Source organism: Polypterus senegalus, chromosome 16 (genome assembly GCF_016835505.1).
Source record: "Polypterus senegalus isolate Bchr_013 chromosome 16, ASM1683550v1, whole genome shotgun sequence".
NCBI classification, from domain to species: Eukaryota; Metazoa; Chordata; class Cladistia; order Polypteriformes; family Polypteridae; genus Polypterus; species Polypterus senegalus.
Genome location: NC_053169.1, coordinates 100,072,862 through 100,133,740, shown reverse-complemented (window position 1 = coordinate 100,133,740; position 60,879 = coordinate 100,072,862). Strand labels below are relative to the sequence as shown.

General features: G+C 43.7%; 1 protein-coding gene across 2 annotated transcripts; it reads right to left on the bottom strand.

Moving 5' to 3' along the window:
* Positions 1–4,656: 4,656 nt before the first annotated feature.
* On the bottom strand, positions 4,657–47,734 carry fermt1 (fermitin family member 1). 2 transcript variants are annotated; one of them, XM_039738862.1, is made up of 15 exons: positions 47,409–47,734; positions 39,365–39,531; positions 35,078–35,311; positions 30,477–30,620; positions 27,091–27,304; positions 24,200–24,302; positions 22,647–22,754; positions 19,488–19,619; positions 15,014–15,063; positions 11,542–11,666; positions 11,037–11,143; positions 8,869–9,096; positions 7,582–7,706; positions 7,276–7,417; positions 4,657–5,021 (listed from the first exon to the last, which is right to left on the bottom strand). In XM_039738862.1, exons 2-15 carry the CDS (start codon positions 39,513–39,515, stop codon positions 4,848–4,850), a joined length of 2,037 nt encoding a protein of 678 aa, XP_039594796.1. In that variant the 5' UTR covers positions 39,516–39,531; positions 47,409–47,734; the 3' UTR covers positions 4,657–4,847. The 2 variants fall into 2 exon arrangements, with proteins under 2 accessions (XP_039594796.1, XP_039594797.1); XM_039738863.1 differs by having other exon boundaries at positions 47,572–47,734.
* Between the last annotated feature and the right edge of the window lie 13,145 nt (positions 47,735–60,879).

Here is a 60,879-nt window from a genome sequence, read left to right as displayed (position 1 = left end):
TCCAGAACTGGACTTGGCGACCCCTGGTTTATAAGATCACACTTTGCCCCCTTTACAAACCTGGTTCTGATAACAATGTCCTCCCATCAGTCCCAGCACACAACTGCTGCTGCCTACTGGTGGTAAGACTTACCTTGATGGGATGAGAACGGTGATGCCCAGACTGCAGATTTGGTGAAACCGTTTAGAATAAATGATCAAGTTTGGGCAGCACGGTGGCCCGGTGGTAGTGCTGCTGCCACCTGGTAAGGAGATCGGGGTTTCGCGTTTCAGGTGCTCCCTGCATGGAGTTTGCATGTTCTCCCCGAGTCTGTGTGGGGTTCCTCCCACAGTCCTTTGCAGGTCATTTTGATTGGTGTGTGTGTGTGTGTCCACCCTAGGATTTCTGGGATTAGTTGCCAGCTTTCCCAGGCACCCTGCTCTGGATCATTGGGTTTAGAAAATGAATGGATGGATGGAATCACGTAATAACAATAAATCATGGCGCAAGAACAAAAGAGCACTAAGCGCTAAAGAAGCGATTTGAAAGCTTTCCATCAGTAACAACGGTATTTCAGAATAAATTGCACATCGAAACTTCAAGAACCGGAAGGGTTAATCGTATTTGATTTTAAATTTCACAGATTTGTTGTTCTATAATGAAAGGTCTAATGTAGTGAATAAGAACAGGCTTAGTAAAGCGGGTGTCTCCGTGACCTGAGCGGACTAGCTGGTGCCCGTCCCGATGATCTCCACTGTAAGGCCCACTTCAGAAGTGCTCACCCCGTTAACTAGGAGTGGGAGTCGGACCTGCAGCTTCGCAGCTCTTAGGCAAAAAAATGTGGGAAATTACCGGGCAGCCGGTGACGTCAAGCCGTCAGATAAACACGGCTGGGGTCTGAACGGCTCCGGGTGGCACATCCGCACCCGTAGACGGGAACGAGAAGGACAAGGCTGATGGGACCTTCATGCAGACAGATGGTACGTGAGCTTTGATTTCTATTGGCTTCTAAAAGTAACACGGAGAAAACTCGACGGGTTTCTGCTTCTTGTCCTAAAGGAGAGCAATTGAGAGAACTCAAGGGGCAGGTTGAAGAGGAGGAGGAGGAGGAGGAGGAGGAGGACACATTCCATTGTGACAGGCGAGATAAGCTGGAGCTTTGATAAAATGTTTGGGGGAGGTGGTACCATCTTGAGGAATCACTGCTTTGCACATTCCAGTGTGGGCTGCACTTTGTTAGTCAGCAGGCGGGACGCCATCAAAACAGCCCAGGAGAGGGAAAGGTTTAAGGAGAAGGTGATGTCAGCTGGATGCCATTTTTGCCATTTTGATTTTTTTTACCCTGCAATGGACAGGCGTCCTGTCCAGGGTTTGTTCCTGCCTTATGGCCAATGCTTTCTGGTTCAGGCTCCAGCTTCCCCAGGATAAGCAGGTTTGAAAATGGATGGATAGATTCATTATTACTGTGGTTATTAGGAAACACAAGGACCTCCAGTCCTCTCAAGTTTCCAGCAGCAGTAGTTCGAAAGTATAGGCAGGTTTCCACGCTGCATATGCGCTTGACACACAGTGGATGACGGGGCTGCCATTCCTCTTTATCTTCCTCTTTTTCTTCCTGTCATGTAAACAAGCGAGTGGGTCGCAAGTTCATTTTCTTTAATAGTCGGTCACAGGGGGCTCTTGAAACATCCATTAGTCAGCTACTACAATTAGCTTCACCCTCGGCAGATGTCACTGCTCTTTTTTTTTTTCTTTCTGGCATGTCACCTTCTCAATCAGTTTGCTGTAACAAAAACGTGGACCCCCGATAGCTTTGTGAATGTTCGCCAGCACGTATCGTGTCATAAGCTAAGAAGATAACTACGGTTGTAGGCCCAGGGGTCTGTAAGAAATCACATGACAGATGGACACAGCCTTTAGCATGTTATCTGCTTGGTAACCACACTAATAATCAGATTGAGACTGAGACCTAAGAAAATAATTCTCCGATCTCCACCCTGTCAAGTGAGTGAACCGGCCGCTGTGGTGCGAGATCAGAGGTTTCACCTCAGGCGCTGACGTCCGAAGTTTGACCACCGTAAAGAGAAGCAAAGGTGTGCACACCTGATGATCCCCAATAAGGGCAAAACACGTGTCGTGTACTCTTTGTATTATTTGGCAGATACTGTATAAAATTATATATATACTGCTCAAAAGAATTGAAGGAACACTTTTTAATCAGAGTATAGCATAAAGTCAATGAAACTTCTGGGATATTAATCTGGTCAGTTAAGTAGCAGAGGGGTTGTTAATCAGTTTCAGCTGCTGTGGTGTTAATGAAATTAACAACAGATGCACTAGAGGGGCAACAATGAGATGACCCCCAAAACAGGAATGGTTTAACAGGTGGAGGCCACTGACATTTTTCCCTCCTCATCTTTTCTGACTGTTTCTTCACTAGTTTTGCATTTGGCTACAGTCAGTGTCACTACTGGTAGCATGAGGCGATACCTGGACCCTACAGAGGTTGCACAGGTAGTCCAACTTCTCCAGGATGGCACATCAATACGTGTCATTGCCAGAAGGTTTGCTGTGTCTCCCTGCACAGTCTCAAGGGCATGGAGGAGATTCTAGGAGACAAGCAGTTACTCTAGGAGAGCTGGAGAGGGCCATAGAAGGTCCATAACCCATCAGCAGGACCAGTATCTGCTCCTTTGGGCAAGGAGGAACAGGATGAGCACTGCCAGAGCCCTACAAAATGACCTCCAGCAGGCCACTGGTGTGAATGTCTCTGACCAAACAACCAGAAAGACTTCATGAGGGTGACCCAAGGGCCCCATGTCCTCTAATGGGCCCTGAGCTCACTGCCCAGCAGCATGCAGCTCGATTGGCATTCACCATAGAATACCAGAATTGGCAGATGCACCACTGGTGCCCTGTGCTTTTTACAGATGAGAGCAGGTTCACCCTGAGCACGTGACAGAAGTGAAAGGGTCTGGAGAAGCCATGGAGAACATTATGCTGCCTGTAACATCATTCAGCATGAGCAGTTTGGTGGTGGGTTAATGATTGTCTGGGGAGGCATATCCATGGAGGGTCACACAGACCGCTACAGGCTTGACAAAGGCACCTTGGCTGCCATTAGGTATCAGGATGAAATCCTTGGACCCATTGTCAGACCCTATGCTGGTACAGTGGCTCCTGGTGCACGACAATTCCTGGCCTCATGTGGTGAGAGTATGCAGGCAGTTCCTGGAGGATGAAGGAATTGATACCATTGACTGGCCACCACACTTTCCTGACCTAAATCCAATAGAACACCTCTGGGACATTATGTTTTGGTCCATCCAATGCCACCAGGTTGCACCTCAGACTGTCCAGGAGCTCAGTGATGCCCTGGTCCAGATCTGGGAGGAGATCCCCCACAACACCATCTGTCGTCTCATTAGAAGCATGCACCGATGTTGTCAGGCATGTATACAAGAACACAGGGGCCATACAAAGTGCTGCGTACAATTTGAGTTGCTGCAATTAAATTTTGGCAAAATGGACTAGCCTGCCACATCATTTTTCACTCTGATTTTTGGGGCGTCTTTGAATTCAGGGCTCTGTAGGTTGATCATTTTCATTTCCATCAAACGATGTGGCATCCTTTCGTTCCTAACACATTACCCAGTCTATATCAGTATAGATATCCAGGAGGATTTCTTTTTCCCATTGAGATCTGATGTGTTTTCAAAGTGTTCCTTTAATTTTTTGAGCAGTTTATATACACACATACACACACACACACACACACACACACACACACACACACACACACACACACATATATATATATACATATATACACATACACATATATATATATATATACACACACATATATATATATATATATATATATACACACACACACAGTATAGATATATAGATATCTATCTTCTTATATGATTTGCTACCATGGCTGTCTATTTGTCTGTCCCCGATTTTAAGTCACCTGTCGCTCGCAAACCGTTTGACCTGAAATTTGGTACACATATCCTACAAGACCTCTACTGTCCACTTTCAGGGTGATGATTGATCTCCAAGGTTATTCCTCTTTTTATTTTATAGTATAATCAACTCTCAGCACAGGCCAGCAGGGCGGCTGTGTGGCACACGCGTACGGGTGCCGTTCTCATCCCTACCATCTTCACCATCACTTCCCCTACCTCTTCGTATCTTAAGTCTTCAATCTGCCTCAAGAATTGTTTAAGTGCCAGCGTAAGTGAACAATTAAATAAAACATACTAAGTAATTGCAACACAAACACTAACTTAATCAGTTTTAACGTGAAAAGATACTTATGAAAGAAGAGAAGCAGCGGGCCGCTAGGGTGGAGAAGAGAAGAGCTGCTCAGGAAGCAACAAGAGCATCAACCTCTGAGCAAACGAATGGTAAAAGTACAGAGAAAGAGGATGAGAACTATGAACGCTCAAGTCAAGCGTACTCACTGCACGTTATCGTTGTAGCCGTGCGCCGTTACTGGTAGATAGATCTAAAGGTATTCAGTATACATATATTGTGGTTGAGTGAGGAATGACTTTGGCATTTAGAGCTGTCCGCTTGGACCTGCCACACATCTCATCCCTTCGTCCATCCAACCATCCATTTTCATAATCCAGGAAATAATTTTTCAGTTGGAGTGACCAGTGTAGAAATAAAACTTGTTTTTATTATTATTATTTTTTTTAACTTCATTACGGTATAACTTGAAAATGTCTGACTTTTAACCAACACTAGATTAATGACCGTTGAAAGTCACTCAAGAAAGGATCTTTGTGATGTTTAAAAAGAAAATCGGAAAGAAGAATCTCGAGGTTTCCAGCCGTTTTGGAAAACCATTTCATTCCTGTCCTCCAGTGAGTCTATGGAAAAGCTCTTCATCCAGGGTTTCATTTTGGTCTTTAGATCGTGTGGAAAGGAAGATATAGCCGCCGATGTACTCGTGGACAATCTTGCAATCACAGCTTAAACAGCTGAACGCGATGGACACGTTCTGATCAAATTCAATTGCCACCTGCAAAAACAAAAGACTGTAATGTATTTTTTATAAAAGGATGGATGAACGTCTTCAACACCTGTAAAATACTGAAGTGCTGTGGACTCGCACCATGAAGTATCTCAGCTCGAGGTCCCTAACCATTTTGCTCAGAAGCGATCTCCTTATAGAGTGAGCTGATGGAGTAACTCCATTAGCCAGCCATGTAGAAGACCGTCTTGTGAGCATCGTAACTGGTGTAATTTGTGGTGACATCAGCTGATCTCTCTCTCTGGTAGCCCCCTCGCCTTTTCTGGGCAGCGTCACCACTACACTGTGCCCGTCCACAGTGCTAATCCCATTCCCGTCACCAAGTAAATTGCTGTGGACTCACACCACAAAGCATCTCAGCTCGCTCCAGGTCAGCTTTACACCCACAGCATCAAGTGATCTTGTAGAGTGAGCTAAAGTCGGCCATGCAGTGACCATCTCCTGAGCATTGTGAGTGGAATGCTTATAGGTGACATCAGCTGCTCCATCACTGACAGCACCCGCTTTTTCTCTGCAGTGTTGGCGTTAAACTCCACCCGCCAAATCAGTGCAAATCCCATCTTCATCACCAAATAAATTGCTGTGGACTTACACCACAAAGCACCTCAGCTTGATGTCCCTCAACATTTTTAGAGGTGATCCTCTCATAGAGTTAGCTGATGGAGTAGCTTCGTCCATTAGACCATCATCTTCGCACTGTGCCTGGAGCAATTTGTGGTGACAACAGCTGATCTCTCTCTCGGTTAGCCCCCTCGCCTTTTCTGGGCAGCGTCACCACTACACTGTGCCCGTCCACAGTGCTAATCCCATTCCCGTCACCAAGTAAATTGCTGTGGACTCGCACCACAAAGCATCTCAGCTCCAGGTCAGTTTTACACCCACAGCATCAAGTGATCTCCTTGTAGAGTGAGCTAAAGTCGGCCATGCAGTGACCATCTCCTGAGCACTGTGAATGGAATGCTTCCAGGTGACATCAACTGCCCCATCACTGGCATCACCCACTTTTTCTCCTCAGTGTTGCCACTACACTCCACCCGTCAAATCAGTGCAAATCCAATCTTCGTCACCAAATAAATTGTTGTGGACTTACACCACACAGCATCTCAGCTTGATGTCCCTCACCATTTTTCAGAGGTAACTCCATCTGCCAGCCATGAGACCACCATCTTCGCACTGTGATTGGAGCAATTTGTGGTGACATGAGCTGATCTCTCTCTCTCTCTGCGTTAGCCCCCTCGCCACTACACTCCACCCGTCCAAAGTGCTAATCTCATTCTTGTCACCAAGTAAATTGCTGTGGACTCGCACCTCAAAGCATCTCAGCTCCAGGTCAGTTTTACACCCACAGCATCAAGTGATCTCCTTGTAGAGTGAGCTAAAGTCGGCCATGCAGATGCCCGCTCTGAGCACTATGAGCAGAGCGCTTATAAGTGACATCAGCTACTCCATCACTGACACCACCCGCTTTTTTTCCGCAATGTTGCCGCTAAACTCCACCCATCAAACAGTGCAAATTCCATCTTTGTCGCCAAGTAAATTGCTGTGGTCACGCACCTCAAAGCTTCTCAGCTCCAGGTCAGCCACAAATCCCACACCATCAAATGATCACCTCGAAGCGTGAGCTAAAGTCGACCATCTCTGAGCACTTCTAGTGCAGTCGTCCTTCCCCCTTTGTTTCTGACAGCCAATAGCGTGTGGCCTGTTGGAGTGGCACTTCACAAATGGTTAACAGCTGCAGCGACTTCAGCAGCAATCTCTGCCCTTTAAATCTTCTTATCCCCCCCAATCTGTTATGGTACATAAAATACGAGACATCAGACAGACGAGCTTCTCTTCTGTCTGTGATGTTCCAGACACTTGCGTGTTTCTTATTCCTAATCGCTGCATTCTGTGTTGTACTTCTGGATGATCATTCATTGGTTCATTCGGCTCTGCTGTGTAAGGCCCACCCCTCCGACTAACGAGAATTTCAAGCCTGTTTGATTTCATCCTAGCCAGTCACAACCTAGCTGGGTATGTCACATTAGACGACTGTTTGACTGGTTAAGATTATGTAAATGAAGCCTGGAACAGTCGTCTAATGTGACACGTGCTTTACGTGTACACCGAGTACAAAGGACCGGACGGGATGCAATTTTTCATTTAAAATATTATCTGAAAATTGTTCATGACCTGAGAATTCAGTGAGTTTTGTGGATTGATAAAAGTATTCTACAGAACAACCAGCAGTGCTATGGAGTACCTGTCGGATTTCCCAGTTGACATTCCACTGTTTCATGTTGGAGAACCTCCAGGTTATAACTGGCAGGCCTGTAGCTATGTCTATCCTTATTAGTCTGTTGTAGGAAATCCCCAGGATCTCGTCCTTCTTACTGCCCCGAAACCTAAAAAAAAAAAAAAAAACGCACATTAATAAAACAGTTTAAGGAATCTACACACCACTGAACTGAGACGCAAACGACTTACAGGGCCTCCAGGAATATTTTTTGAGGATAAGCAAGTATAGCCATGCTGGAGAAGACGCATAAGATGATATGGGGTGGCGTACCTTACGATGTAGTAGGCAATGCCAAACTCAGGTAAAGACTGCCACGCCTGAATAAATCGCATCTTGGCTTCCATGAGTGACATCTGTGACACATTCTGATGGGCTTCAAGGATGCGGGCTGTGAGCTGTAAGCAGGACAAAGCATTGTTCAAATAAAAGTGCAGTACAATCAAAGTTGATTAAAGTTTAATTAATAATTGTTATAAAACAGATGGCGGCGGCAAGGTGGTGCAGGGGTGGACACGTTTCCTTTCCATTACTTGAATACTCAAGGCTTGACTCCAACTATGAAGACTATGAGTTTGCATGGTCCTTCCATGCCCGTGTTGGCCTTCTCTCAACAAAAAGGATACAAATAGTAGATCTGACCAACATCCACAAAGCAAATCGTGAGGAACACCTGCTAATCAGCCAATCATGGGGCAGCAGCTATCACAAACATGCACATGGGAGGCAGCTAGAAAGACCAAAAGAAGGCAATTCCATACCAGGCCAGGGGGTGGCAGGGTGCAATTAACCTCTCTCTTTTATCCCCGCAGGCCAAAAATGGGAAATTTTGCCTGGGGCTACAGACGTCACTTCCATTCCCAGGCCCACTGATGTCATTTCCAGTCCCGGGCCCTCTGACGTCACTTATGCTAACCTGCCTTAAAAGCCAGACCCCTTCCTTCTGTGAATTCAGTTCTGTTTTGGACTCCATCTGTTCACCACTGTACTGCCAATCTTCACTTTGTTTGCAGCCTTGCCCAAGTATATGGTGGCTGCCCCAAACCTCTATCCTGTGTCAAGGCATTTCATTTCACACAGTGCAATGAATAAAATAACACAGGTACGGGTCGGGGGCTTCAGTTTGTGTTCACAGCAAACACCAGAACGGGTGTAAAAAGTGGGCTCTCCGCGATCGGAGTGTTGGTGTCAGAAGGGCTGGCTTGAGTATTTCTGGATCTGCTGATCTCCTGGGATTTTTCGCACGCAACAGTCGAGTTTACTCAGAATGGTGTGGAAAAACAAGAACCATCTGGTCAATGAAAACACCTTGGCTAATGAGAGAGGTCAGAGGAGAATGGCCAGACTGGAGAGAAAGGCTACGAGAACTCAGAAAACCACAACTGTGGTGGGCAGACAACGTAGAACCTTGAGATGGATGGGCGACCACGGCAGAAGACCACCTCGGGTTCCTCCCTTACACTTCACACCTTGGATTGCATTTCATTTGGGCACAAAAACATCGGAGGGCAATGCATTTAAAGATACATCACTTGCCCGTGTGAGAAGGATTCATCCTACCTGCTTGGTTTTGTACTTTTTAATGTATCGCGGAGACACAAAGCATTCCGAAGTCATGTCGATAGCCTCTGGATCCGAAGATGCCGGTGCCTGAGGAACGGAATTCACATTCTTCATTTTCAGGAAAGACTGGATGTTATGAACCTCAGTCCGGTAGGAGCTGTATGCCATGGTTTTTCCCTTTGATGCCAACATACATGCAGCCATCCACCTTGCGTATTGAGATTCCTTTAAAAGAGCAGAATTTTACGTGATTTTACGTTATTTTATACACAATACTAGCTGTGCTACGCATCTAAGATGGGTTAAAATTTAAGCAATGTTTCCTTGGACAGCATGGAACTCTAACATAAGCCTTCTCCAAATCAGTAAACAAAATGGTAAATTATGCCTAAGTAACTTATTTAAATCCTCGGCCTAATCTAATAAAACTTTCTTGGACCCCCAAAATACAGAAACACTGGGAAATAAGCACTTGCTTAATGAGACTAGGAGTCAAACTAAATGGAGAAGTTGGTCCAAAGAAAAAAGCTGTAGTTTCAGGGGGTCCCCCATGTCTGAGTTTGAGGACCACTGGGGCTTGATGGAGTAAACCAGGCAGTAAAGTGGTTCGCTAGTATCTTATGGCCACACAACTCGCCACAGAGGGGTGTGAGACCTGGGAGTTCATTCTTAGACTTTTTTTAAGCAAATACAGATGACATACCTGTGGAAACATGGAGGTGTCTAGGAGAGATAACAGTGGAGTTTTTAACCAGATTGCTTAATGGAATCTTGGAAAGTGAGAGGATGATGAGGAGTGGAGAAGAAGTGTACTGGTGGGCCGATATTTAAGAATAAGAAGGATGTGCAGGACTGCAGTAACTACAGGAGGATAAAACTGATGAGCCACAGCATGAAGTTTTGGGAAAGAGTAGTGGAAGTTCAGTTAAGAAGTGAGGTGATGATTACTGAGCAGCAGGATGGTTTCATGCCAATAAAGAGCACCACAGATGTGATGTTTACTCAGAGGGTGTTGATGGAGACGTAGAGAGAAGGCCAGAAGAAGTTGCTTTGCGTCTTTGATAACCTGCAGAAAGCATAAGACAGGGTGACTGAGAGGAGCTGTGGTATTATATGAGGAAATCGGGAGTGGCAGAGAAGTATGTAAGAGTTGTACAGGATATGACCGAGGGAAGTGTGACCGTGGTGAGGTCTGCGGTGGGAGTGACGGAGGTGGGATTACATCAGGGATCGGCTCTGAGCCCCTTTCTTATTTGCAATGGTGATGGACAGGTTGACAGACGAGATTAGACAGGAGTCCCCGTGGACTGTAATGTCTGCTGATGACATTGTGATCTATAGTGAGAGTAGGGAGTAGGTGGAGGAGACCCTGGAGAGGTGGAGATCTGGTCTAGAGAGGAGAGGAATGAAGGTCAGTAGGACCGCCAAGACAGAATACATGTGTGTGAATGAGAGGGAGGTCAGTGGAGTGGTGAGGATGAGGGGAGTAGAGTTGGCGAAGGTGGATGAGTTTAAATACTTGGAATCAACAGTACAGAGTAATGGGGATTGTGGAAGAGGAGAGAGCAGGCTGGTTGGAGTGGCTGGAGAAGAGTGTCAGGAGTGATTTGTGACAGACGGGTATCAGCAAGAGTGACAGGGAAGGTCTACAGGACAATAGTGAGACCAGCTGTGTTATATGGACTGGAGACGGTGGCACAGGAGACAGAGCTGGAAGTGGCAGAGTTAAAGATGCTAAGATTTGCATTGGATGTGACGAGGATGGACAGGATGAGAAATGAGGACATTAGAGGGTCAGCTCAGGTGGGACGGTTGAGAGACAAAGTCAGAGAGGGGAGATTGTGTTGGTTTGGACATGTGAGGAGGAGAGATGAGGGGTATATTGGGAGAAGGATGCTAAGGATAGAGCTGTTAGTCAAGGGTAGAAGAGGTAGAACCTAAGAGAAGCTTTATGGATGTGGTGAGAGAGGACATGCAGGTGATGGGTGTGACAGAACAAGATGCAGAGGACAGAAAGATATGGAAGATGATGATCCACTGTGGCGACCCCTAATGGGAGCAGCCAAAAGAAAAGGAAGACGACATTTCTACAGGACCACCCACGTAAGTAGAATGGGCAACGTGAACAGAATAACCGAGATCAATATGGTCTTTCACTGGCTTACGTCTTCACATCGCAGGTAGACTTCATTCATGCCGTCCGCCACTGGTATTAACAACTTGATGCCAAATTTTCTTCCAGTAACGTTAACGTCGGGTACGACTTCACAGCCTGTCAACGAAACAGTTAAATTCATTATTATAACAGAGACGTTCATTACAGGTACGTTTCTTAAGTTTTTCCTCCGTGCCCCGTAGACGGCAACAAAAACCGCCGTTGTGGGCAAGAGAACAGAAAACGCTTCACTTTAGAACACAATTCCATAGGGCACATGCACATATATGTCATGTTTGCGAAGAAGTCACTTTGACTTGAAAAAGAGAAAACTTATCTCTTCAAGAACACACAATCATGGTGTCACATAAAGAGAAACCAAAAACGGAACGAACGAAAGACAGGAACTTAATAAGCAACAATAAAAATATGAATTATACAAGTAATAAAGTTACACAAGAGCAATAACCCCATTCCTTGTGTTGCGTGTGTGGCGATCCGCTAGGCCGACGTACCTCTTAGATGCAGTTGTTCGATTGGCTCTCCTCGGGCGGACTCCTTATTCTTGTAGTAGGATATGGTGGTGTCTCTAAAAACAAACCAGTACTCCTTAAACGCTTTCAGGGTCAGCTTTTTAGGCCTGTAAGCAAGAGAATGAAATTCAGACTCATATTGTACACTCTAGGGCGGAACGATGGCGCAGTAGGCCTTGCAGTTAGGAGACCCATTTGGGTTCGCTTCCCGGGTCCTCCCTGCGTGGACTTTGCATGTTCTCCCCGTGTAGGCGTGGGTTTCCTCCCACAGTCCAAAGACATGCAGGTTAGGTGAATTAGCCATCCTAAATTGTCCCTAGTGTGTGTGTGCCCCGCTGTGGGCTGGCGCCCTGCCCGGGGTTTGTTTCCTGCCTTGCACCCTGTGTTGCAGACCCCTGTAACCCTGTAGTTAGGATATAGTGGGTTGGATAATGGATGGATGGATGGATATTGCACACTGTTGAGATCTTCAGGGTTCGAAGTGCAAGGGCACACAATAAACTCGATCGTTCGCTATAATCAAGGAGGCCTACGCCACCCATCTCTTCCCCGTATTACCTAGTCACGATATTTTGAATAACTTATTTGGTTCTTTTGTTGCAACACCATTTTTCTTTTCACCTGGATGAGTTCACATTGAGGTGATAATCTCATCGTTTTGAAAAGGCTGAAAAAACTGACAGGTCAAAACAGCTCCAGAGGGAGGAAAGCATCAGGGATTGAAATCAAAGTCCAAAGTAAAGATTCAACACCACAAAATCAAAACTCTTCTGCACTAAAGACTAACCACTAGTCCAAACTCTGAGCAAGAAGTCAGAGCCCTAAAATTGCTCTCAATACAATCTTCTAGATACTTTTTGATCCACAATCTTGGATAAAGAATAACACTTTGGTGCCAATTGTTGGGCAGCCATTTTGCGATTTCAGTCATCATCTCCCATCTGAAGAACAAAGACTGCTACATCAGGATGCTCTTTGTTGACTACAGCTCTGCCTTTAACACGGTTATCCCCCATAAACTGTCTGCACTTGGCCTGCAGCCCACCCTCTGTGACTAGCTCCTGGACCTTCTGACTGGCAGGCCCCAGTCTGTCAGGATTGGTAATTGGATTTCAGCCACCATTATCACTAACAGGTGCCCCACAGGGATGCGTCCTTAGCCCCATCCTCTACACCCTGTTCACCCAGGACTGTGTCGTCTCCCACAAAGATAACGTCATCCTAAAGTTCACAGATGACACCGCAGTGATAGGATGGATCACTGATGGGGATGAGGCGGCCTACAGGAGGGAGGTGCACAGTCTGGCATCATGGTGTGAGGACAACAATCTCACCCTCAACACAGACAAGATGAAGGAGATGATAGTGGACATGAGGAAGGAGAGGGAACCTCACCGGCCACTGTTCATCCGAGGGTTTGAAGTGGAGAGGGTGAGCATCATTAAATACCTGGGCATCTACATCAGTGAGGACCTCACTTGGACACTTAACAGCTGGTCAAGAGGGCTCAACAGCGGCTGTACTTTCTGAGGAGGCTGAGGAAGTTTGGTATGTTGACCAAGATCCTCGGCAACTTTTACAGCTGCATTGTTGAGAGCATCTTGACCAGCTGCATCACCGTATGGTACGGCAACACTACTGCTATGGACCGCAAACACCTGCAGAGAGTGGTAAAGACTGAGAAGATCCTGGTGAGGAGATCACCAGGACCCAATTGCACTCTCTGTAGAGTATCTACAACTGCAGAGTCCTCAGGAGAACTGCCTCGACTCACCCCTAACACAAACTTCACACTTCTACCCTCAGGCAGGAGGTCCAGATGTATGAAATGCAGAACTTCCAGGCTGAAGAACTCTTTCTTTCCCAAGGCCATTAGACTCCTAAATAACTGACTGGAGTTTATAACCGTGGTCCACCTCATTCTATCGACCTCACACAACTGTATTTGCCTTGTTCATCACACACCTACCTGCACATTACACTTTATACTTCTTTCTGCTTTTATACTTTATGTTGCTTCTGCTACTTATTATTTATGTTTATCTTTATACGTTGGTTTGTTAACCATTGGCATTTGGTGGGGACAGCAAAGAAAGAATTTCATTGTACAGGGAAACGTGTCTCCCTACTGTGCACATGACAATAAATTTTTAACTTGAACTTGTCATGAGGCCGAGCCTGGTTGCTAGGGGTGTGGCCTCTAGGGTCATGGTGACTGGTTAAAAGGTCGGCTTGGGGGCCATTTTGTATCTGAGACCGGACCAAATCTAGCGACTCCCTTAACTTGTAATTTTGGGTTAGTAGTTATTGAAACAAAGCTGTGCCTTTTGACTCAAATTTTTGGTTTACGATTTGACTCTGATGTTCTCTCCTTTAGACTTTTGGTTTGGACCCTCATTTTGCCCCGACTCTGTTCTCACTCCTATTTTTGAACCGACTGCCCTTTTTGCAGACCGTACTGCTACCAAAACCATGTTTATACCTCGGAAAAATGAATAAAGAGCTGAAATCAAAACAGAGAAACCAACTGGTAGCTAGTGGCGGTGACATGACAGGCTCATGGGTATAAAAATCACGATGAGCACTTCCTTTTGATCGAGAGAATCAAGCAAATATGGGCTATGGCACAAATTTATTGGTGAGAGCTTTACTGGTTAATGAATTTTGTACTTTGACTTTTTAACTTTGGTTTAAGATTTTGACATTCAGGTTGCTCAGTACGGGTGGCACAGTGGCGCAGTGGGTAGCGCTGCTGCCTCGCAGTTAGGAGACCCGTCTGGGTTTGCTTCCCGGGTCCTCCCTGCGTGGAGTTTGCATATTCTCCCCGTGTCTGCGTGGGTTTCCTCCCACAGTCCAAAGACATGCAGGTGAGGTGCATTGGCGATCCTAAATTGTCCCTAGCGTGAGCTTGGTGTGTGTGTGTGCCCTGCGGTGGGCTGGCACCCTGCCCAGGATTTGTTTCCTGCCTTACACCCTGTGTTGGCTGGGATTGGCTCCAGCAGATATAGGATATAGCAGGTTGGATAATGGATGAATGGAGGGTGCTCAGTTCCTGTCCTCAGGTTGGCATCTTATCTCCCAGTTGTTTGTCTTTCCCATTCAGGCAGTACAATTAGAAACAAAGAACTATTCTCTGATTCCACTACTTAAAAATATCCAAAACTCAAAAATAGATCAGCCATCCACTATCATTACACCCATTCCATGAAGTGAACTCTACCTGTTCTCGCCCCACATTAGTTGCCAACTCCAGTCCTCGAGAAGACCATTGAAAATCAAGACATCGGACTAATCTGATTGGCCCTTCCTGTTAATATGGAGATGATCCATTTTAACATCTTGAATGACCTCTGGTCTGCTCCCTACTAGATGTTCCAAGCAGCTTTTAAAAGACACAACTGCAGCTTCATCTCGCATAAGGCGGCTAAAGGTAAACGTAAAGCTCCACACTTACCTGAATAACTTCAGTTTGTCCGAAAGCTTTGGAATGTCAGTGATGTCCTCCTGTCATAAAATAAAAAAATAAAAAAAAAGCCTTAGTAAGTTCCAGGAGGACAGATGGAAAATGCTGAATTTAAAATGTGATTAGATAAACTTAATTAATACCAATGGGGTTATTTAAATGCATACAGCTGCAGAAAAATACAAATTAGGGCCACAGGACAGAGAATACTGCCAATCAATCAATCAATCAATCAATCAACATAAGTACATCTCATGGAAGCTTTGCAGAACCCGATGGCAGTAAGCAGAAAAGTCCCCCAGAGGTGCTTCTTAACTAATTAAGGTTGAATGAGCCTGTGGTTGAAAGTACTTCTAATGAGAGGAGATTTTTCATGAGAACATCCGATTTTCCACAACGGCTTCCAGTGTGTTGGTCCTGTGATGGTGCAGGCTCTCCTGATAAGTTTGTCCAGGCGTTGTGCTTCTTTTTTGTGCTCAGGTTGCTTCCCCAGGAGAGCACAGCGTAGACCACCACGCTGGCTACTATGGACTGGCAGAACATTTCCAGCAGCTTCCTGCACACATCAAAAGACCCTCGGAGTCTCCTTAGCAAGTCCAGTCTGCTCTGACCCTTCTTGACCAGTGGGCGACTGTGTTGTCAGACCAGTCTGGTTTGCTGGTAAATGTAGCTCTGCACCACTTCCACGTCCTCCCCCTGAATGGTGAATGGTCTCCATTCACACCTGGAGTCCACCACCAACTCTTTTGTTTCTGATGACAGAGCCGTAGGTTGTGGTCCCTGCACCACAAAACAAAGTCCTCCATGATTTTCCAATACTCTGACTCATCTCCAATGCTGCCTATGATGGAACAGTCATCTGAAAATTTCTGTAGATGGAAAGCACTGGTATTGTTCTGGAAGTCTGTTATGTAGAGGGTGAACAAGAAGGGAGACAGGACAACTACCTGAGGTGCCCCAGTATTACACACCATCACCATTTTTGGCACACAGTCCTTCAGACTCACAAACTGCTGGGTGTTGGTCAGGTAGTCCATGCATGGTCCAGGTGATTGTGGGAGCAAGAAAATAGACTTGAGTCCAAAGTAACAGACTTTGTGAGAGATGTTTGCACTCATCGGGATGTCATGAACTACGAGACCCAAGCACTAAAGGGTTCCAAAGCGCATAAACTCCAAACACTCCCAGTAATGCCCACTAGAGGGGGACTTCACCATCAAACCCTTGCTAGGAATAAGGGCAAGCACCGAATCTTAAAATAAAAGGTTTATTCTTCCAATCGCAAGGAAGCTCCATGGATCACAAGGGCAAAGTGGAATTGCCTGTAACAAAGGCAATGCAAGTCGAACAAAGTCCCAATACAGAATCCAAATCAAGAAAACAGCAAGAAAGTCAAAAATTCCAAAATATGTAAAGGGTACAAGCACAATGAAACACAAAAACAACTCAACGACTCCTGAGCGCATTCACAATGAACCACCAGGAATGCTGGGAGACCCTGGTGGAGGGCGGTTCCCGGCAGTGAATGAAAGGTGGTCCCGTCTCTTGGGGGAACCACCCACACAACACATGGAACATAACCAAGTACATTTATATATGTAGACAAAACCAAAAATGAAGAATGATGCACATAATGAAAAGACTGAAAAACCGAACAAAAGAGACAAAGACTAATGAATGAAGCCCAGCCAGGTGAGACCTGCCGTGGATGTTCTACCAAGGAGTTAGTGTGTCTGCTGCAGTGTGGCCATAAACTGTGAGGTGGATGGGATTCTACTACAAAGGTGGAGTAGAAATGTAAAACATTTCCTGTGGCATTTCCAGGTGAAAATTGTGGTTGGGCCATTCCAGAATGTTCTTGAATGGGAACCATTGTCTCACCTAATGAATCATGTTTGGCCCCCCGTTTGCAAATACCGATGAAAGAAAACCACAGAGTATATTTAAAACAAGTAAAGTGAAACACCATTGTAAAGAAGCAACAAAACCAACAATGCTTCTGAGCTATGGAGCTACCAGTTTTGATCCATCAGGCTTCTCATTGTCTTTTGTGGTCATAACAATGCAAGATGATCTTCCAGAGATAGGAAATGAAACGCTTGAAGTGTGATTTGAACCGGGAATCTGAAAAACGTGTCCCATCATTTACATCCAGTCAGCTTTCCACTTTTCGGAATTTGATTCCTTCTTCAGGGCCACGTCGACAATCAAACATCCTTCAAGCACAAATCGATAACTTGACCAACTTGGTGAGACGAACACTAACCCTAACCTCTTCATTTTGTCAAAATGACATCCATTGATGTGCTTTATTGTGTTGCAGATTTCATTTGAAACTGATAAATCTGACACTTTTGCTCATTTATCTTCACTCAGTAACCCATAATGACAAAGTGACGCCAAGTTTGCCAATTTATTCAATATCACCAATGGACATCTCTCCTACATAGACGTTTCCAGTGCAAGTGCTGTACAGGATGGTCGGGTATCCCGGCCAAGAGAAAGAGAGGTTCCCTGCCCAGACAGAAAGTTCCAGACAGATGGACAGGTGTCCTGACAGGATGTATTTACAATACCGTCCCCGGCTGGTATAACAGGGAAGGACTGTCTCTAGAGACTCTTCATTCCTCCAGGACGCTAGATGGCAGCAGCCCTTTATATCCATACCTGTTCAGACACCAGCAGAGAATGCCGAGAATTGCAGTCTGGTAGCGCAGCCCTGCTGGGGTCCATGGGTGCTGCAGGGGGTTACACTTCCTAACATTTGGGACTTCCGTTTGACCCAGGAAGGTTTCCAATGGATAAATCCCTGTCAATGTAAGTACCCCCGGGTTCTCAATAAAAGGGAATGCACTGCCTTGTTCAGGCGAGTCAAAGTTGGGAGGAAAGGAGGGCAACACTGTAGGACTAGCAGCATAGAGAGAGAGAGAGAGAGAGGGACATCATATGCATTCCTTGTAAAAAGGTATTTTGTGTAATAAACATCCCTTTATTTTAAACCTGGGACCGTTTGTGTGTTTTGGGATCCTTGGTGCCTTCCTTTCCATCACATCAGACCCTTTGCTATGACACTCCAGGTGCCTGCTGTTTGTTTTAATCCTCCTCGAGACATATTCAGAACTTGATCGGAGTCCACCTGTGGCAAAACGAATTGCTGGGACCTCGTTTAGAAAGTCACATGTGTACCCATTGTAGAGAAGATCCCACAATTCACACTGCACTAGCCAAGCCATGAAGTCCAAGGGACTGTCTGTAGACCTCCATGATCAAATTGTGGTGAGGCAGAGATCAAGGCAAGGGGATCAAACCCTTTCTAAAGCTTTGAATGCTCCCAGGAGCAGAGTAGCCTCGAAAGTAGTGATCTGGAAGAAGTTTAGAACTACCAGGACTCTTCCTAGAGAGTTTGCCATCAAGCCAAACTGAATAACCATGTAAGAAGAGTGTTGGTCAGAGAGGTGACCAAGAACCCAGTGGTCACTCTAACAGCGCTTCAGAACTCTGCTTGAGGTTGGAGAACCTACCTTAAGGACAACCACCTCAGTAGCACTCCACCAATCAAGTGTTTATGGTAGAGTGGCAGGATGGACGCAGCTCCGAAATAAAATACTCCGAATGCATAAGGAAAATGACTCCCTGGTCTGAACCTCTGAAGTCTTTGGGCAGAACTGCAAGCACTATGTCGTGTGAAGACCAGGAATTGCTCATCGCCTGCCCAATATCATCCATACAGTAAAGCATGGTAGTGGTGGCATCATGTTATGGAGGTACAGGACAGGTAGACTGGTTGGAATTGAGGGAGGAATAAATAAAGCCAAATACAGAGGGGTTCTTGAAGACAACCTCCTCCAGAATTCACGTAACCTCAGACTGGAGTGATGGTTGACTTTTTAGCTTGATGGTGACCTGAAGCATTCAGCCAAGACAATGCTGGAGTGGCTTTGGGACAAGTCTCCGATTGTCCTTGTGCAGCCCAGACTGAATTCCCACAGAACATGCGTGGAGAGATCTGAAGATGGCGCTTCACAGATGCTTCCCATCCAATCCAATGGAGCTGGAGAGGATCTGCTGGCCAAATCCAGTTGTGTAAAGCATGTAGAGACTCATCCAAGAAGAGTCGGAACTGGAATGCTGCCAAAGGGGATTCTACAATATAATGAATGAAGGGTTGGAATACTTATAGGAGTGAGAGATTTTAATACATTTGCAGACATGTTCTCACTTTGTCATGACGGGTTATTGAGTGCAGATTGATGGGCAAAAATGGCATATTGGTCCATATCAAATTCAATCTACAGCACAATAAAGTGTGCAGAAGGTGAAGGGGTCTGAATCCACCGTAAACTTCCAAAAAACACTCATCAGAGCAACCACATCTGCGAACGACAGAACCTTCATTCTGAAACGTATCTTTTGTGCCAATGTTTTTGGCCAAGACTCGTAAAGTGAATCGAAATGAGAATGTTACCAGAATTCGGTCAGCATTTCCTCCTTCCAGTGTCACTTCCAGGTTGGCCAGGGCAGCTTCCACCTCATCCACGTCAGGTTCGTTTGAGAAATCCAAATTTTCGGAAGACTTTGATAGCTTGCTTATGTGGTACTGGAAGTAAAGGAGAATTGTGACAGCTTAGTTAAGAAAAAATTGGGAGTGATCTCTGCTCGACTTTGTCATATTCTCAGATATGGGGATGGACATTTGAGGAGTAAACAGCAAGACAATGATTATATTTTTATATTATGTATATCAAAGAACCATCAACAACAAATCAAATTAATAATATATTGAACAAATATTATAAAAGTAAAGTTGAATAAAATAGGACTCTGTAGCTGCATGAATAAAAGGTAAAATACCACTTCCAGTTAGCGGAAATAGCCCAAAAGTTAAAAGAAATCTACGTTTTGTACCTAATACTTGTATGCAAAATTTGGTTGATCTAAGTGAAAGCGCACTCAAGTTATTGTGTTTTCACACACACACACACACAATTCCAAAAATGGTATTTTTGGCCTCAGAGAGGTCTAAAACGTCGAGATTCATCAAAATCTTGATATTGAATTTTTAGATGATTCCAATACTTCGTATATGAGAAAGTCAGGGAGGTCTAAAACTTTGAGATTCATAAACATCTCAACATCCAATTTTTGGATGATTCCAATAATTCGTATACGAGAAAGTCAGGGAGGTCTAAAACTTCGAGATTCATGAACATCTCGACATCGAATTTTGGGATGATTCCAATACTTTCTCAATACTTCATAAACGAGAAAGTAAAAAACACCTGCACTGCTCAGGGACTTAACTAAGCATAATGAAAGTTCTCTTTGTGAAATCTTTTTGTAGCATGAGCCATACACAAAAAAAATAAAAAATAAAAAAACAGAATGTAATTCTATGGAAAACTAGGCTTTAAAAATAACGCCTGACAGAACCTTCATAGACAGCCGACTCCAACTCAAGGGATCAAAATGACATCAGATGTCAGATGTGTGTGTACAGAACGTTTCTCATGGCTCCTTCATCCCCTGCAGGACTCGCGTTTATTCAAGGGAGAGAGAGAGCACAAGTATACTAACGTTCAATCTATTTTATTATTATTTCATGTTGGCAATGCCTTACTGTGTGTAATTTATCAATTCAGCTTTATCAGAGGTAGGCATATAAATGTAAAACGACGTATATACAGAATAGGGTTCTCTACTATCCTGAGAGTCATATGTTGGTCAAGACATCCAAATAAGAATTGCAAGATCAGGAGTTTTTACTGAGCAGTCAGCGTGGGTTCAGATGAGGGAGGCCATGTTTTATTAAGATATGATGGAATTCTATGAGAAAGCGACAAAAGGATAGGACTAAAGTGGAGCGTATGATATTATTTCTCTTGGATTTCAGAAAGCGTTTGATGAGGTGCCGAACGAGAGGTTGGGCTGCAAACTAAAAGAAAGTGGCAGTTTAGGGTGTGGTGTTTAGATGAGCGCAGGATTGGCTCAGGCACAGAAAGCTGAGGATGATCATGTAAGGAGCCTCATCAGAACTGGGTGAAGTTAAGAGTGCTGACCAGCAGGGGTCAGTGGTGGGCCTGCTGCAATTTTTAATAACTATAAATGATTTGGATAGGAATGCAAGTAACAAGCTGGTGAATTTTGCAGATGATACCAAGATACGTGGATTGGCAGATAATCGAGAATCTGTTGAATCATCACAGAAGGACTTGGACAGCACACAAGTTTGGGCAGAATTATGGACCATGAAATGTAACGTCAGTAAATGTAAAGTATTACATGTAAGAAGTAAAAATGTGAGGATTAAATACACAATGGGAGATCTGAAAATTGGAAGTAGACCTTATGAGAAGGACTTTAGAGTCATAGTGGACTCTAAGCTATCGACTTCCAGACAGTGTCCACGAGCCATTAAGAAGGTTAACAGAGTGTCAGGTTATATAGCGCCTTGATGTGTGGAGTACAAGTCACAGGAGGTTCTGCTCAAGCTTTATAACACACTGGTGAGGCCTCATCTGGAGTCCTGGGTGCAGTTTTGGTCTCCAGGCTACAAAAAGGACATAGGCGGAAGTAGACAAAGTCCATAGAAGAACAACTCAGCTGATGAAGGGACTGCATGGGATGAGTTGTAAGGTCAAAAAACTGAGAGTCCACCTCATGAGAAGGATTTAGGAGTCACAGTGGACTCAACAATATCAACTGTCAGACAGTCTTCAGAAGCCATTAAGAAGGCTAACAGAATGTCAGGTTATATAGCGCCTTGATGCGTGGAGTACAAGTCACAGGAGGTTCTGCTGAAACCTTATAACACACTGGTGGAATCCTGTGGTCTCCAGGCTAGAAAAAGGACATAGCAGCACTAGAAAAAGTCCAGAGAAGAGCGACCAGGCTGATTCTGGATTACAGGGGATGAGTGATGAGGAAAGATTAAAAGAGCCGAGCCTTTACAGTTTAAGGAAAAGAAGATGAAGAGGGGACCTGATTGAAATGTTTAAAATAATGAAGGGAATTAGTGCAATGGATTGAGATGGTGACTTTAAAATGAGTTCATCAAGAACACAAAGTCACCGTTGGTAAGTTGTGAAGGGTGAATTTCACAGAAGGGGTCCGAGTTGCCTCGAAAACTTACATATTGTAATCTTTTTAGTTACCCAATAAAAGGTGTCATTTTGCTTGACTTCTCACTACACACACATCATGAAGTTTTTCTTCACACAGAGAACACATGGAATAATGGACCAAGTAGTGTGGTGGACAGTAGGACATTAGGGGCCTCCTCCCATCAAGTCGAGTTAAGTAGAGGAGACTGGCAGGCTTTGTTGGGCTGAATGGCCTGCTCTCATTCAGATTGTTCTAATCCTCTAATCCCACTACACTCCGTACGCTGGACAATCCAACACCAGTATCATTTTATGAAGCTTACAGATTTACGCAGGTGGATCACCATGGAAAATATTTCCCTCTATGGAGCTGGTGTCTGAAATCCGACTCCCGACTCCAGCTGGAAGCGCAGCTCTGCTCGATTCCTCACCTTCTTGTCCAGGCCTGCTCTTTTCATCATAAATACGGGGGGTCTGGGTGTTGGGAGTGGGAACTGGTTTTACAACTATGACAAAGAACATACCTGGAGAGCGGCAAACATTAGCATTTCTTCCTCCGTGCAGTCGATCTCCTCCAGTAAAATTGCCCACCTCGCCTGCTCGTAAAGTTGGTTTATTCTCACGGCGTCATACTGTGGAATAAAAAAAAAAAAAAAAAAAATAAATAAATAAATAAACAAAAACAAACAAACAAACAAACAAGAATAGAGAGTTTTGCAGATTTGTGACGCTACATCGCTGCCTGATGTGTGTGTTCACCCTGTCCTGGGATTGTTCCTGCCTTGTGTCCGATGCACATTCTCAGTGACCTGGCTCTGGATAAGCATTCTTGGAAAATGGATGGATAATATGGAATTTCTGTCGGCCTGGCAGTTACACTCCATTGGGTGGATTCAACGTTTATGCATACGATGTGCCATCTACTGGAACACATTGTTAGGTAAAAGCAAATCATTGTGTTTTTCATTCCAACAGATGGCACATTACAAACATTAGAATGGCTTTTGAGAATCCCACACCAAATGCCACATAATTGAGAACAAAGACAAAGTCACATCTTAATGTATTTGCTTTGAAATGTTCTAAAACGTGTCACACACGTGCGAGTAGGAGGCAACTGAAGGGCTTGAGTAATTGCAATAAAACATCCGACCAGGGTGTGGCGGAGTGCGCTGACTGTCTTTCTCAGTTCTCTACAGACCTGTCCCGGGAAATCCTGCACGGTTCCGGCCCCTTTGACATCACTTCCGGTCCAGAAGACATCACTACCGATTCCGGCCCCTTTGATGACGTCACTTCCTATACGGGCCTTTAAAGCCTCCATCTTTGTCTCATGTAATCAGTTCTGTTTTGGACTCAGTCTTGTGAACAACTCTTGGAAAATTTACTAGATTTGCAGCCAGGAAACATCATACGGGTGGCTGCTCCAAACCTTTTTGATGTCTGGTGTGATTATTTGTGACAGAAGGTATCTAGACAAAAAGGAATGAATCTCTTGTCTTCCAAATGCACAAAACAATGCCTAGGCTAAAGAATGACAAAAAAAAAAAAAATTTTAAATATGACTCAGATTACGACACGGTGACAGTGTTGCCCTCACACAGCACAAATACATTTAATTTAATGGAATGCTAAGGTTGCGCCCTTGCAACAAGGAGGCTGGGGTTCGAGTCCCAAGGGTTTGCATGTTCTCCCTGTTGGTTTGGTGAGCTGGCACCACTAAACTGGCCCTGATGTGTGGGCGTCAGTATGCGATTGTCCACCCTGTGGCAGACTGGCGCCCTGTCCAGGTGTCGTTCCTGCCTTGCGCCCGATGATTGCTGGGATAGGCTCCGGCTGCCCCGTGACCCTGCCCTGAATAAGCGGGTTAGGGACAGCGGGGTAGATAGAATACTACAACGCTGATCGCAACACAATTTGAGTTTTCTGAGGACACAAGGAAAAACACCATTTTGATTTCACCGTTCCAACTTGTACTTGTAGAATCGTTACAAAACATTCCCATTTTATTTATCTAAAGTACACAACTAAAGTAAGACCGATGACTAATGGACAGCATTCCATCCAGTTCACTTACTTTGGGATTCAAGTCAAAGAAGCTGTAGTATTTGAAGCGTAGCAGCAGTTTGTCATCCTCCTGGATGCCTTGTTCCATTAAGGAGCGGGATGAGTCGAGCCATCTACAATGAATCACACACACCGTGGATGAGAAATTCCATTTGTTATCTCACGTTATGTCATCAGTTTCAGACGAATCTGAAAGAACTCAAAGTCTTGGAACTGACCTTTTTGGTGTGGGGAAGCGATTCTGATTGAGGGACTTTTGTGAATTCGCCCCACTCTAACTTACCGAATCCACAGCAATCGCTTATCCGGCTCCGAATCGTTGGCAATTCCCTGCAGTCTACAATTGCCTTTAACGGATTCAGGAAATGGATTGTATTGTTCTTACACAGCTGATCTGGTCTGTGTTTAATCCTGTAGTTACCATGTCAGTGAAATATCTCCCCCCGTTTATCTATCTGCAGTCGTTGCGGTGGCACTAAGGAGCGATGATAGCAGCTCCCCGGATGACTCGGAGTCTGGAGCAGGCCGCATGCACACACCCTTCTGGATTCCGCGTCAGTCAGCGGCTGCACTTGCGGCGCCGACATCAAAACGAAGAGCTAGGACGCTTTTTATCCGATCGCTTCAAGACATGCCCAGTCACATGGTAAGGACTGTGTGAAAGTTTGAAAAGGACAGTAGAAGGATAAGCAGTGGAGAGAAAGAAGTATGGAAGCCGAGAGGAGACGTACAATATCGTTGGTTTTTTTTTCTTTTTTTTAATTGTTTCCTCGAGATAACGGACTCATTTTATCAAAATCTCAAGAAAACGAACTTTGTTTTCTCAAGATAACGGAAAAATTTTATCGACATCCCGATAAAACAAAAGATCTTGTTTTCTCGAAATTATGAAATAATTGTATCTAACGTTTAATGTTTAGCTTATTGAAGCCACGTCCTATTTGAAATGGCAGAAGAGCAGGACTGTATTGGTCAGCACGTCACATACTTGTTCAATCAAGGGCTGACGTGGCTGAAATATGTTTATACCTTAGTTTAGAAAATAATAACGTCAGCATCCATCATTTAAGAAGACGGTTAGCAAGGCTTCAGCTGTATATGCGTCGCAATCTAAGCGAGCCTGATGCCAGGAGCAAAGGTTAAGTTTCGTTTTCTCGAGATTGGGATAAAATTATTCTGTTATCTTGAGGAGACAATTAAAAAAAAAAATAATACGATTTTGCATGTCCCCTCTCTACTTCCGTAAAGAAAGATAATCAAACCAATGGGAAAAAAAGAACAGGATGACCACCAGCTGAAAGAAATTGCACAGGTGGGAGGGGACCCAATCAAAATTACAATCGTCTTTGAAGGAAAGTGGTCTTTTATTCCTTCTTTTACTGGTGAGACACCAACGCCGATTAACTTGGATAATATGCTGTCGATGGACTTTTGTTGGAAACTGGGTGAGATTTTTGCAGTTTTTTCTGAAATGGGTCGGGCCGCAGTCTTATACATTTTGAACTTTAGTATCAGGTTGTTGCAAAGGGCACTGGTCAGTTGCTCCCATCTTAGTCAGAATGTTGGATACTGGGTTCTTAAGATCTTCCAGAATATTTCCTTTCAGGTCAATTTAGGAGCCTAGGTACTTAACAATTCAAGGGCTTCATGAAAAGGCACCCAGGTGATTCTGATGCTTCTGTAGAGACGTGGTCCTCATTCATTCCATATTTGTTTTGTAACTGTCTGTCAATAATATCGGAAGCATATTTCATTGTTCATTTGTTGGGTTCGGTTAGAACCTTAATTGAGTTTTGAGTAGGCCATTACAGTTTCCCTAACATTATTTTACAGGGTCATTTTGGGTATCCGTTGAACTATTGGGTAAGCTGGTTGAAGTCTGACCACCCCCAGGTCAGGTCAGGGAGCATGCACTGGTACAGCGTGTTGCCATACTCACCACACAATACAACAGCTCAGGATCTCAGCTGGCAACCCCCCGGGCAGACCCACCCTCCAGAAATGACCCTCTATCTTCCACATCCAGCTATTACATGGGTGTCCCCTTGGCCTGGTCCTCAACAATGAGGATCCTTCCAACTGGATCACCCTTGGGTAATCACACCACATGGCTGTAGTGCTGTAACTGACGCTCCCTCACAATGAAGGTCATGTGCCTCATTTGGGATTCCATGAGCAACACAAAGTTAAACCAGTGGGGCCCAAGGATTCTCCGAAGAGACAGATGAAGGAGTCCAGTCTTCATCTCAGGTCACTGGATAGCATTCATGTCTGGAAAACAGGAAGCACCAGACTCTAAAAACTCAGACCTTCGTCCTTTTGCAGAGATATCGGGAGCGCCACGCACCCCTTTCCAGCGACCTCATGACCCCCATGCTCTCCCAATCCGTCTACTGGCTTCATAGGAAGAGTCACGTGGACGTCACTGCCGAGGTCAGTAAACCTCTCGACAAGGTCGACACTCTCTCGGCAGGCAGACACACTGCTGATGGCCGTGCCCAGGAGGTCATTACAGGGCAGCCCTAGCTATGTAGTTTTTATTCCTTAGCTGTACAACTCGGCTCCTTCTCCCAGAAAATCCAAGTAATCACAAGTATGAGTAGAAAAGTAGCCTGATAAACTTAAATAACTCGGCAAACCTTTAATTACAGTCTTAGATGTTGCTTACGTCTTCGAGGTGCCCACACTCTAAAGATATTAATTTATTATCACCACCTTTTAAGGCTACTGTACGTAAAATATAAATATGCCCCACTTCACTTCTACAGTTTTCCAAATCAAGACATAATTAAGAATCATCTGGTCCTCACCAAGTTCTAAAATGAGATCAGTCAAACAAGGAACAGAATTTTTACATTTCCAATACATTGAAAGTCATCCCCACCCACGAAGACATCTTACCCAGAACTGATTACTGCCTTGTCTCCTAACATTAAGGGCTGATGCAGCTTAGTCAGCACTTCAGGGGGGCAACTTGGCTGGCTGACCGCCAGAATGTTGCAGTTCTGCTCTGTCAGCGGACTGTCGCTGAACCAGGTGATGGTTGACGACGCTGGAGTTCCATTGACTGGGTCATACATCGGCGTCATCGTTTTGCTGTAGAGTCCAGGACTTGCTACAGTAACAAAGAAGGAGACGTGTTTAGTTAACTCCGTGCACATTCCAAGTCAGAATTCCTATGTCAAGGTTTCAGTGGTTTTCTTTATGAGCCCGTTTCCAAAAAAAACTTGTGACAGTGTGGACAATGCTAATTAAAAACAAGAAGGGGTGATCTGTAAATTAATCTTTGACTCGTTTTCAAATACAAACAGAATACAGACGAGGTGGTTCACGTTTTGCCAAATCATCTGCATTGTTTTTTTAAGATATGCATTTATTGTGACATTGATGCCCGAAACGCCTTCCAGAAAAGCCAAGATGAGGAAGTTTAGAACTAATAACGATGTGATGAATTGAAATCGTAAGGTGATGTAAAACAAGTGTTCCTGTATATGTTGTCGCAGATAGCTGGGGGGGGCGACCCGGCCAGGACGCCCAGGAGGACCGGAGTAGGACTCACACCTCCCCCAGACCATGTGGGGGCGCCCGCCCCGGTGCCTGTGGGGACCAGGAATACATAGCTTTGAAACTCAACCCTGTAGAGGCCTGTGGTCACCGCCAGGGGGTGCCCCAATACCTGGGGGGAGAGGAGCAGGGACAACTGGAGTGCTTCCAGGGATGCAGCCGGCACTTCCGCCACACTGGAGAGTGCCGATGGAAGATTGCCAGGAAACACCTGGAGCCTCCCTTCATACGATGACAAGTCGGGTGGAAGAAGGACGAGGTCTTGGAGGAAGCAAGGAGGCAGTCTGAAGAAGTGAGGCATTGGATTGGTGGCCTGGAACTTGGATTTTGTGTTGCACTATTGTAAATATTAATAATGGTTATTAAACATGTGTTGGGTGAGTTGAATGTATCCGCCTGTCTGTTTCCAGGCCGGCTTCCACAATGTCCTATTTTGAATATTGGATTTGCTTATTTTACAGGATTTTTATACCCTAAGGTATCCATGGTTTTCAAAATATAGTTATAGTTTTAATTTTGACTTGCGACTTTATCTCACTGCCATTCTGACGGCACTATTATTGATTTCTGTTGCTAGGATCATCCCAGAGTGGGCATGTCCTTAGAGGTCGTGACCTGTCAAACACAATACGACCGGATGAAGGGTCATCTACGGGGTTGCTTCCCTATCCAACTACACGGATTCCAAAACCCCTCAAAACATTTTATTTTCAAATTGTCCTTGCTTTATTCCTCTATTTTTTAAGATCTCTGCACTCCTTTTGACTATGGTTTTGTCTTGCAGTTCTTGGTTTCTCATTGGTGTTCTCCTGGCTCGGACCCTCACTATGGATTTTTGACTACGATTTTGTGTTCTGGTTGCCCTCTGAAGGTGTTTCTAATAGGAGGTGCTAGCTCCCTGGAAATAAGTTTGTTTTGTAATTGTGGCGTCTTTAGTTAACCTAAATCTATACAGATATAGTATAAAGAGTGATATCCCTCCCGCAGTGATACGGCGGTAAGAAATCACATGGGAGAAAATAACTTGGCTTTGTTTAATATCGGCTTACGCTGCATATCAGACGACGGAAGCGAAAAGCAAAACTCGGTCCGGGAGTGGAAGCTGATGGACAGATGGAAGATTACATCATTCGATCCTGAAAATCCTTCCAACGCAGCGACGAAGATGGCATACTCTACACGTCGGGTCCCCACTCCCGGCCTTTCGCTGCCTTCGTCTAATATGCAGCGTAAGCTGATATTAAACACTGAGGGAGGGATATCACTCTTTATACTATAACTATAAAGATTTAGGTTAATTAAGATGCCACAATTACAAACCAAACGTATTTCCAGAGAGCTAGTGCCTCCTATTGGAAACAGAAGGCTCATACCTTCTGGGCATAACGGTATACAAGAACCACCAAAAAAATAAAGGTCCTTCAAGAAGAAGTCGACGACTTGCCAACAGATGCATCAGCGAATAGTCCAACACTTTGAGAATAATGTTCTCTAAATATAAATTATTAGGGTTTTGGGAATTTCACCCTCTAAAGTACACAATAGAATTAAAAAGATTCAGGATATTCAGTCAGATCTCAGAGCATAAAAGGCAACTTCAAAAACAAATTCTGAACGCGCAACTGATCTCACGGTCTTAAAAACCGCCATGTGCCTGTAATGGAGGTCATGACGAGGGCTCTGGGATACTCCGGGAAACCTTTGTCAGTCAACACCATTTGCCATTTCATCCAAAGATGCAAGTTTAGGTTGTCGCAGTGCTACTTAAATTAACTACAAATCCCAGCATTCCTGGTAGTACTTTGTCATTGGTCCGCTTTGGGTGCTGCTGGGGGAAATATGGTCAACGCAGACCTTAAAGGTGCACCAGAAGAAGCCGTCAGAAAACGTCCATCTTTTGTTTTTCTGCACTTCGCTCCACTTCTGGATTACATGTCACATATTAGACAACAATTTCTTGGTGTATTTATGTGTTTGTCTCGTGTCTGCTTGTTTGTGATTTTGTCTAGAATGGTAAACGTCTTTGTCTGGGGAACGTTCCTAAATTCTTCAGATCTTCACGCAACAACTGGCACACGGTAGGACAACTGTTCATAACATTTAGGAAACGGTTCACTTGGCATCTCAAATCATTTTCGCCATCATGGCATCCGTGGACTCGGACTGTTTGTGGACTGAACTGTGAGCGTTTAGCGTTAACTGTTTTGTGCTCAGTGCTTCGTCCTCTGCAGTTTGTTTAGTATGTGTTAAATTATTATCGCCATTGGGGATTTAGGGAGGACTTTTGTATAAAGGGTGGTCCAGATCTAAGAGCGCAATTTTCATTACGCTATAAGTTTATTACATAGAAAATCACCCGAAAAATCCTGAACCATCGAGAAGTGTGTGAACTGACGTCATGAAGAATCGTCATCAGGCCGAACTGGAATTGTCTCCGCATAAATCAAAGTCATCCAAACGATCTGGATCTGCATAATTAGATCTGGGCCACCCTGTACATGTTAGTTGTTTAATAATTATTATTTTTTATATATATTCTTTACTCATTTTGAACCAGCGTGTGAGCTGAGTTAAGGCTGGGTGCGCTCCTGATGCCCCTAAATAAAATATACAAATCACTGCTCAAAGACCGTGAGAATCTGAGCGTCTTCACAAGCACTCAAAGCCACACATCAACAGCATCCAGCACCACTGCTGACTTGGAAATGGTCCTGCTATTTTACCTGTAGACCCTGGCGACACAGCAGAGTTGTCCAAATTTAAAATGTCCTCAATAACTGGATCCCGGTTTTTATCTTTTTTCTTTTTCTTCTTCAGAATGTCATCCGGAGCTCTCAGCAACGACAGCTCCTCTGGCCTTCTTATATCTGGAATTGGATGGAAAGAAAGTAAGTAAGTAAATTTTACTTATATAACACTTTTCAAGAAGAAATGTCACAAAGTGCTTTATAAAAACAGTCATCACTGACACTAACACAAAAATGAGTTAATAAGTTAAAACCGGGAATAAAATGCATAGACATACACACTAAAACTCAGTAACACACAAAAGCAAACTTCAAAAATTAAAACAAAGAATTTGCACGGGCAAAGATTATAAAACTTGATAACACAAAAGTGAGCTGGAACAAAATTCAGAGCAGGAAAAAATGTCCAGCCAACAATGGCGAGTCGGAATAAACGGGTCATATGCTTCTTTTTAAAAATGTCCAACTTCTCTGCTGATCTCGCGTCTACAGGAAGAGAGGCCCATGATTTAGGTGCCACACACGCACAATCTCCTTTAGTCTTAAGTCAGGTGCTTGGGGAAACTAACACCCCATCATCAGAACACCTCAAAGGCCCTTATATACTGTGTACATACATATGTATAGAGAGAATGGATGAAACAGACCAGGGGTGCCAAGGTAGAATGTTGGAGTGCCTAAGGGGCAACCCCGTTTAATCACAGAGTCAAAAAAATAAAAGAAATAAGCGCCAGTTTGCACTCAGGTCAATGCAGCTTTAATAGCCCAAAATATTGGGTTTCAGTTGGAGCTCTGTCTCTATTGATGTTCAGGTTCAGAATGAACATCTCCATCCGGGGGCCATTATGGCATCCTGGGCACATTGTGGGCAGGGCCAAGAGCCATCCTGGGCGGTCCTCTCAGAAGAGAGAAGAAATGTTTCGTGCCAGTGTACCTTCTCGTCCCAAGGTGATATTGCTTATCTTCTCAGTGGCTGGAAGGTAGTCCCCAAGCACACATATACTGTACAGTATATATATATATATATACATATACATACACATACAGTGGAACCTCTAGATACGAGTTTAATTAGTTCCAGCACTGAGCTTGTATAGCGAATTTCTTGTATCTAGAACAAAACTTTCCCATTGAAAATAATGGAAATTCAGTTAATCCGTTCCGCACCCCCAAAAATATCAACATAAAAATCAATTTTCCTAACAAATAACACTGCTAAATAAGTGTGGATACACTTTGTCTGCTGAGCGTCATGTGATCATAACTGAGCTGATGGTTCTTCTCGCTCGTGCGCCACTCTCTCTCTCTCTCTCTCCTTATCTCTCTTGCTCGCTCGCCTCTCTCTCTCTCCTTATCTCCCTTGCTCTCTCGCCTCTCTCTCTCTCTCCTCTTGGGGGTAGAGAAAAGCCAAGCAAAATGGCGCCTTTTATTGGCTAACTAAAAAGATTACAATATGCAAGGTTTCGAGGCAACTCAGGCCCCTTCTTCAGGCAAAATGTAATCAAAGCTTGCATATTGTAATCTTTTTAGTTAGCCAATAAAAGGGTCATTGCTTGGCTTTCTCTACATTCATAATGGCTACCATGGTACAACACCCTCGTACTCCTCTTGAGGGCAATCGTCTCCTATTCTCCGTCTGCATGTCCGTAATATTTTTGGATACGCTTATACGGCGAACTGCTACAGTGAAACAATGAAATCACAAGCGCACAAACGCTTGTATCCTCATGCTACGAGAGAACAAGGAACACTGAGTGAGCTGACGGGCTGGCAGCGTCAGCTTGGGTGAATCCTCGAGTCGAGGCGGATTGGGAAACGCGTCACGCATAACCACAGCCTGGCTCGTGGCTCATTACGCGAGCCAATGCTCGTATTTAGATCCGAATTTTTCGCTCATACTTTCCTCTTATCTTGAATTTCTCGTATACAGAGGTGATCGCATCTAGAGGTTCCACTGTATACACAGACAGGCGGACACCGATGGTTCACCCAACACATGCGGACACCGATGGTTCACCCAACACATGTTTATTATACATATTACTTACAATTAGTGCTCACACACAACCCCCGTACTCCCCCAAAGTCCAGGCCTTCTTTCCAATGCCTTTCTCAGGTCCGCCTCCACTCCTTTCCTCCAAGCTCTGTCTCTCTACCTCCCAACTCCAGCCATCGAATGGAGGGAGGTGGCCCCTTTTATCTTCACCCGGATGAACTTCAGGTGCCTCCCGATTAGCTTTCTCTGGCACTCTCCAGTGTGGAGGAAGTACCGGCTGTGCACCCGGAAGCACTCCGGGTATCCCTGGTCTTCTTCCCCCCAGCACTTCCTGGTGTGGCGGAAGTACCGAGGGCCAGGGCTCCTCAGGCATCTGGGCGCCCCCTGGCGGTGACCATGGGCCCCTATAGGGTTGAGCTTCCAAGCTCTGTTCCCGTGGTCCTCAAAGCCACCAGGGTGGTCGCCCCCTCATGGTCTGGAGGAGTTGTAAGCCCTCCTCCAGTCCTTCTGGGTGTCCCGGCTGGGTATCACCCCCATCTACTCGCCACAATGTCTGTCCACTTTTCACAAGAGAACTACTTAACGGATTTAGATTGGGGTTTTTTTTCTAGAATTTGCTTGAACATTCCGTTGATTTTGCGATTGTTTGCGGTATTGATTCATTAGCACGAAGCCGAGAGAGGCTCATCGGGCTGTGGGGAATGGGCGGAGGCCCTCCTCACTCACGTGTCTGCCTTGGGGCGTAACGTTAACTGTGCTTATTTACCGAGCGAGAGAACTACTGAACAGATTTAGATCTTTTTGTTTTCTATAATTTGCTTGAACATTCCAGTTGATTTTGTGACTTTTCCCATTGCGCTAAGAATCAGAGTTTGCTTTGCAGGAGCGATATATTCACGCTAATCCGAGACACAGGCTGCGGATTGGGGGTAGAGTAATGTCAGGAGTAGAGAGCTGGGCGGGACACTCCTCGCTGTCCTGTTTCACGAATGCGTGGGCGAAGCCGCGGGGACAACAAGCCCTTAATAAAAGGACAAGTGTCTGTGTGTGTCAACACAGTAGCAATGTTTTTGACATGTTATTCCAAAAGTTGGGGCATCATAGACATTTTTAGTAATAAAATACAGTGAACTTTTCATTCCATCAGATGGCGCATTACAAACATTAGGACTGCTGATATGAATCCCATACCAAATGACATATAAAAAAGACATACACATCACATGGTGCACTGCAAATGCTAATGCGGAGGTCTATGCTGATTACTAGATTTCAGATGGGTAGTACAGCTAGTATATATTTTGTATACATACACTGTACATATGAGAGGGAGTCAAGCGAAAGTTACAAAATGGGATTTATCAGAAAATGGAATGAAACCTTAACGAAACTGATGCGGTCATTTCTCAATGTCATCTCCACCCTTTTCAATGCACTTGTGTCACCTGCCTGGAAGGGCCGGGATTCCAGCAGAGTAAAAGGTTTCATCTCGTCCTCGCAAACTACTTGTGCACCGCTTTCTTCACATCGTCATCTGTCTTGAATCGACGACCACCCAGATTTTTTAGTAGCGGTCCAAAAAGTTGGAAATCACACGGTGCCAAATCTGGCGAATAAAGGAAGATGTGGCAATACCTCAAACTTGAGTTTCTCCAGACAGGCCTCAGTGTTCTTAGCAGTGTGTGGCCCTTATCGTCTTGTCCTTGAGACAGCAGTCCCTGCCGCTTCACATTGGTCTCCAGTAAGTACTGCACTGGTGACTGTAGGACCCCTCGGCATGTTGTGTTCGACAAGAACTCAGTTGCACGAAGTGGTTTTTGAGGACAAGACAAGCTCTTTTATTCTGCTGTAATCCAGGCACTTCTAGGCAGGGTGGCACAAGTGCATTGAGAAGGGTGGAGATGCCATCAATAGGTTTGTGAAGGTTTTGTTCTGTTTTCTAATAAGTCCCATTTTGTAACTTTAGCTCGACTCTCCACTCATATATCATCATTACTATTTTTACTTTATTTTCTCTTGAGATTCTGTAAAGTTTTAATTCCACTTTGGGGGGCAGGTACAGCATGTCTGTCTATCTAGCTATTAAGGACCTGTCCCACTTTGACAGATTGAGAGAATTAACCTCGAGCAGAGAAGACTGCGTGGGGACCTCATCCAGGTCCTTACAATTCTAAAAGACGCTCATGAAGTAGATCCAGCAGAATCACACACTCGAGAACAGCAGTGGAAATTAAGGGGAAATGCATGTAGGACGTAAACCAGGAGGCACTTTTTTTTTTTTTTTTCCACAAAGATTTTTGGAACAACATCCTGAGACACAAAGCTGAAAGCAAATCCCAGACAACACTTGAAGACGAATCTGGAAGAGATATCAGGACAGCTTAGCTATTAGCTAAACAAACAGGCTTGACGGAGTGAATGGTCTCCTCTCGTTTGTCAAATCTCGTATGTTCTTATGACCCTGCGATGGTAAACAGTGCCTTATAAAAGGGATGACTGGATGAATGCCCAGCACTCATTTTTTATTCCACCACCGAATTCAGGCTATTCCTCACTGGGCAAAATGGTGATGCCAACTTACTGAGCATCTTGCAGATTTCCACCACAGCCTTGAACACCATAGCAGAGAAACTGACTCGGAGCCGCACGGTCTTCATATTGGGTAGCTGGAGCCTGAGCGCTTTATGCTGTGGCGTGAAGAGGAGTTTGGCGTCCGCCTGCACACCGTACTTGTCCAACGTCCAGTGGGTTTTCAGCAGCCAGCTGTTCTTCTGCTCCCACCAAAGGCCATAATCTGACCAGTCTTGATTAATCTCTGAAACAGAAAGCCCACTTTGTTATTTAATATGATTTATCAAAACTTTACATTTTTTCTGAAGCCAACCCTTCAAAAAATTTGTTACCAGCTGCTCGAAATCAGATTTTCTTTATTGCATTATTATTTAACATTCCTTTGTATTTTTATTATTTTATAAAAATTTCCCTACATTTGCTATTGATGTCTACACGTACTGTAATAGATGGGGTGGCATCCTGGCAAGGGGTGATGGTGTCTGCTTACCTGGTTGGGAGGCCATTATAAATGGGTGGACTGCCTGGATAGATTGGCATCCCAGCTGAAACCATTAGTCCTCCCTTTACTGGTCAGGAGGACCCTAATAAAAGATGGACAGAAGTTTGTCCCAAAATCGTCATAATAGTTATAGTATTTCTATATATCCTGAGCTTCTGAAAAAGCTCAACTTCCCACAGAGATGACACTTTATTTGTTCCATGTATCAAATATGAATTGGAGTGGCCAGCGGCAAATAGCAGGTCAGTGAACTGGTGAGGGGCGGGGCAGATGTGGGGCGGAGCAGAGATGAGGTGAAGAGTAGAGGTGGGGCAGAGTAGAGGTAAGGGGAGGGGTTCAGACAGGGGCATGGTAAAAGAAGGGGCGGAGTAGAGGTGATTGGTGAAGCAAAGGCAAGGGGAGGAGTGGAGGTTAGGGGCAGGGTAGCAGTGAGGGGTGGAGCCAAGGCAAGAAGTGGAGTTGAGGTTAGCGGCAGGGTAGCAGTGAGGGGTGGAGCCAAGGCAAGGAGTGGAGTTGAGGTTACGGTAGCAGTGAGGGGTGGAGCCAAGGCAAGGAGTGGAGTTGAGGTTAGGGGCAGGGTAGAGGTGAGGGGTGGAGCCAAGGCAAGAAGTGGAGTTGAGGTTAGGGGCAGGGTAGAGGTGAGGGGTGGAGCCAAGGCAAGGAGTGGAGTTGAGGTTAGGGGCAGGGTAGCAGTGAGGGGTGGAGTACCTTTTTTTTTCTTCTGTCTTTCTATGCGGTTTTCTATGTTTAAGTTCATGGAATAAAATGTAACACCACCTTAAAAGTTAACAAAAGGTTTGTCTTTGAATGTCTGTTTGGTGCAGGGGTTGTATTTAATGTTTTTAACTTCAAAAAAAATCAACAAAATATGTAAGTTTCTCAGGGTTACCCTAACTTTTGCATAAAACTGTACCTACAAAAAGTAAGTGAGACCTGCACAAAGCCCTCCAGAAATGATTATTATCTCCATCAGGGCTTTTCACCCAAAAATGTTCTAATCTCTATATGGACTTTTACTGAAGATATAAACTGTTTAAAAAAAAAGGTTTTGGAGCGGAGACCCCAGTTTTGTTTTTCTCATTTTATTTTATTTTTTGAGCTTTTGAGATCCATGTTTTTTGTATTTGCTTATTTCATTCCATATTCCACACTCTTCAATTCCACTACTTGGGTAAACGTTAACATTATACAAAGTTATTGTCTGTTTTTACCTGCATTGTTATCACTCTTTAATTTAATATTATTTTTATCAGTATGCTGCTGGAGTTTGTGAATTTCCCCTTGGTATTAATAAAGTATCTATCTATCTTAAAAAAAAGAAACACGATACTTCATATAAATCAGAATTTTATGAGGCAACAGCTCCAGAGTGTGATTCAGTGTGTATGAGCTGGCATGACATGGCCTTAAACAGACCCAGAAAAGGATAAAAGATAAAGCCTAAATAAAGGATTAGTCTGTCTGTGAGGTCATCTGAAGTTTGATTTGTGTCTGTTGTAACACGGGAACGGCGTATGAGTCACAAGTGTTCACCTGTCGAGAAACAAAGGAGGTTCCTGTAGATGTGAGCTGTAAATCAGTTTTCTGTCTTGTTTCCATTTGTTGTGTTTATTGAGGGCCGTTTCCACAGTCACATCCCAAAAAGTCTCTGCATTTTAAGGAGCTAAGTGCAGCATGGCAGTGCCATGGTAGAGCTGCTCCCTGGCAGTAAGGAGAGTGGAGTTAACTGCCCTGCTGGAGTTTGTACAGTATGTTCTCCTGGGTCCGCTTAAGTCCAAAGACATGCAGGTTAGGTGGACTGGCGATGCAGTAATGGCCTGTGATTGTTCACCCTGTGATGGACTGGCATCCTGTCCTGGGTGTGTCCCTGCCTTGTGCCCAGTGTTTGCTGGGATAGGCTCCTGCCCCTCCTAGCAGACGTAATGAACGATTGCACAACATGACGTCACTGATGTAATAATAAGAATGTAAAATAAAATTTGACAGATGAGCGAACATGTTTCTCTGAAGAACAAGTGAAAGAAGAATCGACTGGTCGGAGCTGCAGTGCGGACATCATGAGTTCCTCAGCACATACAACACTCGGCAATGTGCAGCGTCTTTAGTTATAAAATAGCCAGACCAGGCCCCATAAGAAACAATCACAGAAAATCACGTCACTGATGGATTCATAAAAATGTACAATAAAATTTGAGAGATTTGAGCTAAAAAAAAAAAAATCGTTGATTGTTGCCCAAGCAAATACAACACCTGACAATGCTCCACACCTTTGGTTCTAAAATGGCCGACCCCTAAGAAACGATCAGACAAAATCACATCATCCATGTAAAAACGTACAATAAAATCGGAGAGACGAGTTAATAACATCGTATTCTGACGAATGTTTTAAAGAATAGTCGATTGTTACAGCCCGTAAAAAATGATCACACAAAATCACGTCACCAATGTAGTGAAAAATGTACAACAAAATTAGAGAGTTGAGCTAAAAGAATTGTCCACTGTTGCCCAAGCGAATACAACACCTGACAATGTGCGACACCTTTGGATCTAAAATGGCCGACCCATAAGAAACGATCACACAAAATCACGTCACCATTGTAAAAGTGTACAATAAAATCAGAGAGACAAGTTAACGTCATATTCTGATGAATGTTCTAAAGAATAGTCGATTGTTGCAGACGTCAAAGCTGCTGTGTGGACATCACAGTTTGCACAGCACATACGTTGTTCTACATTTATAGTTTTAAAATCACCGGCCGATAAAAAACAATCAGCACAAAAATTGTGTAATGAAAAAAAATGTGCAGTAAAATTCTAGAGTTAAGCTAAAAGAACAGTCGACTGTGGACAGATCAGAGCTGCTGTGGGGACAGCATGAACTGCACGGCACATACAGCACTCGGCAGTGTGCCACGTCTCTAGTTTTAAAATGGCCGGCCTATAAGAAATGATCACACTAAACAACATCAACGATATCTTGACAAAATTTAATGATAAAATCTGAGAGACGAGTTAACGTCATATTCTGAGAAATGGGCAAAAGAAGAGTCAATAATCGCACAGGTCAGAGCTGCTGTGTGGACATCACGATTTGCACAGCACATACATCACTCACCGATATTTTACATTTATAGTTTTAAAATGGCCGATCCACAGGAAAAAAAAAAAAAAAATTCACACAAAATTACACAAGAAATGTAAATAAAGAAAAATAACATGAAATTAGAGAGATGAGCTAATGTCTTAACGAATAGTCTAAGAATAGTCGAGTGTGGTAGAAGTCAGAGCTGCTGTGTGGACGTCACGATTTCCACAACACATACGTCACTCGGCGATGTTCTACATTTACAGTTTTAAAATGGCCAACACATAAAAAACAAAAAATCACACAAAATTACACAACAAATGTAATAAAGAAATATAGCATGAAATTAATCTAATTGACCCGCACAGCACATAGTGCATTCGGCGATGTTTTATTAAAAGACCATCCTGTAAAAAACCGATCACACAAATCACGATCACCAATGGAATGATAAAAATGTAAAATTAAATTATCAGCATGAAAAACTATAAAACATCAAAAATCTTGTCACGTACTTGTCACTGTCACATACTAGGAAGAGATCAAAATATTTATCAGAAGTAGTTATGGTGGAAACGAGGTCAAAACAAGAGATAAAGAACCAAGTAAAGCAAATCAGAGATGTAAGTGGCGTTAAGAACTGATAAACCTTAGATATCTCACTGGAGAAAATCTTTCTTTGTGGAACATACAATTAAAAGAAGACTTACGGATTTTCTCAACTAACTTCAACATCAGCCCTCCCACGTGCAGATCTCCAGAGACTCTCAATTTAAATTCCTTGGGTTCTCCTTCATACTGGTGCTCCACCTGCACGCACAGCTCCCACGAGTTTGCTCCATACTCACCAGCCGTGGTCATTCTATTGACGGTTAACCTGTGAAAAAACCAAATGATTGAAGATTTAGAGTTTAAATTAAATCTCTAAAAAAACAAAACTTCCAATTCAGCGAAATATGAGCACAGAACGCCATAGACAAGCCATCAATAAACTGTTGTTGTGGTTCACTCCTCCAGCTGGTGACGTCCAAGATGTGGATAAACCGAGGAAACAGACGAGGATCTCCTCGTGCATCGCTGCATGTTCTTCCCTAGTTTGGTTCAGAAATCAGCATCACTCAGTCACACTCGGGACGGTCATCAGAACGAAAGGTCCTGAAGGCCTCCCAGTGAAGGCCTTTGAAGATTATCATCATCTGGTCTCTCACTGGTTTGTCCTCAAGCCCTTTTGTGTGTTTCTCGAAAGCTGGCGAGAACGTCGATGGGAACGCAGAAACACTCAGTGGTGAAAGGAAACCACAGTACGCTCCACCCCAAGCATTTCAACTTTACCGAGTTCCCTCTTCCCTTACGAGTCACGGTCACCTAAAACTTTGTCGAAAGCATCTTCTGAAAATTGGAGTTTGGTGGAAATCAATGCAAATTAAATAATTGGAGCAGCTGAAATATGAATGTAAGAAATTATTTCAACAAACAAAGCAAACACAAAATGTACAAGAAAATTAAAGTGTGATCAGGTCAGGGAGCATACACTGGTACAGGGCACCCACCACATGATGATCCTGCTTGGCAACCCCCCCAAGCAGACACGCGGTACAGTCCCACGATCGGCCACAAGCATGTGTTACATAAATGTCCCCTCGGGTGCACAACAATGAGGGTCCTGTGAGCCGGATCACCCTCGGGTAATTGTGCCACATGGCCGTAGTGCCGTAACTGACGCTCCCTCACAATGCAGGCCATGCGTCTCATTTGGGACTCCATGAGCAACACAAAGTCAAACCAGTAGGACCCAAGGATTCTCTGAAGAGACACACCATAAAGTCGTCTCCGTGTCTCGCAAACAGGAAGCAGCAGGACTCTAAAGACTTGGACCTTCGTCCTTTTGCATGGATATCGGGAGCACCACACACCCCTTTCCAGTGACCTCATGACCCCCCAATGCTCTCCCAACCTGTCTACTGACTTCACAGGAAGAGTCACCAGAGACATGAATGTCACTGCCAAGGTAAGTAAACCTCTCAGTGACGAGGTTGACACTCTCTCCGCAGTGCCCAAGAGGTCATTAACAGCCTGGCTCTTTGGTTTTTATCAGGACACTCACAAGCCCAGACACTCAGACCCCTCACCACCATCAGAGCCTCCATTGACTCTGAGAAGATCTCAGCATCATTGGCAAAGTTAAGATCAGCCAATCTCTCTTCACCAACAGATGCCCCACAGTCACTGGACCCCACAACTCTGCCCAGCACCCAGCCCATGCAAACACTGAATAGAGTAGGAGCAGAACACACCGCTGACGGGGTACCGAAAGTCTGATCTCTATGTACACATCTAAAGGACATCTAGAAAACAAAAATTAAATTTCTGCAGTGAGGAAATCGTTGACACTTGCGAAACAAATTTAAGAGTGTCGCTGCAGGTGTGCGAGTCGGGAGCTTCCGCTAAAGTAAGAAATCTCCTACCCCTCAGCAGACCCAGTGTCCCCGGCAGTCCCGTCTCTTCCATCTGGCAGGCTACTTAAAAAAAAAACTTCCAGAAGTTGCAAATGAAGACCCTGTGACGATGTGGGTTCTGGCTCCACACTCCCTTTGCTATTGGAAGCACTCGAACCCAACACCGTCGATAATGTTGCCGAGTGAGCTAGTCAATGGAGGCAAATAAACAATTGAGCAAGGGGTGGTATACAAAAAGTGCAATAGTGCTTTTATTAAAAGCAGTCAACAAAACAAAAACAGTGTTCAAATAAATAGTGCAGTTCTTCATATTCATTAAATAAATAATCCATAAAAAGAACACGTGGGGGTTAAAACTCAATAGAAAAAAACAATCCTTAAAATCGAGAGGTTAAAATGATCAGGAAGCTGTTTTAAAAACAACAACAAATAAGCTTGGTGCTTCTTTTCTGTATGCGTCTCACCTGCTTATCCCGTACGGGCTTAGCAGCAGGCAAGACGCTCTCTGCAGCTGCCCTCCTACATCACACGCTCGAGACTGGAGACCTCCCGATCCCTGGCTTCGGTCTGGCACTCATCCCAGTCCCCGAGACTTGATTACCCTCAACGGCCAGGTCGCCCACGTTGGGGATTCCATCACCAAGTCTCCCGACTTCCGCTGCCTTTTCCATGGCCTCTCTGCGGCCCGTCGCTTTCACCTTGTCACTCCCGCTACCAGATCACTCAGCGGGAGCGACATCTACACAAACACCTGGGTGTCGGCCCAACACCCAGCTTCCTCGCAGCTGCCCACGAGCGCTCGATCGCGCGCTCACCACACGCTCCGCGTGTCCGTCTCTCTCCTGCACCGCTTGCTTCCACGCTCCCTGTAACCTCCGTCCTCTCCTTTCCTTTCTCTCCGATCGATTCTCTCTCCCCCTCCAACCGACTTGCGCTTCTTTTAAAAACGTGAGGGGCCATCACAGCTGCAGCATTAGCCACGGGAGCAATCACGAATGTGGGCAGTTCCTCACCTGTGCACACGGTGAGAAACGCCCACATCGACGACTGCCCCGCGGCTCGCTACAACATCGCCCCCCTCACGAAGCCGCCTCGGGTGCGGTGATTATTTATTTAAAATCAATGGCCTTTTCTCCACGAGCTGTGGACCCATAACACCACAGACCCCCAATCGATAAACGTACATAAGAAAGCCACAATGAACAAATGAAGTCTGAGGTGCAGCATCTCTGACATGTAGAAGGGGGGACTGCAGCAGCCCAGTGTCACTCACAGGTGACATTATGTCACAAGGAGATGGAATGGCATGCCTGTCCTGTGGCCATTACCGTTATGACAGGTCCTGGACTACCACAGCACGCTCATTTGGAAATGTTGTATGGATAAAGAGTACAGTAAATGGTTATGCGTTGTTTTTGATGCAATTCAGTAAGTTATTTTAAAAGTCGTTTCAGAAAATGTGTGTTAGGATTGATGGATTAAACCAACATTTGGCGCTTGGTGTTGAGTTTTAGAGATTAACTTAATTAAGTTATAATAATTCTCTAATCGACATTTATCTAAATGAAATCCATACACTCATTTACTTGAAAGTGGAATTTCTGTAGTTGTCAGTAGTTTTATCACATTCTGTTAGAAGTCCACTGCAGGTAATGACAGCTACAGCGGGAATAATAATGGCGATCTGCACTCGTGCCCCTTGGCTGGAACAAGCTTGCAAAATGAATGAATGAGCGATCTCATTGAAGAGAAAATGATTGCATATTAGATCATACAGTTTTATTTCTTTATCTTAAAGAAAGAGTTTATTTTAATTGTTGAGAAGTCCCCACACCCCAAATGCAGGATTTCATCCCAGCCCTTCTCGTTGCCCTCACATTTTTGGCGCTCGAACGTCTGGCTAACAAGCGGCGCTCTCGTTTATCTCCTCCGCCCTCTCCTCACAAAGCTATGCGGCGACTTTTATTTTCTCTTTATTCTGCCTCGATTCTTGTTAAAACAAGACATGCGAACCTGCCCCGCGGCGAGAAGAAAAAGAAAGGCGCCCCGAGTTATCTGCAGAGCCCATCGCTCATCGCCGCGCACGGACGCGCATTCCACTGATCGGCTGTCTAAGAAAGAGGAAGACGCGGCACAAACAAAACTAAAAAGCACAAATAAAGCGAGAAACTAACCCGTAAGGAACAGGGGCGACAATGTGGAGCGCAGAGAATATCGGATGTGACACACTTCACTAGAGAGCCCAAACCGAGCGCCTGCGTGTTGTCACTGTCACAGTCCTTAAGGAAGGCATGGCGGCGCAGTAGATAGTAACCGGAGTTTAAATCAGAGTCTCTTCTCCCCTTAATTGTTCATTTTTTTCTCGAAAAACTTGTCCACTGTTAAAATAACAACAATCATAATAATATTTTGTGCTTAAAAGTGCAAATGTTAAATTTAATGTCACACCAGTATGGTGAGTAGCAGTAATAGAATATAATGATAAGTGTCTGCATGCCTGTGTACCTGTTTGTCCATCCGGTTGCTATGTCTTTGTCATTCCAAAAGATGGCTCATTACTTTGGTAAATCCCATACCAAACGGCATATAACTAGTCCGATATCTCTGCCACTTGGACCCTCCACCCTGAATCTGACTTATTGGGCACCCCTGTTGCATCATTAGCCCCTCGCAACCCTAATCTTAACCATAGTGTAACCAGGTAGGGCTCTGGAGGTCTGCAACGGGACACTTTTGGTGCCTTTTGGAGTCAACTCCACTTACTCGAACTGACCACTGGAGTCAACCCCACCGATTTGGAGCTCCAGGATGCAGGATCCGGGCTGCAGAGATATATACTTGCATATAATAAAGACATTTGCATTGCATGTCATTCCAACAGATGGCTCATCACAAACATTAACTTTGCTTTTACAAATCACATACAAAGAGGCTTATAATGAGTCTGATCATTTTTCCCTTTCCAGGTGTTGTCCCTGCCTTGTAATTCCTGGCTCCTGTTGCCCTGTGACCCTGTCCTGGAAAAGCACTTAAGGAAAATGGGTGGATAATTAGGAGGATGCGAGCTCCCTAAAAGAACTACATAAAGAACACGAATCGATTAACACTTGGTACCAACTAGCACCCACCTGGCACTACTATGGCCAGTGCCAACCCAATGGATTTTTGCTCATGTCATTGCTCTTTTGGGCAGCTCGCTATAATTAGAAGGTCACTTTAGCCACAGTAGAATGGAGATCTTGTGACTATGGCAGGCTCATCCATTTTAAAATGGTCCCTTTCTCAGCTGTATAATTAAATGCCAGCTCATACGTTTGCTGACTCAGCGCTGATGTCATTCCCAGATGATTCACAAGTCTGTATCATTATATCTTTTAATGGTATTTAAAGTTTGACACTAAGGCTCAAAAATGTGTCACTGCTGTGGAAAAACATCCTGCACTTCACCTCAGGACTACAAACCAGTGGCGCCTACAACTCACATCATGGAGACCTTTGAGAGGCTGGTCCGGGCCTGCATGTGTCCTCTTGCGAAAGACTACATGGACCTCCTGCAGTCTGACTATTGGACAAAGATTGGAGTGGAGGAGGCAGGACGGACAAAGCTGGCCACACTGTGGCATCCAGTTATCCCTGTGAAGGAGTGGATGAGCCTGTGGTGTTCGGAATGATGGACTGTCAGTCAGGTAGACCCCAGTTTGTGAGACTTGTGTGAGCAACACTGGAACACCACAAGGGACAGTCCTGTCCTCTTTCCTCTGCACTCTGTCCACCTACAACAAGAACACTTAAAGGCAGGCCATGTCACTTGAAGAACTTCTCAGATGTTTCTGTGTGACCCCCGTGTATTGATAAGGGGGCTGAGACAGGAGAGGAGCCGGGGGGAGAACTTTGAGAATTGTCCGCAATGTAACACCAGCAAAACCAAGGAACCGGTCATTGATATTCACCAAAGAGCCTCTGTGTCCGGTCGCCATTCAGGGAGTGGATGTGCAGGTGATGCACTGCTACAAGTACTTGGGGGTCCATATTAATGACAGGCTGCACTGGTCATAGAGGAACTAGAGAAGAGAGGGCAGAGCAGCCTCCTTGTTCTTAGAAGACCTCATTCCTTTAATTTAATTCATTTAACTTAATATCCTTCACATCTTCTACAGCTCTGTGATGGCCAGTGCAACTTTCTATGCTCTGGTGTGATAGGCTGTCGATTTCACTACAAGAGAGGACCACCGAATCTACAAGCTAATTAAAAAAATGGACAGGCTCAGTTATGGGAGGTCCACATCAATGACAAGCTGGCTTGATTTGTAACACCGAAGAACTACAGACTCTTTTCTTATGGGGCTGAATTCTGTTAATGTTGTCCTTTACATGTTCTACAACTCGGTCAAGGCCAGTGTGCTGTGCTCGGCGAAGAAGAGAAACCCACTAAATCAACAAGCTGATTAAAATGGCAGACTTGATTATGGGACGCCTTCTGGACCTGCTGGAGGTCATAGTGGAGCAGAGAATGAAGACAAGCCTGAGTGATATTATGAACAACGCTGCACATCCTCTCTGTGACACACCAACGCCGGGGACTTTCAGCCAACGGATTTTTCAGCAGAAGTGGGGGTCCTTTACACGAACAGCCTATGTAGCGCCTCACTGGAGTTGCTCGGTCCTCATTAGGCAACTCAGAAGTTTAGTTCTTTATTTTAGTAATTCTTGTGTTTATTTGTTTGTTATAATATTTATGCAAGTACATATTTACTTATTGAGCCTCTGTAAAAAAAAAACATTTCCCTCCACAGAGTAAGGACAGCCAATTCCTGCAGCTCACCCTTTGTGTGTCTATGGCATACCATTGGACTACAGCTCCCAGCATGCCCTACAGGTGTGCATATGGGTACCCCAGCCCTGGAATACTGCCACCTAGTGATAACTTTGGGAGGGGGGCATGCAGTCTTGAAAGGCTGCCTTCCCCTGCCCTAACATTATACTGGCCTCCCAGACGGGTAAGGGTCTTCTGTCCAGATAGATAGATAGACAGACAGACAGATGCCAGCATATCTGCTTCTGTAATCTGCAGGCATCTTATGAGGTTGGCAGTACAATTTATCTTTGTCTGGCTACTCACTATCTTGAGTGTAAACTGATGTCGTTGCTCAAAATCCATCTTGTCTGGCCCTTGGCGAGTATTATTAGGTAGGCGTATTGTTGGAGGTCTTTACACTGTCCATTGGCTGTCCACTGGCAGATGGCTTCCCGTGATTCAAATGCTAGATGCTACAGGAAAAACCCCACTGCTCAGCCCTGAGGTCTGGGCAGCTGAAACGCATAGGCAGATCTTTTCTGTGGTTGCCTTCTTCAATAGTTTTTTTTTTTTTTAAAAAAAGTGTTTGAAACCCTGAGGCACCTCTTGGACTCCCAGACGGCCATCACCTACTTGCTCAGGCATGAGGCACTTCTGGCAATAAACGTCAATACAATGGATTACTCCTGATCACCCCTGTTTTCTTTGGGACTATCTAGAAATTGAGTATATTGAACTACACGACTGGAAATCAATTGTTGATTGGTATGATTTTGAACATAATTGCTGCGCTCACCAACACACTTCTCTTATTTTACGAGTCGTTCTTTCATTTCAAATATTAAGTTCATCTTCTCTTTTGTATCTTTACCACCTGGCCAGGTAAGGAATTTAGAGATCATCCTGGCAGGGATGCCAGTCCATCACAACACATTTTATTTTACCCGCTTATCCAGGGCAGCTGGAGATCATCCCAGCAAGCACACAAACACATAATGTATAGTATATTTATATATGCATATGGGTGTGCGTGTGCTATATACTATATAGAGATTATTTTTCTTCCAGCGCTCCTCCCAGAGTACAATTATATTTGTTAGCTGCTGGAGTTGGATATAATTACGGACTGTAATTTTCTCACAGCACATTCACAAAGCTGATGTTGTGTCTTGTTGGAGATCCAACCCGTATAAATATCTTTCAGAGAAAGTAAGAAAAAGAAATTCGAATAACAGCAGCAACGTAGAGATACGTGATGTTCGATCACCGTGGGGCTTGCTCCTTTTTCTACTTTTTTTTTGTTTTTTAACAGCCAAATTAAGTTCCTCTTTGTAAAAATCCACAGAGTAAGTAACTGGGAAATCGTGTCGATGGCTTGGCATGTAAAAGAATTAAGAAACGGGCGCTATATTGCTGTTTTTTGTTCGGCTTTCATTGCAATCCAACCCCCGTATCCCCCCCGATAAGAAGCAGTGTAATGGAAGCAGGACGGTGCAGTCTTACCTTTTCCGTTTGAATTCCTGTGGATGAAACTTTAGCTTCTCTGCTCTATCACGTGAAGCGAGGATGAATGAAGCCGATCCCTTTTGTTTTTTGTAAGTTCAGTAAATTAAAAAGTGCGCGTTCTTCAATCAAACGAGCGGAAAAGTTCACTTCTCCGACTTACCGGCGTCGTTCCTTTCTGCAGTGCGCAGCTCTTCCTGAGATTTCTTCCCGAATCTCCTCAGACGAAGTCTGAACTGAAGGATCCCCGCCCAGTCTGGAATGCCGCAAGCAGGGACGAGCAGCAGGTAAATAACAGGGTGCCTCACCTGAGGCGCGCCGCCGGGTGGCGAGCGCGCATAAGCTCGTGCACGAGGAGACGGGTAGAATGCGCTGGCGCAGGGCTGTGCTCGCCACTTACTCATGTCTGGGTAACCGCCTGTGTGACGTCATAGATCGATTACGCACACATCCAGTCAGAACGAGAGAGGAAGCAGAGCGTGTCAGTTTAACTTCATACAAAGTAAAGTGCGGGTCTCAAAAGTACAACAGGAAGTTCACAAACCTGCCTAATTCAAGTCAGGGTAGCGGTAGCACGACAGATAGATATAGATAGATAGATATTTTTATTTTTAAAATGACCTTTATTTATCAAATAGCAATAAATCAAATTAATATATGACAGGTAACATATAAACCAATATTTTACAGGCTGCTGTATCAAATGAGAATCAATTCCCCTGAAGTCTGTATATGACATACTATTACTTATATTAATTTGAAATGACCCCAAAACTTTTCCATTCTTCTAATTAACAATTCTAACCTCCTGAACCCGTATCAAACAAGCACTTAAAAAGTCCCAAATCATAACTTCAACATAAATATTATAATGTTACACTGTTCGATTAGTTCAACTATTTTACATCATCCCAAGAATGCATAAAACCTAATAAAGAAAACTTAAATAATGTGTCATACATTCATTTTTAGTTCTCCATCATTAATTGAGCAAAACACCCCTTTAAACCCCCACACATTTTTAAATAAATCAGTATTCATCAATTTATAATATGTATATAATACATTATTATTCTGGAACGTACCTTTATCTTGAAAATCAAAACAGCATCAGTATCTCCTGTTCCAGATTGTTTATTTTTTTGGCTTTTTAAAATTGCTTATATTTTGTTTCACCCAATAAATAGTTAAAAAACTGAACTGTTTGCCGATTTTCCTTTTTATATTTTGTTCCATAAATAAACATGATATTGTTAAATTTACCCATTAACTTACTACATATTTCACAAAAAATGAAATAAAAAAGATAGATAGATAGATAGATAGATAGATAGATAGATAGATAGATAGATAGATAGATAGATAGATAGATAGATAGATAGATAGATAGATAAATAGCAAAGTCGGCAGGATTAGATAGATAGATAGATAGATAGATAGATAGATAGATAGATAGATAGATTTATCCTAAGGGGAACTTTATCTTTTTACAGAAGCTCTTTAAAGTAATCCTATAATAAAAAAACTTCAACTACATATAAATTCCAAGTGATATATAACAGCCCTTTAGATTTAATTCACTGGCCAGTCTTCCCACCCAAACCTCGTCCAGCGCTGACTTTGAGGACTTTGCTGACAGAGTGTGACTGGCTCACTCTAGACGACATCTGACAGTATGTATGAACTTTCAAAGACTGCACTAAATCCGACAGACCTAAAGCTGAATGGCCGCACCATTACGCTCCATTTGTTGACCTCCTGTTTACAGGATCTGCTATTCAAATAAAAGTTTACCTTTCAGCCTCCCTGAGCACAGGTGTGTACACAAGATAAGGGAATTTATACGGACTATCGTTATTCTCCCGGTACACACCCTTCTTTAAAGATTTTGTACAACACTGAGAAGAATTTATGAGAAAAAATGAACATGGGACACGCAATACAGTCTGGAATTTAGCACGGCCAAAACGGGGTATGGGGGGGACTGTGGATGGGTGGATCTTTGATTTTCATAGGACTCATGGTATTTTGTCACATAATGTTGTTTATATCTTTCTGGTGGTCATAAATAATGAAACTCTCATAAAAAATAATAGTCATCAGCTGTTTTATCCTTCCATTCATTTTCTACATCCATGTTATCCTGAGTATGTTTGCAGAAGAGCCGAAAATGATCTCAGCATCAGGTGTGAGGCAGGAACAACAAACCAACAATACATGGTGGGCAGTGCTGCTGCTTCACAACTCCTGGGTCCTGACTTCAAATCCAACACCATACAATTGTGTTCATAAAAATCTATCTATCTATCTATCTATCTATCTATCTATCTATCTATCTATCTATCTATCTATCTATCTATCTATCTATCTATCTATCTATCTATCGATTATATAGTGCCTTTTGTATCTATCTATCTATCTATCTATCTATCTATCTATCTATCTATCTATCTATCTATCGATATATAGTGCCTATCTATCTATCTATCTATCTATCTATTATATAGTATCTATCTATCTATCTATCTATCTATCTATCTATCTAATCTATCTATCTATCTATCTATCTAATCCTGCCAATTCACTATCTATCTATCTATCTATCTATCTATCTATCTATCTATCTATCTATCTATCTATCTATCTATCTATCTATCTATTATATAGTGCCTTTCACATCTATCTATCTATCTATCTATCTATCTATCTATCTATCTATCTATCTATCTATCTATCTATCTATCTATCTATCTATCTATCTATCTAATCCTGCCAATTCACTATCTATCTATCTATCTATCTATCTATCTATCTATCTATCTATCTATCTATCTATCTATCTATCTATCTATCTATCTATCTATCTATCTATCCAACTTTATAGAAGTTACTTTCATTAAACACCAGAGGGCAGTATTCAGCCTACAATGTCTTCCTTTTGAATCAGTTTCAGTGTGGCATGGACAGATATGAAGGGCACTGTTTGAGAATGTGAGGATTTTAACGCAGTGTTAATGTCGGGCTCAGTATACCCAGCACTCAGGATTTGTTCCCTCCAGGGATTGTAACTCATGACAACACATCCATCTTTTCCTGAACACGTTTTGCCAGAACAAAGTACTTCATGGGTTGGTGGCCCATAGTCATCCATCATGCAGTTTGTGCAGGCAGCAAAATGAGCTGCAGTATTTTTTTATTATTTATTATTATTATTTTTATACTCCGTGGATTCACCAGAAGCAAACGTGTTACTGTGACAAGCGTGTGCTCTCAACTGCTTCCTCCTCCATTGCGCAGCTCTTGTATATCATAATCCCATTTGTAACTGACTGATGTAATAATCCAATTTGTCATCGCATGGATGTTACAAACTGTGTACTTGAGTGACATTGTGGCAAGCCTGTTCTTTGTTTTGTTTTTTTTTTTTGTTATCCGAGCTGCCATCAATTCACACAGACAGTCCCTTCCCAGTGTTCATTTATCAGAGCTCCATCATTGCTGATTTTTAGACTTTATCTTCATGAGAAAAGATGTGGACATCGCCAAGTCAATATCTGGGAGTTTGGTGCTCGTGCAAACAGCTTTGCTTGACTCTGCTTGAAGGGCTGGTGTTGGTATTCGGACCCCTTCACTGTCTGCATACATTATTGTTTTGTAGGTTTCATTTTAAACTTGCTGAGCCACCCGTCTAAGATGGTTTGATATCAATGTAATCAGCATAGACCTCAGCAGTGCACCATCCATTGGAATGTATCTTGTAATAAAATGCATTGCACTTGTCATTCCAACAGATGGCACACTACAAACATTTATGGCAATAAAATGCTATACTATAAATGTTTGTGATGCGCCATCTGTTGGAATGACAAGTACAATACATATGTCGCTGTTATATGCCATGTGGTATGAGGAGTAACTTCCAGACAGACTGAACAAGAGGACAAGTGTCTCTGTGTGTCTGTGTGTTTGTTTGGTTGTCATGTCTCTGTCATATGCCATTTGGTATGGGATGCACCATATTCTGAAGTGTTAAATGCAATGTATTTTATCTTTTACAAATATTTGGGATGTGCCATCTGTTGGATTGAAAAATATAATGCATAAGTCTCTTGGCCAGCTGTCATACCACATGTACTTCAGAAAGCCCACTGGTAGCTAAGCGTGTTCAGGCCCGGCCAGTACTTGGATGAAAGACCATCAAAGAAAAGCTTGGGTTGCTGCTGGAAGAGATGTTGGTGAGGCCAGCAGGGGGCGCTTATCCTGGGGTCTGAATGTGGATCCCAATGTCCCAGTGCAGTGATGAGGACACAGTGCAGTAAAAATGGCACCATCCTTCAGATGAGCTCTAATACCGAGGTCCTGACTCTCTGTGGTCATGAAAGATCCCTGGGCATCCTTCATAAAGAGTAGGGTGCTTCCTGATGTCCTGGCTAAACCGCCCACCCTAATCATCCCCTGTCTCTAATTTGCTAACTGTCACTCATCAGTTCACCACCTAACAGCTCATGTGTGTTGAGACTACTGGTGCAAAAATGGCTGCCGTCACATCATACAGACGGATGCTGCACACCTTCTTCCACCTTTTCCTGGTTGGTCTCCCAATCCAAGTACTGGCTGGGCCTGAACACGCTTAGCGTCAGGAGGAGGTCTTGTTCTGAAGCACAGAGTCATTAGCCCCCTTAGGTTGGGTTTGTTATTTTTTACTTATTATTAGTTTTGATTTTTCTAATTCATTTTCTAATGACTTGTCCCTTTGGCGTCCTTGTCTTTATGTGGGTTGGAGGTCTGCTCACTAGTGCCACCGTCAGGCCACTGGAAGTTTTAAAATCCTAACCCCCTGGGATGGGGGGTGTAGGACAGTATGGAAGGCCCCTTACAGAAGGGAAGATGACTTTCAGGAGGTGTTGAGCATTTTATACTTATAGGGTTTCCTTAATGGGTCATTCAAAGCAATGAATGATTCATCAAAGCAACAATCAGCATTTGATTCATGTGGAATAAAACCTCAAAAGTTGGATTTTAGCAAATGTTCCATAAAAATATTTATATACTGGTGTAAAATTTCTAATGAAATTGCTCCTCTGATGACACCCTTTAATTAAGGTAATTATACTGCTAATCCTCAAAGCAGGCATTCAGACCATCTGCTATCACAGTACATTGGGGGGCTTTGTCCTGCCATGCTCTCTACCGCATGAATTATCCCTCCTGATTTGTCAGAGGATGATTGTTCTGTTTGATAAAGAATGTGCAGTTTATATCAAGAGGATGACGCCCTTTGTTTCACAAGTAAATGAAATATTAACTCAACCGGAAACATGCAATGGATTTGGAAAGTCTTCAGACCCCTTCTCTTTCTGCACACTTTACTGTGTTGTAGATTTAATTTCAAATGGGTTGTGACCAGAAGGGGGGGACACAGTACTATCTGACATGATGTTGTAATAGAATACAGGAGATTTTGTTCACACCAAGCACTTCTTTACAATCACCTCTCCAAAGATAAGCCACAATTATAGCAAATTCTGCGTCCCTCTCTGCCTCCCCTGAGGGTTGACTGCTGCCTCTGACTCTGACTACCCATTGTGAGGCAGCAGGCTCCTTTTAAGCCACACCGCTGCCATGCCATGTCTTCCGGGAAGCACTTCTGGGCCATAAAGAAAGTAGATATGAAAGGAACTATATAATAGATAGATAGATAGATAGATAGATAGATAGATAGATAGATAGATAGATAGATAGATAGATAGATAGATAGATAGATAGATAGATAGGAAAGGCACTATATAATAGATAGATAGATAGATAGATAGATAGATAGATAGATAGATAGATAGATAGATAGATATAGATAGATAGATAGATAGATAGATAGATAGATAGATAGATAGATAGATAGATAGAAAGGCACTATATAATAGATAGATAGATAGATAGAGATAGATAGATAGATAGATAGATGATAGATAGATAGATATAGATAGATAGATAGATAGATAGATAGATAGATAGATAGATAGGAAAGGCACTATATAATAGATAGATAGATAGATAGATAGATAGATAGATAGATAGATAGATAGATAGATAGATAGATAGATAGATAGATAGATAGATAGATAGATAGATAGATAGATAGATAGATAGATAGATAGATAGATAGATAGATGATAGATAGATGTAGATAGATAGATAGATAGATAGATAGATAGATAGATAGATAGATAGATAGATAGATAGATAGATAGATAGATAGATAGATAGATAGATAGATAGATAGATAGATAGATAGGAAAGGCACTATATAATAGATAGATAGATAGATAGATGGTGTAGTTGGCAGGATTAGATAGATAGATAGATAGATAGATAGATAGATAGATAGATAGATAGATGGCATAGTTGGCAGCACCCTCTATCAGTCAGCAGGTACCCCAACAGGGCTGTACTTCAGCACGCCATCTTCCGAGCAGCCCTGCGGGTGTCTTGACTGGGTTGCCATAAGAGGACCACTGCCACCTGGCGTTTGGGGGATGGAAGACCTCCTGACTCTCGACTCCTGTCCACCTGACATGAAGTTATTTCTCCATCCAGTCAATATGATACAATTTGAGATAATAAATCTCAGAAGTGTGGATAATAACACAATATATTATAAGCAGAACCCCAAACTGTGCCATCGGTTTCTTGCACTGTGATGCGCTCGTCCTTTATTAAAAGGCTGGAGTTTATGACGTAAGTTCTGTTTATTAAGAGCATTTGAAAGCTCTTTGTGTTTTTAGATTTAATATCACGTAATGGTTGGCCCTCTATAGTCACATTTTCATGAACCATTCCTGCAGGTCACTGGGGTCAAGTCCTGTCTAAAACAATCAGAGCTGAAATTGAGCCCGGCGGCCACAGAGAGCTTTGGAAGGCTCTGACTTTCCTGCTGGCATCACAGTGGAGCAGGTTCTTTATTCAGCCTTGCAGCCTTTGGAGCATTCAAGCTTCAGCTGGAGTTACGTCTCCGTGAAATGTGTGCATTCATCTTCTTCTTCTGTGTTCCTGAGGATGTCCTCTGTCTTCCTCCGTTTTTGTCCTACACTCCAGTGATGCACATCAGGCTCCCTGATGACACCAAATTGCCCCCACATGTGAGAGTGACGCTGTGACTGTATTGAGTTGATGCGTCTTCCTGCAGATTTTTTGCCTTGGATGTGTTTCCCTCTTTTATAATTAAGTGTGTTCAAAATTAGACAGATGGGGAGATGAAGGCCATTTGGTAAGGTGGAGTTTGAGATGACAGGCTATGCTTCCTTTAGACATCTGTCATCCCTCTATCCATCCCTCCATTCATCAATCTTCTGCCACTTATCTAGGTTCAGGTCACAGTGGTAGCAGTCTAAGCGAAGCTGCCCAGATGTCCCTTTATTATCCACTACCTCCTCCACCTCGTCTGGTTGGATGCTGAGTTGTTTCCAGGGTTCCAGTGAGATATAATCTCTGTCCCGAGGTCTCCTCCTGGTTGGATTTGTCTGAAACATCTCCCCAGGGAAGTGTCCAGAAGCCGTCTTTATCCGATACCCGAAATCACCTCAACTGGCTTCTTCTGATGCAGAGGAGCAGCGGCTCTACATTGAGCTCATCGCCCCATCATGAAGGCTGAGAGCAGACACCATGTCGAGGAAGCTCATTTCCACCACTTTTATCTGTGACGCAGTTCTTTTTTGGCTGTTACTCAAAGGTCGTGACCATTGGTGAGGACAGGAGCGTGGATTAACCTGTAAATCGAGAGCTTTGACTTTTTCTCTTTTGACTCTTTCTTCCCATGACTGGCTGGCACAACATCTCCATAACTGCTGATTATGCATTGATTCTCCTGTTGATCTCCCAGTCTCTTCTTCCTCGCCCTGAGGCAGCACTTCATCAGCATCCTGGAGGGGGCACTCCACCATTTTCCAGTTGAGAACCAAAACCTCAGACTTCCATCAAACTTACATTGATCACCATTGGGGCACTCCATTACTGCCTTGTGTTCTTGTAACCATCACTTTTGCACCATCTGACTCTTTATCTCTCCTTCTCTCGATCCTTCCCTTCAACCTTTGGCTCTCCTTCTCATTATTCCTTCCTTTTCCCTCTTTGTTGATCAGGTTCTTCTTTATACTTTCATGGGCGCTGCATCCTAATCACAACCCACGGAGAGTCAATGAGGAAACTGGAACCAACTGTGCCCTCACGTGTAAATGCAATTGGCACCAATCCACTAAATATCAGGAGGCCGCATGAACATGCACACCTATGCAGCCTGAAACACATTGGTTTTATTTAAAATCGCACATCTTCACGGACCTTCATCTAAGATCGGTGGTTGTCCTGAAGCTGTCTGCTGCCAGGGTAGTTTCCAGGGGCCTCATGCATAATGCCGTGCGTAGAATTCAAACTCTAACATGACGTAAGCACAAAAGCGGAAATGTACTGTGACAGTCAGGCTCTTCTCCACCTCTCCAACCCTCAGGTACGACTCCAGACACTGGATAAAAGTCCAAGACTTTTTTATTAATTAAAAATAATGTGCACAAAGCACCCTGCTCACTACTCATAGATTAAATAAACAACACAATAATATTCTCTCTCCTCCTCGCCCAGACACTTCGCCCCTCTACCTCCCAGCTCAGCTCACTGTCCAGGTTTTCCCAGAGTCCTTTTATACACCCTGACCCGGAGGTGTTCCTGCCCAACCAGTCCACAGTTCCTCATTCCTTCCGGGTCAGGGTAAACAGTCCTTTTCTTCAACCCGGGAGCACATCGTTTCTTTCTGTCACGTGACCGTTATAGGGCACATATGAGCCCACGAGCCCCCCCCACAGCGACTCCCAGCGCCCCCAAGGTATCCAGCAGGGCTGTGTATAAACTCTACAAGGTCCATGATGCCCTGCTGGAACTCGGGGCACGATCCTGCTGTCGGGAGAGCTCCTCCTGGCGGCCTGGGGGTGAGGACCGGAGTAAGAAGCCAGCAGTCCTCCACAGTACTTACGCACAAAAAATCCAGATGCATAAATATGTGCGTTCGTCAACTTCCACGTTCTTCCACTACATAAATTCTGGTCAGCATGAAAAGTAACACTCGTGCCTGCTGTCCCGACCCGTCTCCTCCCAGAATTACACCTCTTTGAATGTGCTAATCAATATAAATAGCCCTTAAGATCAGCCTTCTGTGAAAACACAATGGCAAAAGTACGAGGGAAAATAGAAGAATTTCAGTGAATACCAAGTGGAGACAAAGAAAAACGTACTGTGTTGGTTTAAACAGTGGGATAAACAAGAAAAGGAAGTTGATTGAGTGACATAGCATGTTGGAGAAACTCGAAAGCTCAAGTTCACAAAGTCACACAGTGCCTGAAATAAAAAAGAAGTTGTCAGATATCAAAGTCGCCGTGAAAAGGTGAGTCGTAGCCCACCGTCTGAGTGTCATAGGAAAACTTATTAGGGTACAGAGAAAAAAAAAGGCACACAGTGGGGAAAAAAGCACGACATGTCAACTTTAATCTCGAAATTTCCAATTTAATCACGTAGTTTATTTTATCATTATAGTAAAACATCATAAACTTCATCTTAAAATCGTCTAATTTACTAATTTCTCAAATCCCATCGTAACTAAAGTAGCACGTTAAATGATTTGTTTTGTATTTGATCTTCTATGTGTGTGAATCACTACGTGCATCTTAAACGGGCTTTCTCTTCCTCCGAAAGGACACAGAATCCATTACATTTGTGATATTACAGCTCTCTGAATAATTAAAATACTGAGAAGTATATGTGATATCATTTTCATGACGATAGGAGTTAAAGCATGTTATTAAACATGGGAACACGGTGGTGCAGTGATAGTTCATGTCTCACGCAAGATGCTTGCTGCGCCATGCGTGACCTTCGATGAAATACTTTATTGTAGCAGTCCTGTCTCTTTCAAACATATTAACCACCAATTCCTGTCCTTACTTTTCTTTCTCCAAGTAACCAATTGCCACACAATCGTCTCTGTAATAGACGTTAAGCCATCTGTAAGCTTAGAATGCCGATTCTTCAAAACCTTTAAGGAACATTGAAATATCTTCATAGTACGTGTTTAATTATTCTTTCCATCTATCCTTCCAGTGTCGCGCCAGCCACAGCAGGAATACAGCGCAAGGCAGGAACAATACGTGAACGAAGTTCCAGCTCCTGGCTAGCGCTGCGGCACCGTGTAGTTAAAGTTAAAGTTTTATCTGTATAATATAATCAACATATTTTGCTGCATTTCATCTTAAAAATGATATCGTCATCATATGTAAATACGCGCTTTATAAAGTGGCTCAGGTTGTGCAATATTATAACTGTATCATAAGTTCAATTACTTCACTGTAAACTTGCAAGTACAAACAGCTCTACAAGGAGGACTTGATGGACTGATGGAGTGTGTTTAGAGCTCTTGTGGTGAAACTGTGAACCGCGAGGTCCGTACAGGAAAGGCACTGAAGCGTTTGTCGTATGATAGCAGTTCAAATAGACTGTGTGCATGGCTGAGGCAGCGTGTGCGTGATGCTGTATACTGATAATTCTCTTTCCGATCAGCTGTTGTAGAGCTGTGATTCACACTCAGATACAGTGATAGAAATACTCCGAGTGGTGCAGTGAGAGGAATATGGAAAAAGATAATCCGCTGTGGTAACCCCTAACGGGAGCAGCTGAAAGAAGAAGACGAAGGTGCAGTGAGAGTAACAACGCTAAAGCAGCTAAGGTATTTAGAATAGTTTGTCCATTCTGTGGACCATTATATTGTTACTGGTTAATTACAATCAGATGCCTTAAACCTTATAAGCAATATGTGGTTAATTTCAGTGTATTTATAAAGCCGCATCAGGGATGTGGATCTGAAAAAGAAAGATAAACCACACAGGAACAGTAGCACTGCTTTGACGCTGGGTGCCGCCAGTCTGCAAAACCAAGTGTAGAACTTGCGTACAACAAGGGTATGAGCTACTGTGGAAATGTGTGTGGCTTTATGCCAAGTTTAGGTTTTATAACCCCGCAATTTGATTGTGGAAACATTCTTACGCAACATTTCTGTGCGTACGCACCGTTTATACACGAGGCGCCAGCTCCTTGTGACAATGTAACCGAATGACCAGGTTCAGAAGAGGAATAGACTACAAGTGGATAAGAAAGGCCTGTTTGTAGCAGAGCTCCAGGGGGACATGCTGTAGGGCTAATGAAAACCAAAACCTGACTTGGTATTTCAATTAAAATTTTTCAAAGGTCTTCTTAGTTTGTTTCCCAGGATGTCCTTTTTGCATTAAGAAGCATTTCAGAGGCTTGACCTACAAATCAAAATGTGAAGCTCTACAAAGGCAAGTCTGACAGAAATCAAAAGGCTCCCCGCTCACATCACGTTAATTTACGTCTGCATAACAGCGCGGCTCTCGAGGGTCTCGGCTCGTGTGTCAAGGTTACTTTGGCTCAAGCGAATGAAAAGCAAATTTCAGGTCAGGTTAAATAATTACACTTTAGACAGACAGACAGGGTCCTAATGAGGGCAAAACTGGAGTCCTGCTCTCGTATTGATGAATAAGCATGACGTGTTAACTTCTTTAGGGCAGCGGCCATTTTTAGAAACAAAGACTCCACCATTGCAGCTTAATGCTGTCTAGAAAAAAGAAAAAACACCGACTTAAACGAGCAAAGAGAAAGTGCAATAAAACACACAGATTCACATAATATTTATTTGTTGAAAGTTGTCATTTAATTGTTCTTAAAAGGCACGCTTCTGATACTTCATCCAGAGTTTGTTGCTGCTTTATGGCTCATGGTGCTAAGATGAGCTATGGACCCAATGAGCCTGAGCTGGATTACCAGCACTTGAAAATGGAAACACGTGCATTGTCACAAACTTGCACATGGGGGCTCCTACAAGGTGCCAAGAAGGTAAGTACTGCCACCTGGGGACGGGATTTCCATTGGCAGCTCTGATGGACTGCAGCCAGACGACACCTGACCACATCAGATCTCACAAGCCACACCCCCTCCCTGTTGGTATATACTCCATCTTTAAGTTGACCCTCGTAAGAGCAGATAGCGGAAATAGCGTAGTTGGCAGGAACTGGTCTGCCAATACTGATGATCTGTGTAAGAGAGGACAGAGCTGACTATACTTCATTAGAAGACTGGTGTCCTTCAACATCTGCAATAAGATACTATAGATGTTCTATCAGACGGTTGTGGCGAGTGCCCTCTTCTACGCGGTGGTGTGCTGGGGAGGCAGCATAAAGATGAGGGACACCTCACGCCTGGACAAACTGGTGAGGAAGGCAGGCTCTATTGTAGGCACAGAGCGGGACAGTTTGACATCCATGGCAGAGCGATGGGCACAGAGCGATGGGTAAACGTTAACATTATACAAAGTTATTGTCTGTTATACCTGCATTGTTATCACTCTTTAATTTAATATTGTTTTAATTTAATCTATCTATCTATCTATCTATCTATCTATCTATCTATCTATCTATCTATCTATCTATCTATCTATCTATCTATCTATCTATTGTGGTGTATGGCCGGCCATTCAACCCAGCCAATACCCCCAAGCCGCCAGGTGGAGCCCTCCCTGCAGTATGGAGGTGCCCCAAAGACCAGCAGGGCATCATGGACATTGGAGTCTTTATGCAAAAACCTGCTGGATACCATGGGGGCCACTAGGAGACGCTGCAGGGAGGAACGATGTTTATTTGCCTTACGCCCCGGAAGTACTTCCAAGTCACATGGACAAGGGGAATGACGTGCTTCCGGGGTGAAGAAAAAGACTTTTGATCTGACCCGGAAGTGATAGGAGATCACATGGACTGGGGATTGGAACACTTCTGGGTCAGGGATTATAAAAGGATTATGGGAGCTCCCAGATGGCGAGCTGAGCTGGGTGGAAGGGTGGCAACGCGTCTGGGAGTGGTGGATTGTGTTTATTAGTGATTATTGTGTTATTGAATGAGTATTGTGGAGGAGAGGGTGCTTGTGCACTGTATTTGTCCAAATGAAGAAGATCATTGGACTTTTACCTTATGGTTTATAAAGCTTTAAATAATCTGCTCCATCTTATATATCGGAATGTCTGACACGTTATTTTCCAAATCGTAACCTCAGATCCTCAAACGAGTATTTCCTTAGAATTCCAAGAACAAAACTTAAAAGAAGTGGTATGGCAGGCGGCCTTAAGATGCTATGCACCTAAAATCTGGAATAGCCTGCCAATAGGAATTCACCAGGCTGATACAGTAGAGCACTTTAAAACACTGCTGAAAACACATTACTTTAACATGGCCTTTCTATAACTTCACTTTAACTTAATCCTGATACTCTGTATGTTCAATTCCTCATAATAACTATTCATGGTGGCTCTAAAATTCGTACTAACCCCTACTCTCTCTTCTGTTTCTTTTTCCGGTTTCTTTGTGGTGGC

What these genes read in the sequence shown, in the direction of transcription:
- fermt1 (XM_039738862.1), bottom strand. Translation starts at nt 39,515, where the DNA reads ATGACCACGGCTGGTGAGTATGGAGCAAACTCGTGGGAGCTGTGCGTG. An exon ending in GAAATGCTGACCGAATTCTG is followed by an intron (nt 15,064 to 19,487) that starts GTAACATTCTCA and finishes ATTTTATGACAG; the next exon opens with GAGGACATCACTGACATTCC. An exon ending in ATTGCCTACTACATCGTAAG is followed by an intron (nt 7,418 to 7,581) that starts GTACGCCACCCC and finishes TTTTTTTTTTAG; the next exon opens with GTTTCGGGGCAGTAAGAAGG.